Raw genomic sequence first — 72,089 nt, 5'->3', positions numbered from 1 at the left:
TTGCATACCTCTTGAAATTTTTACCTTCCTTCAAAATCTACCTCCTTTATCATCTAGGTGATGCAATGGATAGACTTCTGGGCCTACAGCAAAGAAGACCTGAGTTGAAATCCTGTCTCATATACTTACTAGCTATGTGACCTTGAACAAGTCATTTCATTAGTATGCCTCAGTTTCCTCAACTGTAAAATGGGAATAATAAAAGCACCCACCTCACAGTCAGTCAATATATGTTTATCAAGTATCTACTATGTGCCAGGCACTGTGCTAAGCTCTGGGGATACAAAAAGAGGAAAAAGATAATTCCTGCCCTCAAGGAGCTTATAGTTTAACAGAAGAAACAGCAAGCAAACAACTGAGACTGAAAATATGAGATAAGAAAATACCAAATACAATGAAGAAATAGTAGGAGTGAAGAGAAACTAAGGAAATAAACCCTGAAGAATGAAATGATCTCAAAATAATTAGAGCTTCAGATAGGTAAAAATGGCTTCCACACAGGAATTACAAGAGTGGCTGGAAGAAATGATGCAAGATATAATGAAAGAATTATAGTGTAGGAGGAAAGAATGAAAAGGAGAAATAAATACATTGGAACAGCTCATAGAAACCTTACCCAAGTAGTGGACTCCCTCGAAAAATAAAAATGAAGAAAATAGAACTCAATGACTCTATGAAACACCAAGAAATAAACTTTTAAAAAATTTTAATAGAAAAAAATGTAAGGAACTATTATCAAAAGCAATCGACATGGAAAACAGACTCCTTGAAAACCATAAACAAATAAAAAACCTGAATGCTGTACTTCAAGAAACCACTTTTTAAAATTCTCAGATCCAAAGAGTACAACTGATAATAAAGGATCTACCAATCACCTCCTGAAAGAAACCACAAACTGAAAGCACATTAGAATGTCATAGTCAAAATTCCTATCTCCCAAGTCAAAGAAAACAATATAGCAAAAAGCCATAAAGAGTTCAAGTGATGAGGAATGACAGCTCCTTGAAAGTAGAGATTTTTAAAATCTATGGAAAGAGTGGGGGCATCTATGTGTGTATGTATGTGCATATATATTACATTATATTACATCATATTATATTACACATATATATAATGTCATACGTTTATAGAATATACTATGTATATATGTATATATAGCATTATTTATAGTATTATGCATGTATATATTAGATAATCTATGTGTATACAATATATGTTATATGTGTATATATGTATATGTGTATATAAAATTTATCTATAAGTATATACAAATATATATTGTGTATATATGTATACATGTAGAATTTATATATAATATACCTGTATATTACATATATAGATATACATATATATGTATAGAATATTGTGTGTGTGTGTGTGTATTGTCCCTTACACCTAGTATACTGCCTGGTACATAGTAGGTACTTGATTGACAATAAGGATTACATGAGATTTGGAAGAAACTACAAAAAAGAGAAAATATCTTGAAATGCTAGATCCCAAAAGTCAAAAGATAAAAAAATACAACCAAGAATAACTGACCCTGGAAAAAAAAAACACAAGTAAAAACTTTGAAATGCAATCACTGGAGACCAGGGAAACCTAGAAAAGTAAGTACATTTGAGCAGTTGGAAAGGACAAAATGATGTCCAAGTGCTCATATTCTAATACGTGAAGAGACAAGTGTCCCTTCAGAATCCCACTATTTTGAAGGAGCATGAAGGGAATAAAGAAAGACAAGCATGTATCTTGGGTGTGGCTTTATTGGTTTTTAGAGAGGAAAGGCGAGGGAGAAAAAAGAAAGTGCCCAGATAAGAAATGAGGAAGAAGGAGGAAATTACTATTTCACATAAATGAGATGCAGGAGAAGAAATGTACAGAAACATGGAGGAAGGAGTGGAAGAGTAGGCATCTCATGAATTCACTCTTATCTTGAACTTGGTAAAGGAGAGTTGAACACATATACATACAATTTCATGTTGAAATAATTAAATTCAACAGGGAAATAGGCAGGAACAGGGAAAGAACAAAAATTAAGGAAAGAATAATAACAATATACAGCAAGAAGAGTTGATAAAATGAGAGATTGGGGTCCAAATTTTGTGAAGAGCAACAGGACAGAGGATCAGGAAGACAACATTTCAACTAACAATGATCAACGATCAATGTTGATCATATTCCTTCTATTTCTCCACCCCCTTCTTCTTTACAAATGGGAGGAAGAAATGGGAGCAGGAGAAAAAGATGAACAAGTGTGAGATGATGGTGGAGAATGTTGATTAATTAATAATGAACTCATAAGCCAGAAGAGGGTGACAGTAAGGATTAGAAAATAGAAACCAACAATATGTTGTTTATGAGAAACACACTGGAAACAAAGATTCACACAGAGTTAAAAATGACAGGTTGGAACAGAACTTATTTTTCAGGTAGATTTATAAAAATCAGGGCTAATAATCATAATTTCAGGCAAGACAAGAATAACAATAAATAAGGTTCAAAGAGATTTGGTAGGATCAGCATTCCTAAAGCAGCTTCTCTGAACCTGACACAACTTCCTTCTCCCACACAAGCTGATTTGACCTTAAATTCTCTGATGCAGCTCCCTGGTTTGAAGATATAAAAGGTTCCAACCTTGGGTAATCAGGGCCTCTCAGACTTGGTTAGCACCCAAGACCACACAAGTTGCCATATTCTGATGAGTGACATTTCCAGATGAAGATGAGGGGGCTGTGTCTAACGAATCTAAGTGCTGCTGTATCCTCATTGTATATACTTGCTGTGTTAGGGCAAAGCAAACCTCCACCTTTGATAAATGTTCAGTGACTTGTGAGTGCCTCATTTCATCTCAATATCAAACTTGGACTAAGAGGTACTTGTTTTAGAATCATGCCTACAACACAGGAAAGCCACAAGTCGCCATAGGCAATGAAGTAATATAAATATTTATAATATATTCATCAAATCGCATAGCATCTATGCCATTTAATGGAAAAATTAGTTGAATAATACAGAGAAGTAACAAAACTTAAATAGTTGGGAACCTCAACCTATTCCCCTTTTAAGACTTAGAAAAATCCAATAAAAAGATACATAAGAAAAAGGTCAAGGATCCGAAGAAAATTTTAGATAAGTTAGATATGATAAATCTTTGGTAACTACTGAATAGAAATAGAAAGGAACATATGAGCATATATATATTCTCAGCAATGTATAGCATCTTTACAAAAATTGACCATGTTTAAGGGCATAAAAACCTCATAAGCAAATCAATAAGGTACATTTAAAGAATGGACTAAGCTTAAATGGAGTCTAAATAATGTAATCCTAAAGGAGAAATCATAGATGCATTATAGAAATAAAAATAATTTTATCAAAAGAAAACAACAACAATAAGACAACATATAAAACATTTGGGGCACAGCCAAAAACAGGATTTATGGGAACTTGAACATCTCTAAACATTTTCATAAACAAAAGAGAGAAAGAACAGATCAGTGAGTTGGGAATGCAACTAAAATATTTTAAAAAAACAACAAATAAAAAAATCTCAACTAAATTCAAAGGTAGAAATTCTGAAAATCATAGCTGGGATAAAAATGAAAGCAAAAAAAATTGAAATAATCAAATTAGCTGAGTATTTTTTTTAAAATAGGTAATCTAACAATTTATAGCTATACCAATTATGCATTAGTGTTCCTGTTTTCCTTCAGTCCTTCCAACATTTGACATTTTTTTCTTTTAGCTTCTCTTCCAATCTGATGGGATGAGGTAGAAGCCGCATCAGTTTTTTAAAAATAAAAAGCATATGACTATCAATAGATGTACGAAAAATTTGTTGTTTTTACAAAATATAGCATCTATTTGTTAAAAACATTAAAAAGGCATAAGAATCAATTAAGTGTTTCTTAATAGGGGAGATGGTATCTATATAAAATCAAGAGTTAACATTATATGTAATAGTGAAACACTAAAGGCTTTTCCACTAAGATTAAGGATAAAGCAAATATGCCCATTGTCACCATGATTATTTGATATTGTTCTAGAAACACTATAGCAATAAGATGAGAAGAAATTGAGGAAATAAACATAGACAAAGAGGAAATTGAAATAATTTCTGTCTTTAAACAGCAATGTATAAAATAAACCCATTAAGTGTCTATTATGTTCTAGGCACTTTGCTAAGCACATCATAAACCTGGAGCAACCCCCTCTTCAATGCAAATGGACACTATGTTTTTAAGTCGTAATTATGGTTTGTCTTTCATTCTTGAAAAGGTCCATGACATCAGGGACACGATGACATGACTTGCAATTAAATTTGATTTGAGTGAGGGAGGGCTGTGCAAGGTCACCAGTCTGACTTTCTCCTCCCAAGCCATCTGGGTCCATTGGCCAGATATAGTTCAGGATGACTAGAGATGGCCTAGGATGCAGTGGGAGACCTTGGCCTTTTTAAGCCAAGGTCTTGTCCAGTTCTCACTTTGAGTGAGGCAAGGCCCATTCAATGAATAGGCCTCTTTAAGAAGTCAAAGGATGGCCCCTTGAAAAAAAAAAAACTGGAAGGGGAAGACTTTCAGGGTATAATACATTTCCCAGTAACCCTGCTTCCTCTGGAGCTCGGATTTCCTTTGTTTCTTACTAGTAGCTACAAATCTTCCTTTTATCCTTCCAAGCTTCCTTTCTCCTCAATTACTTTATTATCTTCCCTTAAACAGGCAAATCCACTCTAGTCTCTACCAAGCAAGAATTTGGAGAATGAAGAGAGCAATTCATGGAGTTTTCTTAAGTTACAAAGTATGTTATCCGATTAAATGCCCTACCTTACTCACTTGCCTCAGTCTTCTCTCAATAGCTAACAATTTGGTGCCTGGGGTAAGTCTCTTGAAAAACTAGGGCAAACACCAAGAAATGCACCATTGGGTTCACTGTTAGTGATAAATTCACTGGGGGGCAAGGAGGAGATCCTGGGAAACAAGGAAGGGGTTGGACAGAGGGCACAGTCAGAAAGGCCGCATAGGTGAGATCCCAGGACTGATTCTGGAGAAGCCAGCAGCAGCAGATGTGGGGAAAAGGAGCAGAATGTGATAGGGCCATTCTAGGGAGAAACCCACTTGAGGAAGAGATACTGTGGAGGAAGTTTGCCATATGATAGATGACTATTTTGGGCAGCTAAGTGGTGCAGTAGATAGAGCACCAAGCCTGAAGTCAGGAAGACTGATCTTCCTGAGTTCAAATCCGGCCTCAAACACTTACTAGCTGTGTAACCCTGGACAAGTCACTTAACCTTGTTTGCCTCAGTTTCTTCGTTTGTAAAATGAGCTAGAGAAGGAAATGGCAAATCACTTCAGTATCTTTGCCAAAAAAGAAGAGTTGGATTCAAGTAAACCAACTGAAAGCTCATGACTTAAGCTAAGTCTTTCAGTGACTAGTAAACTCAATTCTTTTTATGCTGCTCATTCTCTGTACTTTTCTAGCACCTTGCCTACACGTTGACTTTTCTCCCTACTCCCATTAAAATGTTAGGTCCTTGAGGGTAGAGATTTTGTTTGCTTGTTTTTGTATCCCTGGGCTTAGCACATAGCAAGAACTTTAAATACTTTATCTATCTATCCAAAGGGAAGGGAGAGAAACATTTATTAAGCACTATCTTATTTGATTCTCACAACACTGTGACCTCATCATGAAACTGCTCTCTTCAAAGTTACTAAAGATCTCTTAACTGCCAAATCCAGCAACCTTTTTTTAATCTTCATTCTCCCTGACCTCTCTTCAGCCTCTGACACTGCTGACCACTCTCTCCTTGGTACTTTTTTCTCTGGTTTTTGGGACACTGCTTCTCTCCTGATTCCCCTGCCTATCTGACCTCTCCTCTGTCTCCTTTGCAGGATCCTCCTCCAGTCACAATCTCTAACCCTCCAACCCCTAGGTGCCCACAGGTTCTGTCCTGGGCCCTCTTCTTTTCTCCCTGTATACTATTTCACTTGGTGATCTCATCAGCTCCCAAGGATATAATTACCATATCTATTCTGATGATTCTCAAATTCTATTAGCCTGCCCTAACCTCTCTGCTGTCTTTCAATCTCTCACCTCCAGCTGCTTTTCTAACACCTTGAATCAGATTTACAATGGGCATCTTAAACTCAACATTTTCAAAACCAAAATATTTCTCCCTAAATCTCCCCCACCCCATCTTCCATGTTACTGTGAAGACAAGACCATCCTCCCAGTCCCTCAGGCTTGTCACCTAGGAGTCATTCTGATTTCTTCACTTTATCTCACGCACTGTATCCAAGCTATTGACAACCAAGGCCTGGGAGTTTCCCCTTTGCAACATCTCTCAAGTATGCCCCCCTTCTCTCCTCTGACACTGCCACCCCTCTAGTGCAAGCCCCCATCCCTTCATGCCTTGATTCTTGCAATAGCTGCTGGTGGATCTGCCGGCCTCAAGTCTCTATTCCAATCCATCCTCCATTCAGCCGCCAAAGTGATTTTCTTAAAGCATAGGTCTGACTATGTCATGATGGTACTCCAGTGGTTACTGGTCAGCTCCAGAATCAAATGCAAAATCTTCTGTTTGGTTTTCAATGACTTTCATAACCTAGCCCCCTCCTACCTTTGCAGTCCTCTTATACCTTGCTCACTGCCACATACTCTCCAGTCCAATGACACGAGTCTCCTTGCTGTTCTGATGAGGATGGGATCTAGATCCCAAAAAGGAAAAACCCTGGGCTTTCCCACGTGGCCAAATTTCTGGCATTTGCTTGAGGCTATAATTCCATCAACTGGTCTTTCTTTAATTCTCTGTTACCCTTAACCTAGCCTAGCCCTCCATTGTTCTACCTCCCAAAACCCCCCTCCTTCCCAACCTTAGTCCTATCTAGGCTCCATTCTCCCTTGGCCACCCCTGGAGTTCTATTACTTCATAGACTACTTGGCCACTTCTATATCCCTCTCATAGTCTTTCTGTATATAAGGTCCATCTTGTCTCCATTAAAATGTCAGATTCTTATAATCTAGCCACTGCTCAGATTTTTACAATCTAGCCAATAGCTCACAGGTGCTCAGATTCTTTAAGAGTCTGGCCAATATGGCAGATCTTTAATAAACCTTGTCTTTGGCTGAAAGAAGGCTTGGGTCGAATTCTTTCAGGCAGGAATCTCGTGTTGTGATTTTGAGGTTCCAGCACCCCTAAACCTCTAGACCTCATCAATTCCATGAACAAAACATGCCATCTCTTGGCTCCAGGCATTTTCTAGTTCTGTCCCATGCTTGCAGTTCTCCCTACTGGCTCCCCTAGCTTTCTTTAAATCCCAGCTAAAATCCCATATTTTACAGGAAGCCTTGCCCAACCCCTCTTAATTCCTTTCTTAATTATTTTCTATTTGTCCTATATATAACTTGTTCAAACATATTTGTTACTGACTTCTCCACTAGATAGTGATCTCCTTGAGAATATGAACTGTCTTTTTTTCTTTTTTTGCATCCCCAGTGCTTAGCACAGTGCCTGGCATGTAGTAGACACTCAATAAATGTTTATTTATTTCTTTATCTATTTCTCTATTTATTTATTTATTTATGACTGTGAGGTAGGTGTTAGTATTGTTCCCATTTTACAGTTAAAGAATCTGAGGTAGACAAAGATTGCTCAGGGTGACATAAGCAGATAGGTGTCTGAGACTGCATTTAAACTCAAATCTTTCTGACTCAGCACTCTATCAGCTATACCAGCTAGCTGATCTAATGCCTAGAAGAATTTTCAGTAAATTCTAAATTTTGGTTTTGTTATTGTTCTGTCATTTCAGTTGTGTCCAATTCTTCATGGCCCCTTTTAGGGTTTTCTTGACAAAGGTACTGGAGTGGTTTGCCATTTCCTTCTCCAGCTCATCTTACAGATGAAGAAACTGAGGCAAACGGGGTTAAGGGACTTGCCCAAGGTCACACAGCTAATAAATGTCTGCGGCTGGATTTGAACTCAGGAAGATGAGTCTTCCTGATTCCGGGCCCAGCACTCTATCTACTGCACCACTTAGCTGCTCCTCAACAAACAATTTCGGTGCCATGATATTTTTTTTGTGCCCCAGTCCTCCTGCTCTGGCCTTCTAATGTTATTCTGTGTTTATCATATTATAGCTTCTATCATAATTGTTTGTATACAACCTTCATCCCCAAGCAAGACTATACGCTCCTTGAGTGTAGAATCTATGTCTTGTTTTCATCCTTGTATCCCCAAGCCTAACATACATAGCACATTGCACTTACTTGTTGAATTGACTGGAATTGAATTCCTAGGGCTATGGCAGAGAAAAGTCAAGTGTCATCTAAACCATCAACCAAAAAGGAGCCAAGGGTCATAAGCTATGTCAGAACTACAAAAATAGCATCTGCTAATCAGTTTTCTATTTAGGCAGCTCACCACTCTATTAATTATAATAAATTATGTCTACTGTGAGTGGGAATGATTCATTCACCCTCGGAAATGTATGTACACTCAAGCTGGGTTTTTTTCTTTTTCTGCTTTTAATTTAAAGCAATTCGTGCACTAAACTCTGATAATAAAAATAGCCACTTTTTGCCAGTCAGCAGAAAGTGAAAGTCACCAGAGATCGGCTGGATTCATTCCTGCAAGTAACCTGAAGCTCTCATTGTATTGCTGGGGAATGGAAATTTAACACCAGCAGGTATCCTAGAGACTTTAGAGTTTCAGGTTATTATTGACACTTGCTGAGGTTCAAGGTAAATATTTCTTAGACGGGAAGGAGTTTCAAATGTTTGGCTAAGCAAGAGGGGAGAAAGGCTGGCCAGGAAGACAAAGAAAGCCTCAGAAGAGAGAAGTTTCACATCACCCTATACGCGTGACTTTTTTTTCTTCAACATCAGATTTCTGAAAAGTTGGAGAATTGTGTAGACTTCCTAATACTCGGAATCCCTTCATTGACCTTTATAGTATTTATTGGAAGCTAATAATTTATTAGCTCATAGATTTAAAGCTGAAAGGGACCTTAATATCCATCTGTTCTAACCCCTTCATTTTACAGATGAAGAAACTGAGGTCCAGAGAGTTAGTTAAGTCACAGGTGGAATCTGACCTCAAGTCCTCTTTCTCCGAATCTGGTTCTTACTCCACTATGCTATGACCGTTATGAGAAGTCACATGGAATGATGAAGAGCAAGGGAACTTGATGTCAGGAAAGCCTTGGTTCAAGTCTTCCTTCTTACACATATTTGCTGAGTGATTTTGGTGCTAATTCTGATCCTGTCTCATCCTAGGATAAGAAGTAGCTAGGTGGCACAGTGGATAGAGAAAAGGACCTGGAATCAAGAAGACCTGAGTTCACATTTGACCCAAGACGCTTACTAGTTGGGTGACCTTGGACTTTGTTGCTTGACTTCTCTCAGTCTCAGTTTCCTCATCTGTAAAATGGGAATAATACCTCCCAGGGTTGTGGTAAGGATTGAAGGAGATAATATTTGTAAAGTGCTTAGGAACTATATAATGGTTAATGATTATTATTACCCTCGTTACTGGGCAGGTTACTTTACCTGTTGTTGTCCCAAATAAATGTCTAAGACTGTGAATTAATGACAAATGGACAATCTATATTTGTGGACGGAGTTCAACCTTTAGAAGTTCCATATGTAACTTACTAGCTGTGTGACCCTGGGCAAGTCACTTGATCCCAATTGCCTAAAAGCAAAAAAAAAAGTTCCATATGTAAAGTTCATGTGGACTATTTGTGCCCCACCTGTGGTAGAGCCTTCCAAGCTTGTATTGGTCTGATCAGCCATAGCTGGACACACTGTACCCTGTTTCCAACATGGTGTTGTCATTTTGGTCCTCTTTGAGAATGAAGGACAGCAAGGAACCAACCAACATGATAGAAACCGCAAGTCTAGACAAAAAGATATATTATTATGTATTTTGGTCCATACCTGTGATTATGTAATTTGATAACAAAACCCTAAGTGTCAGAGAATCCAGAGCTGGACATGGTCCCTTGCCAGTACACATGCCAGCTACAGTGATACAGAGATACTAACAACTACCATTTATAAAGCAAAAGACACAGAAAGCCTCAGAATTCACAATTCACACTTTTTGAACTTGGAAGGATAAGAATCTTGGAGCAGTAGAAAGACCACTGGATTTGGAGTTCACAAACTGTAGTTCAAATTCTGACTTTGCCCGAGAGATGAGTTCCATGAGACAAAGTAAACACCCTTGATAGCAGCCCTGATCCCATGCAGACCACACTAGCTTGAAATCTTTCCTCTGGATCTTCACTTCCTGCTTCTTTCTTACCTGCCTTGCATTTAGACTTTCCCAAGAAATTCTGGGTTCCTAGCCCACTCTAGCCACAGATTTACACTTACTCAAATTCTTATCTGGAACCTATATATCTTTCCCCAGGAAGGAATTTTCCCTCAGGCCGAGTAATTGTTTTCCTTACTCATTGGCTCATTTCCATTTAACTTGTCATCCCATCCAGAGAAATAGGACAACCTCTTAAATTTTACATATGTTGTTCAATTGTTTTCATTGAGTCTGACTCTTTGTGACCCCATTTGGGGGTTTTTTTGACAAAGATCTTGGAGTGCTTTGCCATTTCTTTCTCCAGCTCATTTTACATATGAGGAAACCAAGGCAAACAGAGTTAAGTGACTTGCCCAGGGTCACATAGCTGGAAATTGTCTGAAGCCAGATTTAAACTGGAGTCTTCCTGACTCCAGGTCCTCTATCCACCACCAACCACCACCACCACCAACCACCCAGTCTATTCTGACTTACACTTACTAAAATCTAGATCTAGAACCTAAATATCTTTTTCCAGGAAAGAGGTTTCCCTCCATTCCAGTAACTGTCCTAATCATTAGCTCATTTCCATCCACCTTGTATTCCCATCCAGAGAAATAAGACAACTGCTAAAATTTTACATATGAGATGACCAAGGCTTAAAGAGTTAAATGGCTTTCCCTAGGTCATACAACAACTTTGTGTCAGAGCTAAGATTATAACCAAGTCTCCTAAGTCCCTGACACATCTTTCCAGGGCACTAAAACTAGTTAAAGATGTATGTGTGGAGCAGGGGAGTGCCTTGAAATATTCAGGGTGGTCTACATCATAAAAACATTGTTTTGAGTTGCCTGGTTGAAGACATAATTAGATCAATCTCTTATCCAGAATACTCATTCTCAACGTAGTTTCATTTATACACTCAACACAAGAAGGGAGCTAGAAACAAAAGACTGGCCTGTCATTCTCTCATTTGTTTACACATGCATAATGCACCATGCATGAAAGTTTAATCAGAAGGAAACTGAGCAGAAGCAACTGGCCTGGTAACTACATAACCCGTGGTCATTTGAGAAAGCCAAATCTTATAGTTCTGAGAGATTTATTAGCAAAGTCACATTGACTTATCTGGAAGCTACTCTTCCAGTGGTTACCAAAGACAGTAATGTGGCTGATAAATAGACATTTGAGGTTATGATAAAAAAGAAAGGTTTTTTTTCTCAAGAAAAGGAAAATTAAATAGAAAGTTAATCATAATGCATTATTGGAATTAACATAAGGGCTACTCTGTAAGTAGAATTTTTTTTTCTATTGTAGTCCATGGTCTGGAGTTACACTTCCAAAACCTACTCCCACTGGCCAGCTGGATCCACAGAGGCTCTAAGGGAATCTAGGGGTCTGGGGTTTGGTTTTCTAATGCTATAACTCCCAAGCCCCCACTAGCTTGCTTCCTTCCAATGATTATCAGTTAATATCAGTCAGATTTAATTTGTCTTTAGAAAGGGGTGTTTACTGAGTTGACATAAAATATCCCTATTCTCTCCATCCCCCCCAAAATTTATATTTCCCATCAGCTGATTATTAAATTTGCCATGTGAGCATTTACCTCAGAAAATGCTAATCACTGCAAATCAGGGCTTGATTTAATATTTTGTTGAATGTCTAGACTAAAGATAGCATTAATAATGCGGATGATTAAACTTAAAAGTATGTGTGCATACTTCCCTTCTTCCAGCCCAGTTGTTAAATATTTACCAGTACACCTCTGTATTACTTTATAAACATTGGTTGAGTTCAGCAGGAGGGCAGCAAAAGGTTCACACAAGGAAGTCGTCATCAGACTGGAGGCTTGGTGACTTAGCACTACTGCTACTCCTCCTCCTCCTCCTCCTCCTCCTCCCACTCCCACTACTACTACTACTATTGTTGCTGCTACTACTGCTGCTGCTGCTACTGCTACTACTACTACTACTACTACTACTACTACTACTGCTATTACCACTACTACTACTACTAGTAATAATAATAATGATAATGATAATGATAATGATAATGATAATGATAATGATAATGATAACTGGCATTTATATAGTACCTTAAGGTTTGCAAAGTACTTCACATCCATCATTTCATTTGAACTTCACAGCACCTCTGTCTATGGCCTTCTGAAGCCATGGCTTATAGGCTCCAGAGCCCACATATAACATGTACCAGAATTGGTAAAGAAGGCAATGATGAACCCTTTGTCTAGAGCCATCTCAAAGCTGCATATTTGAATTCTACCAAGTGAACGTAACTCTCAATTTCCCATTCCTCAAGAATAGACCCCAGGGACTGAGCACATGTAACAAGAATTTCTAATACCTCCCAGAAGTTGACTAGAAAAAATGGATTGAAAGAACAATGGGGAAGGTAGGAAATGTGTACAGTCATACATTTCCCAGAGTCCCTAAGTTACATCTTTGACCCTGAAGAGTCTGTCGTTCTAGGCCATTTTCCTTCCTTGCTCTCCAGAATGGGTGGCTATATAGCCACTTACAAAGTGGCTTACAAATTTATCCTTGAGTTTACTATTGCTACTACAACCTGAGCAGAGTATAACAACAACAACAACAAGAGAGCTAGAACAATTCTGGAGAGGTTCAATAGGGAAGGAAGGGAACTGGAGCAAAGAAGGCATCAAAGTATTCAACGACCAGGGAGCAGAGAAGGAGAAGAAGAATGGCACCAGGAGACAGACTAGGGTTGCTGTGAGACCTCAGTCAATGGTGAGATAACATTAGGAGACTGATCCCAAAACCCAATGCTTCCCCGTTTCTTCTGACACAATCCCAGTGAGTTGTAAACATACAGTCCTTTCCCTCATTCATTCCTCTATCTATTGATAAGGAAGAAGTTTAAGGGGTTGGGGAATATCATTGGGTGAACCACCTCCTCAGGACTGGGTAAGGTAGTTTCTTTGCCATTTTGTTATGTGACAACTCTTTTACAATTGTTCACTATATTGTGTTTTAATAAAATCATGTGTTTTCTAAAAAGTCAATCTTCTGAATGAAACTAGTTGACCAAGAAAAGATATCTGAAAATCAGGAGTGGAACCACTTTGAAGAACCACATTGAGATTTCCAAAATTTTGAAATTCTAAAGTTTTCCCCTTTTCTTTTTCCATACCCCTATATCAATATTGGATCAAGACCAGTGGGGCTACACCACAAAGTCCTAGAGAGCTTGGAACAGTAGGATAAGGAGTAGTCTGAAAATTCATACACAAGCACCCTCTGGTGACCAGTGGACATAATTTGACATTTGGAAAAGCCAGTACATGTATACTAGGTACTCTGACATAACCACTTGGCTTGTAATAGTGCCCTCTGGTAGACAAAATATGTACCATTCTTGCCTTGCTGGTCAATTACTCAGTTAAGTGACAACATTATTTTTATATAAATTTTAGAAAGCAGAAACATGAGCCTGGTGTGGCAGGTCTTGTTTCAGCAACACCAAAGTATATACCTATCCTCCGTTAATATCAAGATCCACTTGGTTTTTCCTGTGTGAATAGTTGGGCTGAATTCCTTTGAGTTGTTATGGATCCAATTTAGGAAACTTCAGTGTTCTGGGGATTGATATAATTAGCACATCATTGACAGAGACATCTAGAGAACCTGATTATCTATGAGCAATCCTTCTTCATTTAGATTTAAAACTGGACATCCTCCAAGCTAGTAGCAAATGTTACTTGTTGAGTATATATCTGTTTTTTGATGCCACACTTGATATTAATACTCAAAGGGTCATTGAATAGTTATCTCTGTTATTACATATTTCAAGGATGCTTGAATGATCTGGATATATGCACTATGTTGGAGGTGAATTATTTCAGTTTTAGGTAGTGTAACATTATCTCAGTTTCACAGAAGAGGAAGTGATTTGTCCAAGGTCACAGAGATGACAGAGCCAGTTCTTAAACCCAGGTCTTCAAACTCCAAGACAAATATCTTTCCTCCCCATCACAAATTCATAACCTTTTTTTCTTTATAGACTCCTTTGGCAATCTGATGAAACCTACGGACCCCTTCTCAGAATAACATTTTTAAAAGCATTTAAGTAAAATACAGAAAATTACAAGGGAAATAAAATATATTGAAATGAAGTTATCAAGATTAAATAAAAAGTTCATAGACTTCAAGTTAAGGAACCCAGCTAGCTATACTATTCTGCTTACATTGAATCCATTTCATAGTCCGTTAATCTGATACGAAAATATAGGATCTCTATACTTATTTCATCTTCTATAGGAAACATATCTAAAGGGAGCAAAACCCCTCAAGTATCCCCAGCACTCCATGGAAGTTGAATAGAGAAATCATAACCATCAAAAAATATTCACAGTATTTGGTGCCTAATCGTGTGCAGGGATGTACTAGGTCAGGGCTAGTCAGTACTTTTGCCAGTTATCGTTTGAGATGAGTCAGTCATATACCTGTGCCAAATAGATGCTCTAGAGAAGTAAACAGGAAGTAAAAAGGGGCCACTTGTTTTTGCTTCTGCCAGTTTTCAAATACTGCAAATTGTCGTGTTAGTTATTATATGCTAAATATACAATATTATTCTAATAATATTTTTCCTGAGGAAGAGAAAGACTAATTTTCTTCTCTTTACTTACCTATCCTACAACTTAACAGTTATTCAGTACTTTCTATGAAATAATATTTGTAAAGCACTTAGAGCAGTGACCAGCACATAGTAGGTGTCTAATAAATGTTTATTGACTGGCCAGTTATGTGCCAGGCACTATCCTAAGTGCTCAAGACTCAAAAAGAAAAAAAAAACTCAGTCTCTGCCTCTTAAGCTTCCAGTCCAATTGAAGGATATAATTTAATGTGAATATGAATACGACAGAGGAGACTGTAACAAGGGCAAAGGAAAGTTCTAGAAAATACTATTTTAAAAAATCTGAAGGGAGAGAGTTACTTTCTGTGTGCTTGACATCAGACATAAGAATGCCCTGGAGGTTCCCCTCACCTCCCCACCTCACCAGAAGTATACAGACCTGAGAGAGTAAGCAGCTTCAGGGAGTATAACCCTTTGTGATAGAGAGAATTCCACTTGACTCTACAAAGGCCTGGAAGAAAGCTACACCTCAGGGGAATTTCATAAAAACTCCACAAAGGAAGAAAAGAATACTTGATGCCAGAACTTGTGAGGTAACCCTTTCTTACCAACGTTCCATATGTGTGTGACTCACTACTTTTGTGTTTTAAGATTGAACCTACTCTCCCTACTGATCTTTGCATTTCAAGGGGAGAGTTTGCCCCTATTTGGGGGTGGATGGGTGGGAATATTTTGTTCTGATTGTTCTTATTGTACTATCTTAGTAAATACCTTTGCTAAAAGCTACTGACTAATAATCAATGGAAAGCTCACTTGTGGGGGCTTCTGAGTGACAGAAAACCTAGCCCTTCAGAATTATCCCTAAGACCCAAAAGACAGCTCTCTAGAGAATTAACATTTGAGTGTGACTGTCTAATTGGATGAGTGGCTGTGAAGGAGACACTACATACAAATAAGGATATGTTCAATATATATCAAATAAAATCAAGGTAATTTGAGGGAAGAGGCACTAGCAGCTAGGAGCAGGGGGTTGGGGAGAGAGCTAAGGGGGAACTAGGAAAGACTGGAAAGTAGATTCTTCTACATGTCTACTCTTTCCAAAGTCTATCTCTCTATATACACATGACTGGAATTGGTACCCAAGTAAGTCAGGCACCATAAGTGCCCTCTCAAAATCAATGTGAAGAAGGGAGAATGTCTCTCCTACAAAGTTTTTAAACCAATTTTGTCCTTCATACAGTCATGCAGGGGTTGTGCCTGCATTCTCCTCACCTACCCAGAATCACTCTCTTCAGACAGCACATAGGGCCAGGAACCCCTTCCTAGCTTGGTCGAAAGTGCAGTTACACATTCATACATGACGATTTGTTTGAACCCTCCTATGTATCAAAGAAAAAGGGCTGAACAGAACCACCTGACGGAGTAATAGTCAATGCATCATTCCAAACCCATTACTTCCCACCTTTCTGGGGAGAAATGGAAAATATTTAATCATTTATTCTCTAGGATCCATTTTGGGTCATTGCAATTAATCTTTTTCACAGAGCACACTCCACAAGTAGAAACTATAGTGAGCTAATTGAGTTCATATAGCGTCATCTTGAGAAAGATTATAGGCCTCCCTATTTAACAAAGCCTTTCTCTGTTCTTTATTTAGAGCTGGCCTATGGATTGTTTTGTTTAACATGTCTTCATTTACAGGGAAGTTGTCTTTTATTTTTCCACTAGCAGGAAAAAAAAAGTGTTTATGTTTCCATTTACCTTAGTAACATGGCATCTCACCACTTTTCACCCTCTTCCCTTTTCTTAACTTGGGAATGTCATTTCTTATGGTGCCTTTTATGCCCTTGACTCTGCTGAAGCAATAAAATTTCGTGACAATTTCATCTGAATAAATCCCCAGGATTTTCTGGGCTTTCCTTGTAGATTTAGGCAGGGCTGTGAATGCTAAGCTGTCTTTTCTATTGTCCTTGGTTATCTGGAATGTGTTAAGCTACTGTTTCTTCATACAGTGTCATATATTTTACAGTTCAGTACATCTTTATAGCCCTTTAGTAATAATACTCCAGAACCCAAGCTTTCATCTTTGAAATAGAATTAAGTTTCTGGATCTTCCATTTGAAAAAGTAGCCCTCAAAAAGAAATTGACTGCATTTCTGTCCTGTTGAGTTTGGCAGATTGTAAATAAAAGGAGACTAGGATTGAGGCCAATAAAAACCTCTCCTTCTATGCATATAGAACCTCATTTGTGAGAAAATTCTTAATGTAGTCTCCCTACTTTGGAGTTTCTAAGTTCTTCCTGTGACTAAAAACAAAGTCCTTAGTGGAAAATAATTTTTTTCTTTTCTTAAAAAAATTGGTGTATTAATTTCTCAGCCTAGTTCATCTGTTTGGTGATAAAAACTTGAATGACATGCAGTCACTTTAGTGATAGAATTGAAATGCCATATCCTTTGTCTTAATCCATCATTTATTGAGTACCTACTATGTGTCTCACACTGTTCCATGTGCCAGTTTAGGATATAGAAGTATAAGACACAGTCCCTGCCTTCAATGGGATTCCGGTCTAGTTAAAGAGATCAAAAGACATATATAAAGTATCAAAGTATAAAATCATTGGATCTGATGGTGATCAGCTATTAATAAATCTCCTCCAAACCTAGATCTTCCATAAAGAACCTAGAAATTCCAATATCCTCTAAGTTATCAGAATAAAATTGTTGCTGAAAGGCTGCAATCAGCATGAGTGAAAGCAATATTCACATTAATGATGCAGCAGATCTGATAGAGCATTAGAGGAAGTTCAGTATAAAAATTACCCTCAAAAATAAATGACCATTGGGGCAGCTAGGTGGCATGGTGGATAGAGCTCTGGCCTTGGAGTCAGGAGGACCTGAGTTCAAATGTGACCTCAGACACGTAACACTTACTAGCTGTGTGACCCTGGGCAAGTCACTTAACTCCATTACCTAGCAATGACCATCAAACAACTATATTCTGTAAAGTTTTTTTTTTTTCTGGTTTTGTCCTTTGGTTCATATTTGTGATTTTATTGGAGGAGGAAACTTCTTGTGTGAAAACTCCCTCTATCAATGCATATGTAATTTCTAGTCTTGGAGCAGCAGTTCTCAAAGTATTGTCTACAGACCTCTGGGGATTTTTGAGACCCTTGAAGAAGGTTTGTGAAGTCAAAAATGTTTTCATCATAACACTAAAACATTATTTGCCAACTAATATGCTCTTCCCTTTTCCAGCTAGATATTTGTATGGGACCAGATTTTCTTCATATTTTTCATACAGGATAAAGGGGAAAGGAATAAGCATTTATATAACACCTACTGTGTGCCAGGCACTGAGCTAAGTGCTTTTCACAAATATTATCTCATTCAATCTTGACAACAATCCTGTGAGGTAGATGTTGCTATTATCTTCATTTTACACTTAAAGAAAACAGAGGCAGACAGAAGTTAAGGGACTAGCCACAGAGCTAGTAAGTGTCTGAAGCCTGATTTGAACCCAAGTCTTCCAGACTCCAGGCCAGTACTCTATCCACTGTACCACCTGGCTATTGTTTTCATCTCAAACAACATAGTGCAACAGATTGAATGCAGGAGCAGATTTAATGTCTAGTAAGCTAGACATTAAAGAGATTTGCAAAAATAGATAAAATAATGATACACTTCTCCCTAAATTTTTTTTGCTTGGGTTAACATAGTTATTTTTCATAAAAGTATTTGTGCTAATATGTGATGAATTTATTATTGTTATTTTAAGTGAATAAATAAGTAAATGTTTAAAAATTTTATCAGTTTTAATGACTAATATGGTAGACACCAGAAAATAAAACCCACATAAGCAAAAGCTCTTTGGAGTTCTCAGTAATTTTTAAGAGTACAAAATGGTCCTGAGACCAGTTATCTTGAAGACTCTCCTGGGGCCCTAAGAGGTTAAGCAATTTGCCTATGGTCATATAAGTAACATATATGTCAGAGGGAAGGCTTAAACCTAAGTCTTTCTGAATCACAGGGTGGTCTTCTATCCAATATGCTACACTGTCTCACAAGTTCTATAGTATTACAGTAAAAATAGGTTCAATTTACAAGTGGAGGGAGTCATTGTCAGCCACCTGGATCTCCTCTTCCCAGTAATTTGCCGGCACTAGGACCCAGATGCAGGGCAGACATGGCCACTCACAGCACTAAGTTGAGATAATCTTAACTTTTTATTTTTAATTATATGGATCCCTTTGTTGGCCTAGTGAAGCCTATGAGCCCTTTTTTAGAATAATGTTTCTGAATGCAGAAAACAAAATATCAAGAGTTAGTGAAAATATATAGACCCTCTTAAGTCTATTCACAGTCCAAGGTTTAGAACCCTGAATCTAGATGCAGCTTAGAGAAAAGCTCCTCTTTTTCTAACCCTAGGTCCATCACTTCCATTCTAAAAGCCATTATCTCATCCTACTGCAAGCGTAAAATAATATTTATAAGTGCTTAACCCAGTGCCTGGCACATTGTAGGCACTTAATAAATGTTTGTTCCTTCCTTACTTGATATGCTGAAGCTATTGAATAAAAACCTCTGGGAGATATAATTCCCAAAGAGAACGTGGAATGGACACCTTCCACCTCCATTTTCAGGCAGTTGGACAATATGGTCTCCAAGTTCCTTTCCAGTTCTGAAGCCTAAGAGAATCATGGTTTCAGATTCCTGTAAATTTGTTATACTTAAATAGACTGGCCATGAGAGGGAGGAGCCCCTAGAATGAAATGCATTGGTAGACCAAAACATAGTAGAAAAGAAAATGGGAATTTGTAACAAATTGATTCCCTGAATATGGGCTTTAAAAAAGACAGTCCTATCAGAAAACATGTTCTATAGTCGAAGATGAATGACATCCTCACCACCATGAAATGTCATCCCCTCCTACTTGTTTTACTTTGAACTGTTTTATTGACTTACTTTATGAATAGTCCTATCACTGAAGATGGTCCAGCATTAAAAGACTTTTCCAGGAGGGATCAAAATAGATTTGGTCAAAACCATATCATCATGTCTAAAAAATGTTTAGTGTCTGTAAAAAAATATGAAAGGATGAAAGATAATATGATACATGGAAACTGCTTATTCTGGAAGGATGTACTCTGTGGTTTGCCTGGAATTTTTATAGGATTAAACAGATCTCCCTCAAAAAAAGTAGGATCTGGTATTTGTTAGGTGTTTTATAAGAAATTATGGCATATGATGGTTATTGGTGAGACTATTTCAAAGGGATATCTTTCAGGAGCTGTTAGACAATACTCTCTAGCCTCAGGGTGTATTCAAGATAATAGGAATTTGTTCAAGGGATCTCATTATTATTAAGCATTTTCCATTTTTAATGTGCTCTGCCATCATTAATTAGTCATTTCTCAGACTAGCCCTGTGGGGTAGATGAGCATACCACTCACTTACAACAGAATCAAATGTACACAGCTTCCCCAACCCACGAGTATCATCCACCATCACCAGCAGGGAATAACAGACAAGGCCGGGCTTAGAGCTGCCCACTCGTACACTTATGTGTGTCCAAGACATCTTTGTATGTCTTGCCACACCAAAACCCACTGGGATTATGAGTCAAAAAAAGGACAGAGCATCACAGAAGTTTCTATCTTGTAAACCGTCTGAGATTTATTAAAATGAGTTGTTCTATTTCAAGCTTACAGCTTAACTCTTCATTACTATTACATTTATCCTCCTTCCATGAAAAGCTAATTAAGTTTTGTGATCACCACATAAAACCAGAGAAATATTTTGGTCCTTTGTAATATTTCCCTTTGGCTAAAAACTATGCTGCTACACATAAAAATGAATTTGACTCACTTTAGCACTTCCTATAAAGCTTACTACGTGGTGGGATCAAAGAGTTATGGTTTGAAAGAAGCTTGGAGACCAACTAATTCAATTGCATTATCTTGCAAATAAAGAATACAGAATTTGAATGATTTCCCCATCATTGCGCAGGTAGTAACAGAGCTGAGATTTAAACCCCGGGTCGTCTGACGCCAAATCCAATGTTCTTTCTGCTAGAGTTCTACTTCGAGCTGCCATATCATAGCAGCGTGATATTTAATTTGGAATAATCATTAATCAACAAAAAACAAAGAAGGAGCCTATCAATTGGAGAATAGCTAACCAAATTATGGTACAAGGATGTAATAGAATTTTGTTGGGCTATAAGAAATGATGAAAGGGATAGACTAAAGGGAAGCCCAGGAATATTTACATGAGCTGATACAGATTGATGTGCATAGTACAATGAAAACAACTTCCAACATTATAAAGAAAAACAATAGTGAAAAACTTAAGAATTATGCTCAACTCGATAACCAATCTCTATTCCAGACATTTGATGATAAACCATGTCTCCCATCTCTTTGCAGAGACCTGGTGGACTAGAGGTACAAAATTAAATACACATTTTCAGAGACATAACCAATGAGTGGATTTGTTTTGTGTGTCAAGGGAAAGTTTTTGTTTTATTTGTGGGAAAGAGCAGAGTTGGGATGGTAGTGATAGTGATGTGAAAGAAAAGGAAGAAAAAAACATCCATGGGTTATCAAGAAATAAATGGAAGACAGCAGAAGGAAGTTCAAAAGGGGATACAGACCAGCAAGACACTGGACACTGTTGGAACTACCATGTTAAATTTGAATTATACAAAAGGAAGGCAGACAGGTAAGAAGGAAGGAAGGAAGGAGGGAAGGAAGGAAGGAAGGAAGGAAGGAAGGAAGGAAGGAAGGAAGGAAGGAAGGAAGGAAGGAGGGAGGGAGGGAGGGAGGGAGGAAGGAAGGAAGGCAGGGAAGGAAGGAAGGGAGGGAGGGAGAAAGGAAGGAAGGAAGGAAAGAAGGAAGGAAGGAAAGAAAGAGAGCAGAGGAGAGGAGGGAAGGAGCAAAGGAAGGAGGGTGGGAGGAAAGGAAGAAAGGAAGGAAGGAGAACACCGAAGTTGTATGAAGTAGGTGAAAAATAAATCATACCTAACAGAAGTTTGAAGCTTGAAATACAATTTCATTTTTTTGTTTTTGTTTATACATTGAAATGTTTATGTTTATTGATATTTATTAAGTTCATAATAAAAAAAATTTTAATGTTCAAATTTCAGATGCAATATTTAGTATGTAGTTATATACAGAGCAGCTGAAAATTTCCTTCATTCTATGATAATATGTTCTGTTATTTAATTAATATCCCCATGCTAGAACAATTCTCTATTCAACCAAAAGGAAATATTCTGAAAGACCAAGAAATTTTTATGATTTTGTGAGTAAAGTTTACCAAAAAATTCCCATCTAAGCAATAAATGTCCTAACCCAGGCAGTGGTATTCTTTCCGCTATCATCCATCCAACCATCACATGCTGTAATTCTGACCTATTCACTCCATCCACCACACACACGGACACACACGTAGATAGCTGTTGTCCATAATAACAAGCCATCTCAATACCTTTGTGCCTGAAAGAGGGAATGAGGGAACTCTCAGAAGAAAGCTCCATTCTGCTTATAAGAGACTCATCTGCCCCCCAGCTTACAAGCTTCACAGGCTATGATTCTCCATACAAATCACCCAAGGTTGTATCTTGATTCTCTCTTTAGCAGTTGGAGGCTTGTTGTCCTCAAGTCCTTAGGAAAACTGGGTTCTCCTTTTAAGACAACTGAGGAGGGCTGCTGGACATTCTCCCTGCCACTGCAGACTCATTCTGAGGGCTGCCTTGGGTGGCAGGTGGAGTTATAATTATAGATTAGAAAAAAGCCAAATCAGCAGCTGCTACTTGCTGCTTGGTGCCAATGAGAACTGACATCAGTGGGCCCTTGGCATAAACAGGCCTCTGAAAGTGGAAAAAAACATTTTAACCCCTGTGCTTGTCAGTCCATTCAGTGGGCAAAATCCAGACTGGGGATAGCCTCTGGGTCACACAAAAATCTGCAACTCTGACCTAAGGAAGCCATTTCTCAAAGGAAGCTTGGAGTTAGAGGAAGTTCCTTCCTGTTTGGAGTACCAAACCAAAGAAACAGGTTAGTGTGTGCGATGTGTACCCAATGCACTTATCTGATCGCCGCTCTATCTAATCTTGTTCTTTCAGAGAAGTAGACAAGAAAATAACAGAAGGGCAGGTATGATGGCTGGTTGAGGGAGTGCTGTTTACACCATCCTAGCAAATTATGAAAAAAAAGTTTATTTTGTTATGTTCTTGTGAGGATAACAGTGGCCCTTTAAACCATATATACTAATGAGGATGCAAATGGAGATCCAAAAGGAGTTTATGGTGCATGAATGTCATGAGATTTATGGCATGACATCCATCATTATGTAATGTGTTTTTCTACACCAAAGATCCCCTTTTCTTATTAGTGCAGTGGGAAGAGTAATATTTGTTCAATTTCAGCCTTTGCTCCTTACTATCTGTATGACCTTGGACAAGTTACTTAACTTCCTTGGTCCTCAGTTTCCTCATCTGTACGAGGAAGGTGCTGGACTAGATAGCCTCTGAGATCCATAGATGACCTCCAAGGTCCCTTCTACCTCTAAATCTATGATCTCTATCTATCTATCTATCTATCTATCTATCTATCTATCTATCTATCTATCCATCCAACTCTCTCTCTCTATCTATCTGTCTATCTCTGTCTGTCTGTTCATCTGTCCATCTATCTATCTTTATATACACATATATACATACATATATATACACACATACAGACTTGTGCTTACATCTTTGTGGGGAACTCCCAGTGCAGAAATTCCCTCCACTTGGCATGTTAGCAGCTCTCTATAACTTGTAGTTTTAGTTTAATAGCAAACATAAATACAAATGTAGCACCGCCAATTACCTCTTGCATTAAATAACAAAGATAGGTAAACTGGTACGTAAAGGCTTCTTGCCATAACCCCCAAATCAGACATCAGTCTGATGATTTTTTAGTTAACACTTGTGAAATGGGCTTTAATTCTGTGTGGCAGATTCCAGTGTTCTTTGCCATCTCTGTGATTTTAATCTGAGGAGATTTTGCAAGAGGTCTTAGTTTACAAAGAGCAATCACGCCCATTATCCTTCTGACAACCAAGATTTAAAAGTTGTCTTCACCTCATTCTGTTCTGAATATGTTGTACATCAGAGGTTGAACAGGCTTTTCACATTTGTATTAGCCTTGATATAGCACTTATAAAACAAAACAAAAAACACCCTTGATATTTGAACGTCTCTTCGAAATACTAGAATTCTGGATGACACTTTGGAAGCTAGACTTGATTGAGGCTATAGCCATGATTTTTGGGATTTGTTTTGGGGCTACTTACATCACTGGATGTGTTTATTCTAACAGGAAGTTACCAAAAGAAGTCTCTATAGTCATCCCAGCTCTTAACACATTAAACAATTCTCCTACTTTCTTCTTTCCCTATCCCCAAAAGACCATCAATCTCTATGCCTCTGACTAAGGATTTTTGATGGCGGGAAAACCTAACATCACTGCATTCCAAGGATGGTACAGTAGAAAAAGAGTTGGTTTTATAGTCAGAGGACCTGGGTTTAAATCTTGCTTTTTCTACTTATAGTCTGTGACCTTGGTCAAGTCATTTCAACCTCTGTGGGCTTTAGTGCCAACTCTGTAAAACAAAGTGGTTGTACCAAATGACCAACTTCTAAATGATGACCTAGCTCTAAATCTGTGATCCCATGATCCAAATTGAATTTTTGAGTGTTCAGGAGTGAAGGTGAGTTACAACTTCTGAGATAAGCCAGCAAGATCTTGTCAGAGAGATAAGTCCCAAATACCCAGAGCCAAATTAAAATGATCAGGAAAGAAATATGCATGCGGAATTCTCACAAGTCACTTGCATTTTTCCTCCTGTGTTCAAGGAAGAATGCACAGCTTCCTTACAAGTGACTTAATTTCCCCTGTATATCTCAAATGCATAAATAAAATCACAGATAGATGAATTGATTCTGAATAATACTTTGGCTATAAAGATTGAGTATCCATCCTTGAACTTTCAGATGAACGTAACGTATCCAGTCTGCTAAACTTTCCCATGGTATAAAGAAAATATGATAGAGGGCAGTATCTCCATACAGTAACTCACTTGAGACTGCTTATAGTGTCACTTATTTCCTTCAATCAAATATGTATTGTCTAATATAACTAATAATTAATTCTGTGCATATTAGACACAAAGCTTTGAAAGGCTTTGAGAAAATTGGTATTCCTAATGCAACTAATTCCAAAGAGTCCTTTCCACTCCATTCATATTAAAGATTTGTAGAACTTCTGTTGTGGGGAGGGGAAGTACCAAGAGTTCTGTTGAGAGAGTTAAGGAGAAGAACCAAAATACTGATAAACAAAATGACTATAATAAATAAAAACAGCATTAAAATCTGGAAAAAAACACAGAAGAGAAGAAAAAAGCTCAGAAAAAGACATAGAAACAACCAGGATAGTTAGTCATTGTCTGTCATGTCTGATTCTTTGTGATCCCATTTGGGTTTTCTTGGCAAAGACCCTGGAGTGCTTTGCCATTTCTTTGTCCAGCTTATTTTATAGATGAGGAAACTGAGGCAAAGAGGACTACATGATTTGCCAAAGATTCACATAGCTGGTAAGTGTCTGAGGCAAGATTTGAACTCAGGAAGATAAGTCTTCTGACTCCAGGCCCAGCTCTCTACCCACTATACCACCTAGCTGTTCCTAGTTTAATTGCTTTCTTGTTAAAGTTAATATTCAGTTTTTAAAATCAATAAATAGTGGAAGTTCGTCATTTCATGTTCAGAGGTTATAAGATCATACATTTAGAGCCTGAAGGAATATCAGAGACCACCAAATCCAACCTCTTCATTTTAAAGATGTGGAAACTGAGGCACAGAAAGATTAAGCAATTTGCCCAGGAAGGTCACACAGCTAATGAATGTCACAATCAGGTTTCTAACCCAAATCTTCCTGACTCCAAGCCCAAAGCGCCATTGACTCTGCCTTGCTACCTCTCCTCTGATTTCTTGTTTGTGCACTTAAATGTTTGCATATTGATGGTCACTAAATTTACAATTTTTTTGATGTTTAAAAGTTCTGCTGAAGTAATAGTCCTTATCCAAGCCTTCCTTAATCTCCACGTCTCGTGGATCAAGGACTTTTGCCTAATGGTTTGGTTTTCCCTTAAGACAAAATAAAAGCCCTATCTACCACATTTTTTGTAACCAGTGATTTTTTTGTTTTTGTTTTTGTTTTTTGCTCTTCTAGACACCCATTATCCAGAGGATGACTGTCACTTACTCCAGTAAGGTAGCAAATGCTACTTTTTTTGGATTTCATAGATTACTCCTCAAGTGGAGGGGCAGCATCTACAAACTGCTTTATAGGGAATTCATTGCCTTTGCTATTCTTTACACGGCAATAAGTATGATGTACAGGTACTTTTAAGATATTTTTGCATGTCTCCTTAAACCGTGATGCAATATAGATACAAAGGTACAATCTCCATAACTGGAGCCCTTTGGCTACTGGTTGACTTCGCTTTATATATATATATATATATATTTATGTATATACACGACTTACTCTTTTGCATGCATTCTTTTTATGTCCTCTCTTCTTCCAGCCAAGTTATTTGAATTGATACCTAACACTGTTTAGAATGTTAAGTATATGCTAACCATCATGGCCAGATGGTTCTAATATCAGCTGGATAATTAGCTGATAATTACCAAGTATATGCCATATTCAAAAATGTCACTATAAGCAGATCATGGGGTATTTATGCCAAGGTACAGACAAAATGATTACATGGATAGCAAAGGCTAGAAGCAAACTGGCATGCCATCCACTAATTGATACCCAAGTACCAGTTAGCTTTGAGCTGGTACTGTGATAGGTAGTAAATGATTACAATGTTACTGAACAATAGAATTCTTTGTTCAGTAGCAAGAGCCTTAACACTGAAATCCTCATCCAGGCAAGTAATCTTTCCTCTAGAGATGAGTTTTTTAACCTTTTCTGTGTCATGGACTCTTTTGACAATCTGAAGGGCCCCATTTCTAGAGTAATGTTCTTAAATGCATTAAATAAAATAATATTCATTGCTGGCTCCTAGCAATAAATTATGAAGGAATTACAAAGGGTTACAAAGGAAACCATTTATATTGGAATACAGCTATTGAAAAATTTTTAAGAATGCTTCAGATTGTAGAATCTAGAGTTAGGTATAAATCTCATAGTAAATCCATCTTCACGATGGAGCTCAAGGTTGTGACAAAATAAGTGCATGAGAGCAGATACAGACTTCCTAAAACCTCAAATTGTCTATGCTGGCTGGCTGGTCAACCAAACTACTTCAGAATCCTACCTGGAAATAAGTCCATTGCTGAAAAATAGATTCTGGTTGAAATTGTAACCCTTTTCTAAATGGAGCTTTGCTTGTTTTCATTCTAACTACTCTGGAGATTTGTATTTAAAAGGTTAGTATCAGTTTGCCATGCATTACTTAAAGGAAAAGTAAAAAAAATACAAATCATGGTTTTTGAGAGCTGTATCCTAAAAATACAGGGTGGTGAAAGGTCTTCAGTCCACGTCCTATTAAGACCTGTTGAAGGAAAAGGATATGTTTGCTTGGAGAAGAGAAGACCCGGGGGATATGACGACTGTCTTCAAATATTTGAAAGGTCATCATGTGAAAGAAGGTTTAGCCTTGTTTTGCTTGACTCTAGAGGAAAGAAACTGGAGCAAAGGGTAAAAGTTGCAGAGACAAATTTAAGGAAAAACTTCCAAACAATTAGAGCTGTCCAAAAGTGCAATAGACTACCTTGGAAAGTAGTGGATTTGCTCTTATTGAAGTCTTCAAGCTGAGGCTAGATGGTCGCTTACCAGCCATATGGTAGAAGGGATTATTTGTCAGTTATGGATTGTTCTACATGGCCAATAAGATTCCTCTCAAGTCTGACATTCTCTGATTCTGTGTTTTCATTGTTTTACAGTCTGTGCTTCATTCCTTCTCTCCATATAGATAGACAAATTCTTATTTAATTTTTTCCATAAGGAATTCTCCTTATAATCATCAAGAGATCTCAGAATCAGAAGGACATGTGGATTTAACTACTATTCAATGTTTTCAGTTGGTGTCAAAGACAGGAGGAGATGTTTTACCACAAACCAAAATGAACTCTAAATTCGATTTAAGGATATCTGATGAAATGTGACTTATATTTTAAAGGGAAAGTTTCCCCAAAATTCATAGCAAGTTTTTTACACCTAACTTTACAAAATAGTATTGCGATGATTTGTGTGTCATAAACTGAACTTTCAGAATATTGAGGGAACAAGAAACCAGTCCAGAAGAGTTGTCATACTGGTTTGTTTTCATTAACATGGATTTGCTGCTGGTGTGAATGATAATGACATTCCTCTTAAAAGCTTAAAACAGCTTTTGTCCCCAAAGGGGGCTTAACTTCAATACTTAACACATACCACAGAATTATATTAAATAATAATAGCTAATATTTATGTGGTACTTACTATGTGCCAGGCACTGTCCTAAGTGCTTCACAAATGTTATCTCTTTTGAGCCTCACAATGACCCTGGGAGGTAAGTGCTATTGTTCTCATTTTACAGATGATGAAACTGAGACAAATGGCGGTTAAGTGTGACTTGCCCAGGGTCATACAGCTAGTAAGTGGTTGAGGTCAGATTTGAGACTCAGGTCTTCCTAATGCCATACCTAGTACTCTATCCACTGAGGCTGGTTAGCTGCCCCAATATTTGTATGTAATAATGTTCTTTCTTAAGACAGCTAACGTCCACAGCAACAACAAAGAGCAATTAGAAAACTCATGATTTAGTCTTCTGCTAAATATTTGGAGTAATCAAATCATGGAATTTTAGAGTTGGGAGGGAATTTGGAGCTCTTCCAGTCAAACTGCCTTCATTTTACAAGTGAGAAAACAGATAAAAGGTATAAAATGACTTACCCAAAGTTACATAGTTAAGTGGCAGAGTCAGAATTCAAACCTAGCTCTTTTGATCCCAAGTACAGGACTGTTCCCATGACCCCATGCTTCCTGTTTTGTTCAATGAATCCGTTATATGTGGACCAGCAGTGTTAGCATTTGAATATGCTGTCTGAATGCGTCCTCTTCGTATGACTTAGCAGATTTGAGAAGTCAAAACATAGCTGTAAGAAGTGGTAAGCAAATTCTTATTTACTCATTACTAATGACCCTAGTTTAAAAAATTATTAAAGGATTACCTAAAATGAGTAAATAACTACACTTGGCAATAGATAGATTTGTAAACAAAATCATATTTCATAGATTTGCTGATTTTTCTTTCGTAATTCAGACAGTTAGAACTTGATAATCTCTGAAGTCCTTCCCAGTTATATTCTCTGAATCTGTATCTGTCATTCAGTCCTGTGATAAACTACACATAAGTAAACAAAGGGATGGATACACAAGTAGATAGATGATAGATGAAAAGATAGATGATAGGGATAGATAAATATGGATGGATAGAGAGATAGAGAGATAGATATGGATGGATGGATAGATAGGTAGATAGACAGATAGATAGATAGATAGATAGGGATGGATAAATGCATGGATAGACGCATTGATGAACTAGTTGTAAACCCTCTGGCTATTTCCATACATGAGCAAGTCAAAGTATTACAGAACCAATCTGATTGTAATCTTTGGCCTAAGTGATCAGTCCTTCTGAATGACTGCAGAAACAGTCTATATCTCACACAGTTCTTTCTCTTTATCTGAGGTAGGAACATCAGACTCCCCAATTCTGTCTTCTTTTTATGTCCCCATTTCTCAGTTCACTTATTGGCCACTAACCATTACCTTTTTCCCTCTGGTCCTCCAAAGTGGTTCCTGTATCCTTTGCCTAAGTTGCAAATTTTCACTATCTTAAACTGAACTCTTGCAGCTTCTTAATTATGGTCCTTTTCTGGGTTTTTCTTCATTAATGTAGTTCTAATACTTGACTTCTGTAGAATACTCTTTGAATATGTTGGTGTTTATTTTATAATCTGTTTACATTTAATTTGAAGTTTACTGTGCATCTACTATGGGCAAAGCCATAGACAGGTCACTAAGAAAAACACAAAAATGAACAGGACCCAGCTCCCACCTTAAGGAGCTTATACTTTAATAGGGGAGGATAAAACATGTTCACAAATAAATCTTTCTGGAATTCATTTTACTATCAGAATGGAACCTATATTCTCTCTCCATAATATGAATAGCACTAATGAGAGTTTAAATACGTATAGGCTTAACAATTAAGCTAAATAGGAGAATTAAGAGAAAATATGCTCAGTCAAATACACTCTAGGTTGGATCAAAGCTACAGTGTATCCTTTTCAACTGATCTTCATGAATCTAAAAATATCATGGATTTTTTTCTAATTTTATCTGCTTTTTGGAGATATCTAAAATAAAATTTAACTGTAGAATAAATAATTCTAAACTGATTTTAATAGTCATTCTACTAGGTATAAATCATTTCCTTCATGTAGAAGTGAATTGGTGAATTCGGGGAGAATTGCCTCACTTCACAGCTAACATATCAATCTGTGTTAGTTGGAGCCATTGTAGAAAGTAATCAAAACACAAGGTTTTCAGGGTTTTTTTTTAATCAAGTGTTTATTAAAGCCCTATATTTAATAATCAGTAATCTTTTATGACTGTAACAATTTTACTGCTTGAAATATTAAGCAATTACAATGTTTAAAGACCCACCTGTCAGCTCAGGTACATTTCCTTTCTTTGCTCCTGGTTGCTGCCAAAAAATTTCTTTTTGCTGAGTTGTTTGCACTTAATATCACATGCAGAGCAGGTGCAAAAGTACAATATCATAAAGGGATGTGCATTTTATTTTTGCTCCAGATTGTTACTTACAGGAGCCCAAAAACGTTACTTTGAAAAATTATCAATTTACTGTGACAGATATGCTGAACAAATTCCAGTAACCTTTGTGCTTGGTAAGTATAGGTTACATGCAGAATGAAGCCACCCAGCTGTCTCCATTAGGATGACACAGATGACTGTGCATGGAAGTGTTACCAAGCTGAGAGGCATGTCCAAAAAGCAACTGCTTGCAATAAGAAGTTACCATCATGCATAAGAATTTTGCCTTCAAAGATGCTTTTGCTAAATTAACATTGGACATGTTTGAGGTATTAATCTCAGTGCCTTCTGTTCACTAACTGTCTGTTTTGCAGTCATTATCACAAATCTAATAAACACTTACCAGGTTCCACTCAGTACCAGCCATAATGTATATTTCACATTTCCTATAGGGCGATATTATAAAGGTGTGGGGTAACATCTCTCTACCCCAAAGGGGTCAAATTCCACTAAAATACATCCATGTAAAGTATACTTTTAAGGAAAGAAAAATGAATTTAACTTTCTTATTCTTTAGGGTTTTATGTAACTCTGGTGGTAAACCGGTGGTGGAACCAGTTTGTCAATCTGCCATGGCCAGACAGACTGATGTTCCTGATTTCCAGCAGCGTTCATGGAAGGGATGAATATGGGCGTTTACTCAGAAGAACACTCATGCGCTATGTCAATTTAACTTCCTTGCTCATCTTCCGCTCAGTGAGCACAGCTGTGTTCAAAAGATTTCCAACAATAGACCATGTTGTAGAAGCAGGTATTGTGGGTTTGGTTTGTTTTTTTTTTTTCCCTTGTGAGGTCCTTTCCATCTTAGATGAAAACCTGGAGATGTTCCCCAAAGACTCTTCTTTTTAACACTTTTCTATGTTTGTCTTCTCTAATAAATGACAGTTAAGTGTCTCTAAAGCAGTTCTTAACCTAGGGTCCCATGGATAGATATCAAGGTGTCCATTAAGTTGGATGAGGAAAAAAATTAATCTATGTTTCAATATATTGGATTTCCTTTATTATACTATGTATTTTAGTTTATGCATTTCAAACATTATTATGTTAGAGATATATGCTTTCACTCATGACCAATAGGGGAATTTATTTTGCTAGATTATGCATATTACAAGGGTTTTATTTTTTGGTTTCTTTTTTTTTTAATTGTTCAACTGAGGGAGATGGGAGGAAGAGATAGTAAATGGTTCTAAAAATTCATTGTAAGAATCCATCGTTCTGAGAAGTCCATAGACTTCACTAAATTGCCATAGGTGTTTATGATAGAAAACAGAATCCTTGCTCTAAAAAGTTTTAGAAATAAATCAATCAAATCATTCTTAGCATGTACCAAAGTTATTATTGTTGGACCAGAAAGAGGTTCTCAGGGTATAGTTATGTCCAAGAGCCTTTGGCTATCTTTAACTTTCTATCTCTGAAGCCCAGGTGAATTTTGATGCTGCCCTTGTGTTATGGGATCTTAATCTGGGCAGTGCCTGGGTGATGACAATGATAGCAGTGTCAAAATGGATTCTGATCTAGTTTTGGTCTGAAGTTGTATTGAGAGGCCAGCTCTCAAGCTCATCCTGATCAATAAGATTTCAGGGATGCCAGATCTGTGGTCATTTTAAAGAAATCCCAAGAAAGGTGCATGTGTGGAGCAGGGGATGTAAAGATCAAGAAACAATATTCCCTATATATTTAGTAGAATACTTAATGGAACCTTCGGTTCAATTTTCTTTCATAAAAAGGTTTTTTTAATATGATTGATTTTAATTTTTCATTTTCTTAAGCAGGTAGACAGATTACGGCCCAGAGGTGAGAAACCTGTGGCCTTGAGGCCACATGTGGTCCTCTAGGTCCTCAAGTGTGGCCCTTTGACTGAATCTAAACTTTACATGTGGCCTCGAGGCCACAGGTTCCCCACCCTTGGAGTCCACTGTTTCTAAACCAATGTTTCCATGTTTTTGTTGAGATGCTACTGTTGGGGGCTCATACTAATCTGGGTCTTCTTAGGGAGAAGTGGGTTTGATAATCATACGTTTAGATGAATTTGGAACTAGTTGAGTGATCAGACCCAAAGAAGTAGTTAGTAATGGGTCAACCTGGCTGTCCAGGGATTCAGGAATTTCCCTTTTAACTCTATGTTGCTTAACAGTGTTATTAATGGCTTCATGGTATAGTGGATAAAGAATTGGCCTCAGAGCCAGGAAGATCTGAGTTCAAGTTCTACCTCTGACACATACTGGCTTTGTGACTCAGGGGAAGTCTCTTAAGCTCTCAGTGCCCTAGGCTAAGGCAGCATCATTGGAGTACAACTCAAACCAGATTAAAATATTATGGAAATAAATGTACAATTATGTTATATGGAGAGTCAGATGGAACGTGAATGGCTAGATTCGAATCACAGGAAGGAGTGTTCTCTACCAAATCTTGCACTTTCTTGGAAAAGTTCATGGGTGTATAATGGACAGAAAAATAAAACTTGGAAAATTCAAGTCTAGACAATCAGCCTTGTGATTATTTACTAGATTATTTACTATTTTAAAAAAATTGAACCATGATTTCACTGACATAAGGAAATCCTATGAGACAGGTAGGTAGCATAGTGGATAACGTGCAGAACTTGGAAGCTAGAGAGACAAACCCAAGTTCAATCTGGCCTCAGACTAGCTATGTGACTCTGACCAAGTCACTTAAATTTCTTTCTGCCTCAGTTTCCTCATATGTAAAATTGGGATAATAATAGCACCTCCAAAGGTTGTTGCAAGGATAAAATGAGATAATATTTATAAAATGGTCTGCAAACCTTCAAGCACTATATAAGTACTTATTATTATTCTAGCGAGAAAATTCCCTCTACCAAAGAAGATCAGCAATTGCTCTGCAACTTAGATTCTTATAGGGGTACCTGGGTCACCTGGGATACAAGAACATAAACGTGCATGGTATTTGTGATAACATAAAGACCTAGATGTTTTGGTAAAACTTTCTTGTGGATCCATGTTGTAGGTAAATTTTTTAGTTCAATCTGCAGTGTGTGTGTATATATACGTACATGTGTATATAGATATATATCTACATATGTATATTTACACATATATATCATTTTATTTTCAGTTAAATTAAAGGTTGGAAAAAAATAAATTAAAGGTTGGGCACTTTGCTCACTTGCAAGAGGAAATGAAGCAATCAAAATAAAAATTTTCTCAATTTTGGTCATGAGATATAGAGCTGGAAGGGTAGACACTATTATAATAACAATAGCATTTATATGATGCTTTAAAGGTTTGCAAATCTCTTTACAAACATCATTGCATTTGACTCTGACAAGAACTTTGGGGGGTGGTTGCTATTATTCTTACTATTTTATAGATGAGAGAACTGAGACAGATAGACGTTGAGTGACTTACCCAGGACCATACAGACAATAAGTATCTTAGGGGATAGTTGAACTTAAGTCTTCCTCATGCCAAATCCAGGGCTTCTATCCACTGGTTAGAGCTGCCTGAATATCTAGTACTTGTCCCCCTCACTGGAAAGTAAGTGAATTGAAAATAGGGATTATTTCATTATTTGTACTTGCATCCCCAGAGCCCAGCACCATGCCTGGCACTTAATAAATATTTGTTCATTGATTGATTATTTAAAAATCACAAAATCATAGAATTTTAGCATTAGGAGGGAACTCAGTGTCCATTTTTCCAACCTATGCCTAAAAAGAATATTCACTACAACACACAGTAGGTAGTCATCCAGCCTATGGATGACTTAAAAACTTCCCACAGGGCAGCGAGGTGGCGCAATGGATAGAGCACCAACCCTGAAGTTTAAATCTGGCTTCAGACCAAACACTTGACATTTACTAGTTGTGTGACCCTGGGCAAGTCACTTAACCCCAGTTGCTTAAAAATAGAATATAAATTAACAAAAAGACTTCTCATGAGGAGGAAACCATTACCTACTGAGACAACACAATGCACTTGTGGATAGCTCTAATCTTTGGGAAGTTTTCTTTTTCCTAACATCAAGCCTAAATCTGTTTCTTTGCATTGCTCTCAGTTCTGTACTCTGAGCCAAGCAAAATAGGTCAATCCTTCTTCCACATGTTGTTTTGTTGTTCAATTATGTCTGACTCTTTGTGACCCCATGAGGGACTTTCTTAGCAAGGATACTAGAGTGGTTTGCCATTTCCTTCTCCAGCTCATTTTACAGATGAGGAAACTGAGGCAAACAGGGTTAAGTGACTTGCTCAGGGTCACACAGCTAGTAAGTATCTGAGGCCAGATTTGAACTCAGGAAGAGAAGTCTTCCTGACTCTAGGTCTAGCACTCTATCCACTATGCCACCTGGCTGCCCACTATTACTTTGTTATTCCTAGAAACTGTGCCTCTCTTGAGAAGTAATACAGGATGATGGAAAGGGTGGATTTGGCGTCAGACTTGAATTTGGACTTGAATCTTGGTTATACCTCTTACTACCTGTGTGACCTTGGGCAAGTAATTTCCATTCTCTACATTTTAGTGTCCTCATCTATATAGTCAGGAGGTTGAAATAGATGGAGTCTCTAGTGCTCTGCTACTCTGAATCTATGATCTTAGTGCAGTCCAAGATATTTCCTTTCTCTTTTGGTTGGCATAACACACTGTTGGCTCATATCAAGCTCATATTAATATTATTGGCTCATATCAATATTGTTACTAAAACTCCTCAATCCTTTCCAGACAAACTGCTTTGTAGCCATGCTTCTCCCATCTTGGATTTGCGTGAATGATTTTTTGAATCCAAGTATGACTTTACATTTATCACTAGTCAATTGCACAACAACAAAAACAATCATTCTACTGCCTGCACAATGGCATAGCCATCAAGCTATAAAGATCTGTTTTGATTTGGACTCTATCATCTACCATGTTAGTTATCTTCAGGTCCATGTCATTCATAATCATGTTGAGAAGAGTGGGGTCCAACAAGGTTAAGTGATTTGTCCAAAGTCATCCAGGTAGTCAAGAACAGAGCTGACTCCTGAGTCTTGATTCGCTGTTCTTTCCAAGGCATCAGGCTGCCTCTGGTTTGGGTTTCTTAGCACAAAGTTGTTTGCTGCAAACACTACAGTATAAGCTCTCTGGCCAAGTGCTTCAGACTTGCTCCAAAACATTCCAGCCATTCTGACCATCCAGCCAAGCTCTCATTCCCCAGTATCAGACACTTACTTCTTAAAGTGATAGCCCTCATCGCGATTCCATGATTGTTATTGGTTGAACTATGAATTTTTATTTAGACTCATATACTTCTCAGGTGGAGAAAATGCTTCTCCAAGTTGCATAATAAGAGAAAATCACAGGTATTATTCTAAAAACTCACAGCTTGCAAAATTTGGCCAGATGAGTGAAACTTCTGTAACTCAAGAGTTTTCCTATACTAGCCATCTTTTGACATTTTCAGCAAAATTGAGTAATTAGTTTTATTCCCTTTGTTATTGTTAAATGATTATGAAAGTAAATTTAGGATATGATGGGAAGGCTAATTTAATTTAGGGTGGGAGCCTTCCTGGAATATTAAGATCATTTAATCTGCGTTTTTTCCCCCTAGTGAAGAGCTCCTAAATGCCTAGGACCTGTAAAAAGTGGTAGGACAGGATCAGATTTTGGGTAAGGAGATTTTGCATCTTCCTCAGGTCAATGACACAGATCGGGGCAGATATTAGGGGAAAGAATGCTTCTTCTCCTTGACAGATGAGACTCTAATCTTCTACAAGCTTTCAATGGGGGGTGCAGTAGCCTAATCTTTGCCTAGTCCACGGCTTGTGTCTCCAGGTGCTGTCCACAGATAAGCATTGAGAACATTTTATGCACGCCTATGCCCTTGTTAGTGAGGTGCTTCTTCTGGGGCCTGCTCCTTCTTTTTCCACCCGAACAGGTCAGTTGTTCAGGGGTCTGTACCTCCACCACACTCCTCTCCCCTATTCTACACCCCCCTGAAAAAGCAACTGGTTTTGCTCCTTGGTAAAATAACCTCTGGTTACAACTCCAAACAGAATGTATGGTACAGTTATCCCTTCCACATCGCAACTTTCCCCATCAAAGTTTCAATATATTGAGGGTCAGCATAAGAAATTAAATGGGAATTTTGGGGGAGTTTTGTGGAAGCCGCAGATGACATGCAAAAACTAGTAGACAACATTGAGCCTATGACCAAATACTTAACCCAGATTTTACATTAGGGTACTACAAACACCCCATAAAAGGAAAAGAAAAAAATTCAGAATAGTATGAAGGGAAGACCACAAAAATTTTACCTGGATTTTCCAGATCATGGAGGCATCACATCACTAAACCCTGCAACGTGGAAGGGATAACTGTAGAAGTGTTCTAAAAGGCAATATACTTAGAAAGGAAAAAGTCAATCATCAGCATTTATTATGTATTTACTAACATATGGAGATGGGAAGAAAGGCAAAAAAAAAAGTGCCTGCCCTCAAGGAGATCCCATTCTACTAGGGGAAATAACATGTAAATATGTGCGTGCAGGATATTCAATTACTGTTTGGGGACCTCAAATTTAACCCTGTGCTACTTGCCCTTTGGCAATAGTCATGCAGAGCTCAGATAGTGAAGCCCCTGGGAAGTAGATGTGTTTCTGTTGATGTCAGTGGTCAAATAATAGCCAGCCAATAACAGAACCCTGAGAAGAGTTATTAAGTGGCTATGAAGGTAAACATCCTAAATTTAGAAGACATAATGGGAAGGTTAATTTAATATGGGGGGGCCTTCCTAGAATATTAAGATTATTTAAATCTGTGGTCCTTCCCCTCCCAAGAAATTATAAGAGCTTCACAGAAAACTCATTCTTAGCCAAGGCTTTGTGCCACCCTCACTCTTGCAAGGAGGCCTCCAGTGAAATCACTGGGTGCTCTCTGTACCCTCGAGCTAGATGCTCAGGGTACAGTGGTACAGGGAGAGCTATACTAGCTGTTCCTAGCTTGGCATGTCTTTCCAAAGCTGAGTCAGTTACCCCGAAAGCCTTGTACGATGACTCCAGGAATAGATAGAATGCTTCAGTGTGGAATGGAATTATTGCCTGGCTTCTGGCAAGATTGTACCATGTCTGAAGGAAAGGACACACAGAAATAAAATCACTCTGAATTAATACCGCTCAGTGAGATGCTTCAAGGGGCTGATGCTTGACTGGCTTCACATGGTTCTATTGTAGGAGTTTACTCACATAGATCCATCAGGAGTTGGGCAGAGACTAGGAATATATCAATTAGCCAATTAATCAAGCATCATTTATCAACAAATACACCTGGTATCTACCAAACACTATCCTAGGCAGTGGGGCTACAAAGAAAAAAGATTATGTACCCCTGCCTTCAAAGAGCTTTTATTCTATTAGGAGAAACAGCACAAACTCATATAAATCCAGTATATCTTGTATATACATAGTTGTCTTCTCCATTAGTATGTGACCTCCTTGAGGTCAGGGGCTATTTTTTGCCTTTTTTTTTTTGAATTTCCAGTGGTTAGCACAGTCCTGGGACCTAGTAGGTGCTTAATAGATCTTTGTTCACTGACTGACTACTTGACAGCTTAGAAATAACATGCCAGGTCTATTTGGCTCATACATGTGAAAGACAAATGATATGAGAAGTTATCCCAAGATAACTGAAAAAAATTATATAGGGCAGCCCAAAAGTCTTAATGCTGTTTTAAGTTTTAATAGCTCTAAAATTTTGGGGCCATCCTGTAGTGAAGTGAATGGTCATTTTTGGAAGTTTTGTGGCCTATCCCCATCCACTAAAGTCCTACTCTGATGGCTCATACCAATATGGTGGTCACCCTGGTTTCTCAAAGCCTATACTAGTGGAGTATTCACTCCGGTAGTACTACCAAGGGGGAGCTAGGTGGTGCAGTGGATTGATCACCAGGCTTGGAGTCAGGAAGACCTGAGGTCAAATCTGGCCCCAAACACTTACTAGCTATGTGACCCTGGGCAAGTCACTTAACCCTGTTTGCCTCAGTTTGTTCACCTGTAAAATGAGCTGGAGAAGGAAATGGCAAACTACTGCAGTATATCTGCCATGAAAACCCCAAATAGGGTCACAAAGAGTCAAACACAACTGAAAATGAATAACAACAGTACTACCAGACTGAATGAGCTTTGGGTATGGGCCCAGTGAAGGAGAATACATCTGTTGTACATCAGCCTAGCTAAGTTCAGAGGGATTCATCACCAGACTGGCCACAGAATGAAGAATTCTTCACATACAAAGAAAAATCATGGATACTGATGACTAAGTCATAGAGGGAATGCAATCTATGTTAGCAGAGGGCGTGCACACACCAACAAAATAAGAGGTCTTTAACGTACTGAAGAAATATTGTATGTCTCAAGGACAAAATGGGAATGGAGACTGGACCCGTGAATTCTTTGGTATAGGAAATTCTCAAGTGAGGAAATCTCTAACAATGCAGGTTGGTACCTTGTATGTAACTCATAACTTAGAAAGTTTCCCAGAGCACCGAGAGGCTCAGGGACTTACCCATGGTCATAAGTCATATTTGAAGGCAATTTTTCCCATCTAGCTCTCTATCCACTACACCACATTGCCTCTAACTCAAGGGCAAAATTGTGTCAACTACCTGATCTTAAAACCTTGTGAGTGGGTTTATTGTTACAAAGCAAAGTGAACCCATCTGCTAAATTCAAGGAAGAGGGCCAATTAGTCAACAGCTACAACCGTGAACCAGAGACACCAGGCTCTGAGCTATCGATTACGGGCACCAAATCACTGAATTATAGGACTTCAGTTGGAAGGGACCTTGGTGGCCATCAAATCCAACTCATACCAATGTAAGAATCCATCTCCCCAGGAAGGGTGTAAGCTCCTCAAGGGCAGGTACTGTTTTTTAGTTCTCAGTATACCAACATATAAGAGGTTGTCCAAAAAAAACAAAAACAAAAACAAAAAAAAAGCTTGTGGAATTGAATAGGAAATAGCATACTTCAGCTATCTTTCTTTTCTATATAGGCTTTATGACAGCAGATGAAAGAAAATTGTTTGATAACCTTAAATCTCCACATCTGAAATACTGGGTTCCATTCATCTGGTTTGGAAATCTGGCATCTAAAGCCCGAAAAGAAGGAAGAATCAGAGACAGTGTTGATCTACAATCATTAATGACTGTAAGTACTTCACAACCTGAGGACAAAAGCTAGCAGTCATGGAACAGGAAGGAAGAATAGTCATCTCCATTACATTGGCTGGTAATTTTGCTCTGTGACAGGGAAATGAAAGCCCTCTATAATGTCACCTGAAGAGCCTAGACCCAGAAGAGACTAAAAGTGTCTAACTCCAAGCCACCCTTGGTCTCAAGCAATACTGATTAGTTCCAGAACAATTTTAAAACTTAGAGTTTGCGCCAGGATACTTAAAAACAAAATCTCACTTTACTGGGGATCCTCAAAATACCCAGGGTCAAATCAGTTCACCAGGGATGGCAGTGGACCAGATCAGAAGCCCTGAGCCCATGCTGAAATCAAATTAGTATTCAAGTATGAAAAGGGAGGATATTACTCATCTGTAGTATGTTTTTTCTGTTGGGAGAAAAATAGTTAATCTTTTCAAAAAATTAATGACAAATTACAGTCTCTTAAACTCCCTTCTGAAATGCTTAGAATGATTTTATTTGAATTTTTAACTCTTATTTCTCCATCCAGAGAAGAGGAGAATGGTATAGCAGTTAAGAGCTGGCCTCGGAGTCAGGAAGACCTGGGTTTATGTTCCATATCTGATACATACTGACTGCGTGACCTTGGGCAAGTCATTAGCATGCCCATGGCAGCTCTCTAAGACTGTAAGTTACAGAGCCAGGATCAGTCTGCTTTGTTAGAGGGAGTTTCCCGTTGGAAATCACAGGTCCAGTAAAAATAAAAAAATCTTTCCATCATGACCTCTGACCAACATCGGAAATCATAGAATGATAGACTCATAGGATCCTAGCTATAAAGTTGATAGTGACCTAAGAGATAATAAAATTCAAAGCCCTTATTTTGCAGATAAGGAAACTAAAGCCCACAAAGGCTAGTTACTAGACCATGATCACACTAGCAATAAGTAAGCAAATGAGTTAGAATTTAAAGCCCGGTCCTCTGACTCTTTTTTTTTTTAATTTTTAAAAAATTTTTTCATATTTACTTGTTACTTTCATTACAACATCCCTGTGAAGTAGTTAATTCAACGATTATTCTCCCCATTTTACAGATGAAGAAACAGTCTTAAGTTCAAGAGACTTGTTCATAGATACACAACTAGAATCAGAGCCAGAGTTTGAACTCAAGTTGCTGATTCCAGGTTCATTGTTTTTTCTACTGAGCCATATTGCCACACTGATGAAGGATGAAAGATGATAGAAAGAAGAAAGAGGCAATATGTTATGGTAGAAAGAGTATTGAACTTGGAATCAGAAGAGACCTAAGTTCAAATCTTAACTCCAACTTACTTTGGTGATTATTCGCTCACCTCTCTGAACCTCGGTTTCCTCATCTGCAAATTACATACGAATAAGGCTAGCCTTATAAGGCTGTTTTGAGGTTCAAATGAGATAGCACATGTAACATGCTTGGCAAACATTAAAGCTCTATGAATTCATCAGTCATGATGATGATGATGATGATGATGATGATGATGATGATAATGATGATGATGATGATGACGATGAGATACTACTACAAAATCATGAGCCTTTGTTTCTTCTTGAAAATTACATATTCAGATTAATGGTGTACCCATCAAATCCATCAGCTTGGGAGGTGACATGCTTATTTCAGTGGCATTGCCTGATGCAAAGTATTTTTACTACTCCTTTTGTTAGCTGTTTTTAGAGGCTCTTTATATACTCTATAAGAAAGTCCATCTAATTAGATTAGAGATCCAGCTTGTAAGTGCCATCTTTATCCTGGTTTATAGTCATCCCTCAGCCATTCTTACCACGTCTACCTCTGCCCCTCCTCACTGTCATTTTAACAAGTCACAAAAGCTGTATGTTTCTGAATTAGGAGATGAATCGGTATCGATCTTGGTGCAGCCTCTTGTTCGGCTATGACTGGGTTGGGATTCCACTTGTCTACACCCAGGTAGAGAATTACTTCCAAATCTTATTTGGGCTTCTGTACCCCCATTCTGGTTCTCTCTCCCACTGAGATTTCTCTTTATCGCAGGTTGTCACCCTTGCTGTCTATACCTTCTTCTTTGCATGCTTGATTGGACGTCAATTTTTGGATCCCACCAAAGGCTATGCAGGACACGACTTAGATCTCTACATTCCAATCTTTACTCTCTTACAGTTCTTCTTCTATGCAGGATGGCTCAAGGTAGTCAACAATTTAAGCTCTGGCCACTGAGAATTGGTTTGTAATTTCTCTCATCAGTTTCATTTCATTTCATTGAGGAATTAAAACTATATCTGTGCCATTTGCCAAACTGCCGTCACTGAGTTCTTAGAAACTCACTCTCTTTTAAAAATTTAATTCTTTTTAATTTTGTTGCATTTTAAGCTCTGAGCTGTCTCCTTCCCTCCTTCCCCACCCTGCACCAGAGAAGGCCATCACTTGATACAGATATACATATGTATATATGTATGTATGTATGTATGTATGTGTGTGTGTATGTATGTGTGTTTGTATGTATGTATCAGTTCTTTTTCTAGAGGTGTAAGCAGCTTCCTTCACAGGTCCTTTGTAGTTGATTTGAGGTTTACAATAGTCAGAATAACTTAGTCATATACAGTTATTCTTCAAATGATGTTGCTGTTACTGTATATAACATTCTCATGGTTCTGCTCATTTCACTCTTCCTTATTTCATGCAAGTCTTTCCATGTTTTTCTAAAATCAACCTGTTCATCATTTTTTACAGCACAGTAGTATTCCATCACAACCATATACCACAACTTGTTCAGCCATTCCCCAATTGATGGACATCCCCTCAATTTCCTGTTCTTTGACACCATAAAAGGAGCTGCTATAAATATTTTAGAACATATGGGTTCTTTTCTTTTTTCCCTGGTCATCTTGGGAAACAGACCTAGTAGCAATATTGCTGAGTCAAAGGGTATGCACAGTTCTATAACTCTTTAGGCATAGCTCCAAATTGCTCTCCAAAAAGGTTGGGTCAGTTCACACTTCACCAACAATGTATAAGTGTCCCAGTTTTTCCACATCCTCTCCAACATGTGTCATTTTCCCCTTTTATCATCTTAGCCAATCTGATAGGTGTGAGATGATAGCTCAAAGTTGTTTGAACTTATATTTCTCTAATCAATAATGCTTTAGGGCATTTTTTTTTTCATATGACTACAAATTGTTTTGATTTCTTCATCAAAAACAATACTGTTCATATCCTTTGACCATTTATCAATTGAGGCATGAGAAGCTCATTCTTAAGGAGAATAATCAACAAGCATTTATTAAGCGATTATTGTGTGCCAGACACTGGAGATACAAAGACAAAAAAAATGAAACAGCTCCTCTGTCAAGCAGTGTGGTATACTGCAAAGAACACTGGGTTTGAGTTGAAGGAAGTAGATTTAATCCCCTCCCCCTGCAGCTTGCTACTCATCGAAATGACCTCACACAAATCATTTAATCTCTCTAGCTTCAGTTGCCTCATCTGTAAAAAGAGGCTGCCTAGAATCCTTTCCAACTCTAAATCCTGTGAGCAATTATGACATTATGATTTTGCAACTGAGGAGCCAATTGGCAGGTGATGTTGAATACAGTATAACAATATCCCAAGGTAGATTATAAACAGTAAGCACTTAAATGAAGATGGGCACTTCTTTGATGGCTAATTGTATTTATTTATTTATTAGGCTGAATGCCTTCATTAGATTTATAATAATATCATTAAAGCACATACTTATATTGATTCTTCGTGCCCCAATGCCCGAAGACCGTAGAGTAAAAGATATGAACTTTGAACTGGGAATATCTCCTCTATTCCATAAACAGAGAAGAATTAAGCATTAATAGTTCACATGCCAATAATCTGCAGTTATCACCTTGTTTCTGCTCTACCCTGTGAAAAGTAATTACTGCACAACACAGCAAACATCTTTAAGCATACGCTATGGGTAGAAAAAAGGCCAGACTAGTAGCACAGCTTTGAAATCTATGGGTTGATGTTATCAAATACTTAAAAAGAAAAGCAATTCATATATAATAGATGCCTGCAGTTTCATATCCTTTTCCTGTTTCACTGTGTGTGCATGTGTGTGTGTGTGTGACTAGGAGGAGCAGTGAACAGAGTGCAGGAAGACCTGAGTTCAAATTCAGAAACTTACTATCTGTGTGACCTTGGGCAAGTCACTTAACCTCTGTCTGCCTCAGTTGCCTCATCTATAAAATGAGGATAATAGGGGCAGCGAGGTGGCGCAGTGGATAGAGCACCGGCCCTGGATTCAGGAGGACCTGAGTTCAAATCCGGCCTCAGATACATAACACTTACTAGCTGTGTGACCCTGGGCAAGTCACTTAACCCCATTGCCTAGCCCCCTGCCAAAAAAATGAGGATAATAATAGCACCAGCTTCCCAGGGTTATTGTGAGATTAAAATGAGATAATAATTCTAAAGTGCTTTGCAAACCTTAAGGTGGTTTATAAATGCTAGCTATGAAAATGCAAATGTCTATTTTATTTGGCATTTGCTTAAGTTCTGAATAAAAATTAATTTTTGAAATGTGATAAGTTGATCATTACTACCTAGAACAGCAGAAACAATCAGCTACTTTCCTGGACTTTGCTTTAGGCCATAATGGATCCCAAAAGGGACAAGAAGTAGGCCTTACTTACCCCAAGTTGAGGCCTGATTCGGGCTTTGTTCTTAACTATAGGTGGCAGAGCAACTTATCAACCCATTTGGTGAAGATGATGACGATTTTGAAACTAACTGGTGTATAGATAGAAATTTACAGGTCAGTGGCTTTTTTCTCCCATCTTATTTACAAACATTTAGAGTGACAAATCACTGTCAATATACCTAAATGTTAATAAAGGCTCTATAGTTGTGCCTGTGAATGCAGTAAATAGCCTCAGTGGTAAACAGGAGGAAATTGACTCTCCATGTCCTGTATGACCTGATAAGGCTCATTTCCCCTCTCTGTGTACCTGCTCTTCTCCCATAGGACTGAATCTGGGTTGCAGGGATGCTTAGCCCCGCCAACGTTCTTTGTAAGTTTGATCAACCCTTCAGAACCCTCCCCTCCCTTCCAGTGGAGAAGCTGAGGCCTTGTTACTAATTCATTCTTCAATCTCTTTCTCCAGTGCCACCAGACAGTTCAACAATCATGTAAATGGTTGCCCATCTCAAGATGGTGTAAGACCCCAAGTTCACAGAGGTGACCAGATGTTAAAGATGTCTGATCACTGGGAATCTGGGCCAGATCAGAATCAGCCACTTAGTAGCTTCCCCTCACCCCTCGAAGGAAGGCAGCCTGGGAGGGAGTGCTGCAGTGTTCATAGGCCTGGCATAGGGAGGTATTCCTTCTAGGAAGACCCCACACAGCTTCCTCTTCCCCCACAGGTACTTGACCAGTTGAGTAAAGGCCATTCAGCGCTCCAGTTACTACTGCTTTGTATTTGTATGAGCCTTCCCTTAAAGGATCCCAAACATCATAGAGAGGACCACATTGTCTCACTAATGCAACACAGTCCTTCAGCCTAGGTCCAAGACTAGTCTACTCTTAGCACAAAATGCAGCACTAAGAAGGTAAGCAACTTCCCCAAGGTCACCTGAAACCTTCAAGGCAGAGTTACGGCTAGAGACTACTCCAGCAGAGTAGGTTCATAGGCACACCATTAGGTTTTTGCTGTTCTGTTCCTAAATCCCAGACCAGTCTGTGGGAACTTCATTTTTATCCTCCATGGAAAGAGTGTGGGGTTGGGGTCAGGAAGAACTGGGTTCAGATCCTGGCTCTGCCAATTAACAACCTGGGTGACCTTTGGCAAGTAACTTGACCTCTCTCCATCTGCTTCTTCCTCTGCAAAATGAGGAGGGTTGGACTGGGTGACCTCTAAGGTCCCTTCCAACTCAAAGTCTATGATCTTATCATCCTAGGACCTGATCTATTCTAATAATATGATACTGTAGGTCTCCCTTTTGGCTGTGGATGAAATGCACATGAGACTACCCAAGATGAAGAAGGATATTTACTGGGATGATTCAGCTGCACAACCCCCTTACACACTGGCAGCTGCTGACTACTGCATTCCCTCCTTCCTGGGATCAACGATTCACATGGGGTAAATAGTATATCTTTTGTGAGCAATCTGAGTAGGTAAGAATTCAACAAATCTTAGAGCTACTCATTCTCTAGAAGAAGCTTGGTGGTACAATGGATAGAGCACTGGGTCTGAAACGAGGAAGACCTGGTTTCAAATGTAGCATCAGAAACTTATTAGCTGTGACTACATCTTTTTTTTTGGTCACCGTGGAGGATTCAATCACAGGAATGGCAGAGGGTCATCCAGAAATTACTATGATATAAAAGCAAAAGTCATCAATGAACTTATTTAGATTTTTTTTAAAAAAGACACTATCTAGCTGTGTGACCCTGGGCAAATCACTTAACCGCTGTTTGCGTCAGTTTTCTCAGCTGTAAAATGGGGACAATAATAACCTCCCAGAGTTGTTGTGAAGATCAGATGAAATTATATTCGTAAAGTGCTTAGCATAGTGCCTGGCATATAATAGATGCTATTTAAATGCTAGCTATTGTCATTGTTAGTGCTCACCCCTGGTCTTGAAACTTGTTATGAATACCCACAAAAACTGTATTCTCAAAACTCTAAGCTTATTCAATTTTAGTTGCAAGTGATGGTTTGCAAGGGGTAGAAAGAAAAATGATAATGTGGGTATCAGTTTAAGAATAGCTTCCTTTTCCAATCCTGAAGTTAACTGGCATTTTATTTTGGTTTTAATATCAAGTGATGAGCCTACTTATTCTAGGCTTCTTAAGCATAGCTGTATATTTCCACTTTTCATGATGTGATGACTTTATGTCCACATGACCTCCCAGATACTCAAGGTATTCAAAAGAAGCTCATTGATGGCATTGCTGATCTAGATGGAGCTCACACAATACTAGGAAACAGAAGGTTTTGCCAGAGTAATTTTCTCGAAAGTCCTTGGTCTTTTTGAAACATGAGAACTTTGAACCTATGGCAGTTATATCAATATTGTCTGTGCTCAAGTAACCTGAGACCCAAAGAAATTAGTAAAAGCAAATGAAAGTAAAATAAAGCAAGCACAGTTAATAGTTTAAAAAAAAAGAGCTATAGTGTTCATTTTTAGAAAATGGTGAGGGAGGAGGAATGTTGCAGAGATTTTTTTTAAACTTACAATTAAGTTTGGGTTCATTATTAGTATCTGCCTGTTACTCTGGGTCAAAATTCATAGTAAGTTTACTTTTGTAATTCCTCACTACTCTCACAGTCAATACTTTTCCTTCCTATTTGATGCCTATCCTGTTTTCCTCTTTTCCTTCAGGGCTTTGCCCTCAGTTAACTACTAACTGATAATGGGAATATTTGAATTCTAATAAGGGACTCTTACAGACCAGAAGTCCTTCAAGACTCAAAGGAAGTGAATCACAATGATAGAATTTCAGACACTGTGACAGGTGATAAGGGAGATATTTTTGGTCAAGGGGACCTGGTTAAGAGGCCCTCAAATCACCTTGTTAATACTTGAAAGTCTATTTCAATTCCATTTAGCAAACTTTTATTCAATATCTTCTGTTTGAAAGGCACTGTACTAAGCCCTGGTAAGCATATGATATTTGGGTAAGACTTAATTGAAACCATATATTCCCCTTTAATGACTAACCCTTTTTGGCCAGGTTAGGCTGGCCAGAGCTAGTCTCATTCTTATTTCCTATCATTTGAGAATCTCCTTAAAGAGTAATTTATTCATTCCTGTCTCTTGCCATTTTAAATCTTGTGTAACACATTCTGTGATGACAGATCTCTGGGTCCATCTGGCAACTTTCTCTATTTTGTAGCTGAAAATGTGATTTTTTTTTTGATGGACTTGTTTTGTCTTCCAAGATATAGATATAGAGAGACTTAGAAGCGTTTGTTTTTTTCTCTAGTTGATACTAAATGTCTGAGGATCTAGGCAAAAGGAGAGAGTTATCGATATTCCTGGTACATACAAATTACTGCTATTACTATAATTAGATCATTACATGTAATTACTTTAGAGTACTAAATTTACAGCGTTTAATCAATTGTTTTTCCATAGTGGTCCAAGGTATTCTCTCTCTCTCTTTCTCTCTCTCTCTCTCTCTCTCTCTCTCTCTCTCTCTCTCTCTCTCTCTCTCTCCCTCTCTCTCTCTCTCAGTTAAAAAACCTTATATTTTGGCCTCTTTATATTGGAGATAGACTTTCTTTTCAATACTCACCCACCACTCCCCCATCAAAAAAAGACTGACTAAAAAAAAAAATCTCCACCCAAAAAAAGACTGACTAATGATGGGCAGTGGATAAAAGATTTGGAATGGAAAAAAAAACCCAGTTGTGACTAAAAAAATAGAATTAAGGAACTAGGGTAGAAGCCAGGTCTCTTACTCATCCTAGATATGAATAAGTAAAGAGTTAAAACAGGTCTAGCACTTGGATTGCTTTAGCAGCAGAATTAAAAACTAAAGCAGACTAGGGGGAGTTAGGTACAGTGGGGAGAGAAATGGATTTGGAGTCAGAAGACTCAGGCAAATGGCTTAGCATTTCTGAAGTCTCCTCACCTGGAAAATGAAAGAGTTGGGCTAAACAACTTCTGAGGTCACTTCCAGCTGTAAAGCTATGAGCCTATGAAGTCCTGATCATTCATCCCCTTCTCCCTCAATTCAGCTTAGGTTCCTGGTACAGAAAGGGATGCTGCTTTTGAACTTTAATTTTTGAAGTTTCTTGCCACTGGATCTTGGTATTAGGGTGTGTGAAAGATGAAGTGATTGAGGAAACAAAGATTTGAGCTTCTGAGCATATTGCTTTATTAAGCAATGCATGCCAAGTACATAACAAGTCAGGATCAGATCTCCTCAGCCTAGGGCTGGACCCTCAATACAGGGGAAGACAGATTTTTATGCATTAAAAACATTTAATCAAATAAAACCAATTTATTAAAAGAAAACAATTAGCCAGTGTACAAAATTGGGTAATCTGATTTCTAATTGGAGGAAAGTTCTGAACTGGGAGGTGGGGGAGTGAACAGGTGCAATTCTCTGAAATCAGAAAAGAGGTATCCCAGTGTTGAGAGACAATTTTCTTTGACATTCTGTCTCCCTCTTTTCATCAAAGCTACATAGTTAATGAAAAGGCAGGAATTTTCCTGTTGTCATATTAGTTATCTTAACACATATTTCAAAGTTCTGGACTAGGAAAAAGTTTAATTGTTTGTTCATTCTTTAGGCACTTGGCAAATTCTCTTTGAATTGCCATCCAACTCCACCTCCTAAGCCATTATCCAAGCCAATTGGGTTCTTTCAAATCCTTTTTATTTTATCTGTATTTGCATTTGTATTCATTTCCTCATATCCTAGGATCATAGAGTTAGAGTAGAATAAGACATTAGACGTCATTGAATCCGACTTTCTCATCTTATAGATGAAGAAACTGAGGTTGAATAGCTTCCTCAGAAACCAAGGGACTTTCTAGCTCTTCATGCTACTCATTTCACTTGACCTACTCCATTTCACTTCAACTTACATAGAGTTGACCATATCCTTGATCTTGCCATTACCTACATTTCACTTCCATGTTTAAGAAATCCTTTATCTGATCACAATCTGTTTTCATTCTATCTCTCCCTATGCCTTACTACTTTTAACCCTATTATTCATCCTTACTATGACTACCAATACCTCCAACCTCAGTCAGTACCTTCTCTGCTCTGGTCACTCTCTGCTTCCTTGATCACTTCCCAAGTCATTACTCTTGCTCTGGTTACACTCTCCTCCCTTGACCCCTTGGTGAACCAGTTCAACTCTATGCTGTCTCACTCTTGAATCTCTTGTCTTATTGTCAAACCCCAACCCTGGCTTACTCCCGCCACCTTTCTCCTTTGGTCCTACCCATGTTCTATTGAACCAAGCTGAAAGAAGCCATTGAAGTGTATTGAAAGGGTGAACTACAAATTTAAGTTATCTAATCTTCACTGGGACCTCACTGAAGCAAGGCATTCACTCTGTCAACTATTCCAAACCCTTTTTCCCCCTTAAAATTCCCATGCCACCTTTTCCTCAATGCTCAGCTGAGGACCTTGCCTCATACATCAAACTATTGAAAACATTTGCCACAATACCTCTATTTTCCCTTTTCTGATCTAACATTGCTCTGGCTGCATTTCTGTCTATCTCCTTTATTTCAGCCTCTGATTAAAAAATAGTCCTTCTCCTTCCAAGGCCACCACCCCTCTACATATGCCCTTGGTCACATCCCCTAGCATTCTCCATTAGTTTGCCTCCATTCCCATCCCTATTTTCTAATTTTATATTTACCCATATCTACTGATTTCTTCTTTACTGCCTGCAATCATACCTGTCTCCCCTGTCCTTGAAAAATTTTCTCCATATCCTACCATCTCTACCAGCTATTGCTCTATATCTCTCCTCTTCTTCTCAGCCAAACTCCTTGAAAGATCAATCTATATTCAGTGTTTCTGCTTCCTTTCCTCTCAATCTCTTCCAAATTTCCTGTAGTCTGGATTGGAATCTCATCATTCAATTGAAACTGCTCTCTGCAGAGTTACCAATGATTTCTTAATTGCCATAACTAATGACCTTAACTCAGTCCTCATCCTTCTTGACCTCTCTGCAGCATCTGATGCTGTCAGCCACCTTCTATTCCTGGATACTCTCTCCTCTCTGGGTTTTTGTGACACTGCTCTGTGTGTGTGTCTCTCTCTGGGTTCCCCTCCTGCCTGTCTCGGTGCTCCTTCTCAGTCATCTTTGTGGAATCTTCACATATCATGCCTGCTAATCATGAATGATCCCAAGGTTCTGTCCTGGGCCCTCTTCTCTTTCCCCAAAAACTTTCTCACTTAATGATTTCATCAACTCCCATGAATTAAAATATATTCTCTAAGGAAATAACTTCAAAAGCTATATTTCTAGCCTCAGACTCTCTACTGATCTCCAGTCCTTTATCCCATACTGGTCACCAAGACCACCAATGCCTCCACCCTCAGTCAGTACCTTCTGTGCTCTGGTTGCACTCTCTTCCTGGAGAGTGCCTACTGGACATTTCAAACTGAATGTCCCATACCTTTCTCAAATTCAACAGAACTCATTAACTTTCAGCCCAAGCTCTACCCTCTTCCAAATTTTCCTCTTACTATGGAAGTCATGAGAATCCTTTCCCATCACCTAGGTTCACAGCCTCAATGTCATCCTGAATTCCTCATTCTCCCTCATACCATGTATACACTCAGTTTCCAAATCTTGTTATGTTTTCTTTACAGCATCTCTTATTTAAGCTCCCTTCTCTCTATTCATACAGCCACCACCCTCATTCAGGATCTCACCACTTCTCTAGACTATTATAGCAGCCTTCCAGTTGGTGTCCCTGACTCATCTCTCCCCACTCCAGTACGTCTTCCACACAGTTGCTGGAGTAATTTTTTCCTAAAAGCTGACCTTCCTTCTCAATAAACTCCAATGCCTTCCTATTGCCTCCAGGATCAAATATAAACTCCTCTGTTTGGTGTCTAAAGCTCTTCACAACCTGTCTCCTTCCTATATTTCCAGCCTTATACATTACTTCCCTCCATTCATTCTATCATCCAATCATGCTGGCCAACTGGCGGTTCCTCACAGGATATGTTCCCTCTCCCATCTCCATTCCTTTGTATTAGTTTTTGCCCATGTTTGGAATGCTCTCCCTCCTTCACTCTGTCCCTTAGAACTCCTGACCTCTTTCAAGACTCATCAAAAATGTCATCTTCTATAGAAAGCTTTTGCCAGCTGGTATGCCCAACTGCTCTAAGGATCTTTCCATCTATTCTGCATGTGTCTTGTAATTATCTCTGTATGTGTGACTGCTCCATTAGAAAGTAAGTTCTTTTAGGGTAGGGACTGTTTTTGCCTTTTCTTTTTATTCCTGATGCTTAGCATAGTGACTGACACGTAGTAAGTGCTTAGTAAATGTTTGTTGATTGATTGAGAGAGGTTAAATAACTTGCCCAGGATCATATAACTAGTATCTAAGGTGGGATTTAAACCCAGGCCTTCACTGATTGGAAGTCCAGCCTACTACAGACTGTAATACAGACCACACTGCCTCTTTATTTTCTCATGAATCCTTTTCTTCAAACATGTTTAGTTTGGGCTCTTCAGCATTTTAGCATCATTCTCTGATTAGGCTATGCATGATCTGCTGTATTAATTGGGGGTATCTCTTCATTAGCTTAATTTTGGAAATATTCTTAGCCAAGATGAAGAAAAAGTCTGCAAGCAGCAAAAACAGATGTCACTGATAAGATGCTTAGCAAGAAAGCGCACCAGCAGTTCTAAGAATAATAATGTTTTTCTTAGTGTAAATTATAAATATCCATACTTGATACACTGACCTTTACCAGGAAAAGCCCAGAGAACTTAAAATAAACTAGGCTTTGCTGGAAAAAAAAAGGAAAAATTCTAGTCATTGGAATGAATCACAGACTTGAAGGAACATGCTTTTCTTCAAGGTCTACTAACCTGAAGAGCTCCTAAGTGCTTATTTGGGAAGCGATGGGAGTTAGCCATTCACACACATTTTCAGGACTTTGAAAAATAAAACAGATGAGCCAGACAATGTAATGACCCTCAGAGCTACAGTTAATCCTATATACTAGAGCAATCAAGCAAAGACAAAGAAGTCATAGTTTTCTATGGATTCTAGAAGTACTGCAAATAAACCACCCATTTATCTACCCATCCATCCATCCATCCATCCATCCATCCATCCATCCAAGGAAGATTTAAGATACCAGAAAAGAAAGATGCCATAACTGCTCCCAAAAAGAGTCATCCAACATGTATGTGTGCAGGACACTCTCACCCTCTAATTGAATCCACAGTTCTCTTCTGGACTGCCTAACCTGAAAGAGTACTACCCATGTTACTGATCCCAGCTCCTGGGGAGGCTGCTATCTCATCCATGCTATGAGTCACTGAACTCTTACAACTCCTAACTGCCTTCCACTTTAAGAGGCAATTTTTTTCTTTCTTTTATGATTCCAATAGCTAAAAATTTAGTTATCAGTCTAAATTTCTTATGGGAGCTAATAGAGGAAGAGGCTCCATTGTCAATTAATGATCACTTTTGCAAGGAAGGGAAATAATAAAGCTGCATAATAGGAACTCTTATGATGAGTTGAAGAATTGTCTTGGTGACTCATTTTTTAAAAATTATAACTGCTGATTTTAGAAAAATTAATTTTACTTAAACTTCATTCCAAAAGTCCCTTTTTCTTTTCTTTGTTTTTTTTTTTAAGCTGGATCTCTCTATTTCACCCAGGCTGAAAATACAAAGGCTGCTTTGGGACCCAATCTCACTCTGATCATCACAAGAGTTTTTGACCTGGGCCAGATCATTCCACATTAGGCAATTTAGTGGCCCCTCAGCTCCCTGGGGTTCACCATATTCATGCTGAATTTAGTGCAGACACCAAATCAGCTTCATCTACTGCAGTTCATAGCTCCCAACTATAAGAGATCTGTCAGCAAACAGCTTCTCCAGTGGCTGGCCTTATAGGCCTGCACCACCATGCCTAGTTAGCAGTCCTAAATACATTTATAGAGAGCAAAATTATCTTTTTCTGCTGAAATATACTAAAACAGATGCACTTTTTTAATGACTGGATAATAAATCAAAGGTACTCTCAGTAGCACTATTCCAAATATAATAGGAATATATGTGTGTGTATATCTATACATATATGTGTGTATATGTAACATATGTGTATATAGATTTATACGAGTATATATTTATATATGTATATATACTTATATATTTTTAATCAACAGAAACTTTATTAAACTGTGATGCAATATAATTATAAAGTGGTCTTTTACTGACATAAAAGCTCCTTTTGAACTAATTATATAAGAATGTTTTAGTAGACAAGAAATGTGTAGTCTTGGGGCAGCTAGGTAGCATAGTGGATAGAGAACCGGCTCTGGAGTCAGGAAGACCTGAGTTCAGATCCGGCCTCAGACACTTGAGCACTTGATACTTACTAGCTGTGTGGTTCTAGACAAGTCATTTAACCCCAACTGCCTCTCAAAAAAAATGCATTATCTTTTATGATGTTTTATATGTGTAATAAAAATAACCCCAAATGTCTTAAATCTTGGATCATTAAGTACAGTAGAGCACAGATTTATCAGAGGCATTTATTTTATTTGCTCTGTTTTCTATTAAGCTGCATTTTCTTCCCTTCCACTCTATAGCTTCTTAGTAGGGAGGAACAATTAATCAATAAACAGTTATTAAGCTTCTACTCTGTGCCAGGCACTGTGCTAAGTGCTGGAAATACAAAGAGGCAAAAGACAAAAAGTTTATGATGCAATGGGAGCAACAACATGAAAACAAATACATACAATGTATATAAAAAATATATACAAAGTTTATAAGTATACAGGAACATCCCAAGGAATTGAATATAAATTCAGTTCATATTTGTAGCTTTTTTACAGCCCAATCTGAGTGTTCCTATTGACTCTCAGTCTATACCCTTCTCTTTTTTAATCTTATACATGTTACACATGTCCATCCACATTCTCTTTATGGTGGGTTATGATATGATTTCCAAAAGAGAGACAAGAGGAGAACCCTTGGAGTGAATCATTCATAACTCTAGTCTCCACTTCTCTATAGTAGGCTGCAATGAGATGCATTTCCCTCCCCCCCATACCTTTGATTTCTTTTTTTAGTATACTGAATAATAGGTGTGCCAAGTCCTCCCACTGAGGCAGACAGACAGCTTACTCATCTGTAACTTAAGGTAATAGAGAGCTGCCTGGGATGCTGAGAGGTTGGGATGTGGCCATGGTCACATAGTATGAGGCAGAATTTGAACCCAGGTCTTTCTCATTTCATATCTACTGTTTTTTGTGGTATAGGCTAATATGATTGCTGGGGTGAAAGCACCAGAAGTGGAGGAGGCCTCAGTGACCATCTAGTTATCGAGCTCTAAGATCGTAGAGGTAGACCTGGAAAGGAATCTTAGAGGGCATATAATCCAGGTCCTTCACTTTACAGAAGAGGAAACTGAGACCCAGAGATGTAAAAGAAGTTTGCCCCTTGTCACATAGGTAAAAAGTTGTCCAATCTTGCGTGATGTAGAAAGCAAGAATTAAGGGGCAAAGTGACCACAAGTCACTCTTCCATCAATGGTGACAAAGTTAGGTGGTAGCATCATACCAGCTACACATCAAAGAGAAACATAAGTCATTTCCCAACTCAGAGGGTTCTCTATCCGAAGATGGTTCAAAAAAATCATTAAAACATTATCCTCTAAAAAACATTATTCTCTAAACTTAAAAAAATTACATTTATATCTCCATTAAAAAACATTATCCTCCAAAAGTTCTGAATTTTCATAAAAGCATAGACTCTTAGTGCTGAAAGGGACCTTAAAAGCCATCTGTAGGAATCCCCTCTACTAATTCCTTTTTTTTTTTGTTTTAGTTTTTTGTTAGGCAACGGGGTTAACTGACTTGCCCAGGGTCACACAGCTAGTAAGTGTTAAGTGTCTGAGGCTGGATTTGAACTCAGGTCCTCCTGAATCCACCTACGCTCTATCTACTGCGCCACCTAGCCACCCCCCCACTAATTCCTAGGAGTTCAAGCCCCTGCTTGAATACATCTGGTGACAGGAAGTTCATATTTTGTATACTTGCACAGCAATTTGTAGAGCAATTTGTATAGCTCAAGAAAACATGAAATAAAATATTCTTAGGAAGCTTTGATTGAAATAGCATTAATTGTGATCATGATAGAAAAGTCAGGAGTTAACAACCACAAGGAAGAACAATTAAAGTAATATTGATATCTGTTTATTCTTACATTGACAGGTTGTCATTTAGTCGTGTTCAACTCTTTGTGGGGTTTTCTTGGCCAAGATACTGGAATGGTTTACCATTTCCTTCTCCAGTGGATTAACACAAACAGAGGTTAAGTGACTCAGTAGTAGATGTCAAAGTAGGATTTAAACTCAGGTCTTTCTGACTCCAGGTCCAGTGCCCTATCTACTGTGTCACCAAGCTGCATGATGCTTTTCCTAGTACATGAAATGATATTCTACTAATCTGAAAGTTAATTGCACTGCCTTTCCTCTACTTCCGCCCTATTCCTCAATTGTTATTGTTCAGTTGTTTCAGTCATCCCTAACTCTTAGTGACCCCAATTTCGGGTTTTCTTGACAAAAATATCATAGTGGTTTGCCATTTCCTTCTCATTTTACAGATGAGGAAAGTGAGGCAAACTGAGTTAAGTGACTTGCCCAGGGTCGTACAACTAGTAAGTGTCTAAGGACAGATTTTTAACTCAGGAAGATGAATCTTCTTGACTCCACGCCCTGTACTCTGTCCACTGCACTACTGACTGGCCCATTCCTCTATTACTCAACCTATTCCTTCTACCTCCTCCAAAATAGTCACACACAAAAACATCAAACTAATTAAAACATTCATTGAAACTATAATTAATATTCTCTTACTCTAGGTTACTAGAGATGCAGTATAGCACAGTATACAGTGTCCTGGCCTTGGAATCTAGTAGAGCTAGCTTCAAATCTTCCCTCTGATCCTTCTTAACAATATGGTAGAAATAAATCACTCAATCTCTCTGAAACTAAGACACAGATCGGTGATGATTTGCATCACAAAAACTGGATTGACACCAGGACAGCTAGATTTTGGAGGAAGTTATATTAACATTTGGTATTTTACAACAGCTTTTTTTAAAAGCGTACTATTTTAGTTAGCTCTTAATCCTAGAGAAGTGAGTTTTTATTTAATTAATTTTACAGTATTTTTGTTCTGCTATTGAGCTTTCAATTCCATTTGTAAATGGGAGGTCATTTTTTATGAATGTTCCCCATTTGATACTCATTTTAAGCTGTGTCAGATTATAAATCAGTTGAAATCACTGTTATCTTGCGATATCTGACATGTTCAGTAGTGTCTTACTTTGTGACCCCATTTGGGGTTTTCTTGGCAAAGATACTGGGGTGGTTTGCCATTTCCTTCTCCAGCACATTTTACAGATGAGCAAACTGAGGAAAACAGGTTGAAGTGACTTGCCCAGGGTCATACAGCTAGTTAAGTATCTGAGGCCAGATTTGAACTCATGAAGATGAGTCTTTCTGACTCCAGCTGCCCTAACAACTCAGTTGAAATCACCATTGTCCTTTAATAGCTGATATGTTACAATTCACTAAAAAGCTAACATTGATTATTATAAAAGAACTCAAGAGTTCTGCTTTTTTTCCCCCAACAAATTGCTGACAGTTTTTCATTAGAATGAGTCCCAAGTTGAAAAGGAGATAAATTTGATGGTTCCTAAAATGTGTTCTTAGATGACCCTACAAATCTATTTCCCAAAAATCCACAAATACATTGAGGGAAAACATGATCTGATAAGCTTATTGGTTCACTTTCAAATTCCTATTGCCCACTGATTCTGGCTTCTTGGCTTACTCTTTGTGAATCACTTAGGGCCTTGTTATTTTCTAAAAATCTATAACCTAATATGATTTTTAAAAGGTTGGTTTCAAATCTAAATTTCTTTTAATAAATCATTCCTCAGAGCATCGTTCTCATGCCCTCTAAAAGCCCAGATAATTTTAAAAAATGATCTAAAATTTTCTTCTGTTCTTCTAACCCGATCTAATCAGATCAGTGGTTTGCTCAGTCAGAATGGAATCTATATATCTCCCTCCCAGATTAGGAAATGAGAAGTTAGCAGACATTGATGAAGAAGATTGGCTTCAGTGATGAGGCACAGCAAAAGAAGGGAGAGTTGGATGAAAGTCCTACCTTTCCCAACCCTTCAAGTTCTCCCTTATTTGAATTTTCTGTGAGTCCTGAGGTATCACCTGGACTTAATGCTAGAGTCATAGAGGACCAAACCCTCTAAGTAAGCAATATTCCAGGGAAAAATGAGAGTAGGCCAATTCCAATTGGCTTCACTACCTGGGAAAGGTTGCCACAATTTGATCTGACAGCAGATGAAATAAAATGGAACTCATCTGAGAGAATATTCTTCCTTCCTCCTCTCTGCGAATGTCCAACTGGGACTCAAGAGGGATCTCCTTCCCAGCATCCCACAGTAGTGAATCCAAAGCACTCCCTGAGATATAGGAGAGTGGGAAGAGTCTCAAGTCGACAGCAGGAACCTTCTTTTTCTTCCCTTTGTTCTGTATCCAATTAAAACAAATTCTCCATTTCTTTTTTCTTTCAGTCTATATATCTGCACTGTCTGTGTTTACTGTTCAAAAGTATTTTACAAGTATTTATTGAATCTCTTGTCAGAACTCTCAACTGCAAAGATTTTTTTTTTTAAACAAAGGATCATATTAAAAAGAGAAAGGGGGGGGGGAAGATAGATGATGCAGTGGATAGAGCACCAGCTCTGGAATCAGGAGGACCTCAGTTCAAATCTAGCCTCAGACACTTGCTAGCTGTGTGGCCCTGGGGCAAGTCACTTAACTCTGATTGCTTCCCCCCCAAAAAACAGATAAATAAAAGGGGGGCAGATCATGTCAAACTGATAGACAGAACTGAACAGAGGCATGTAGGTGGTTCAGTGGGTAAAGTATACAACCTGAGTTCAAATCAGATACTAGGTGTGTGACTCTGAGCAAGTCACTTAATTTTTGTCTGCCTCAGTTTCCTCATCTGTAAAACAGTTCTACAGCTGTGTAGATGAAATGAGATAATATTTGTAAAACACTTTATAAACCTGAAAGTACTATGTGTTAGCTATTATTATTATGCTTAGATTGGGATAGTGGTAAAGAAACTTGTTTTTCATGTTGTCAAGGTACAACGTATATCCCAGGGTACTTAGAGTTGGCGTATTGGTTTGGCTTTTTTTTCCAAATACATTTATGATGATAAACTTCAATCAGTAAATAAAGTATTGACTTTATGACTCGATGGGACCAATAAAAGGCCGCAGTGGAAGCGTTATAGAGGCCAACATCAAAAACTGACAACAAAGACAAAAGATGGTGATAAGACCCTTATTAAGTATGGCAGGTGAGGTTGGCAGCTGCGATTAGCAGCAGAGACATAACTAAGACAGGGCTGCCTGGGCTTTGCTGCTGGTGACCAATATCTAGGGGGTATACTTTCTTGCAATGGTCCTCCAACTCATTGTCCCCATGGATCTTGATCATCTGATGACCTTAGATTGCATTTATGGTACCACCATCATCACCCAGTCTCTTGGCTGCTCTGAGTTGGTGGGCCAATACTATAAATGCCACTTTTCTGGTCCTTTATACCCATCTAAGATTTGGGAGAAGGGGGGAATAATTCAGACCCGACTCTCTGGGGGGCTATTTTATCAGGTTCTAATTTTTGATGATTTTGACTAAATCATCAACTAGACTAACATAATCTATGAAAAACTAAACTATTCCTAGGTAAAAAATGAGAGGCAAGTACCATCCTGGGTACCTAGTTAGATTAAAGGGACAGTAACTTATGTTCTTGGGGGACACGTGGTTATCTCTGATGCCTGACACCATGGTTTATAACAGAGTAAAGCCAACATTTGTTTTTTCTGGCTGCTTGCTCAGAAAGATGAGAAAGGCCAGTGTGTAGACGAAAGTACACTGGCATTAGAGTCAGAGGTCCTGTGTTGTGGGTCAGGCCTGACTCAGCCTAGATCAGTGGTCCAGGTTTGGAACTGGAATGAAATGACACTCTCAGACCACTTGAAATGGAGCAAAAGAGAGGTTACTTAGCCACAGCAGAGAAAATAAATTCAGCAAGGATACAGTTTTGGTTCAGAAAACGTATATGGTAAATATAGGATGCAACGAAGAGAGAGCTAGTCTTGGAGTCAGAAAGACTTCAAAATCTTACCTCTGACACATATTGAATGTGTAACCCTGGGTAAGTCACTTAACTTCTCAAGATCCTTAGTCAGACAAATCTCTAAGACAATAAGTCATAGGTTATCTGCTTTAACAAAGAGAGTTTTCTTATAAGAAAACTAACTTCCTGAAAAAAAGAGAGAGAGAGAGAGAGAGAGAGAGAGAGAGAGAGAGAGAGAGAGAGAGAGAGAGAGATTTGGTCTGGACTTGTGATTTTATTGGTATGGCGGGAACATCTGGCATTTGGAAACTTCCTTTACACATGTAGACCAGCAACAAATATGGTCTTTAGAGAGTTGTTGTGTGCATTGAGAGGTTAAATGAGTTACCAGTGGTTGCTCAGAGTCAGGATCTGAACCCAGGGCTGGCCTTCTTTCCACTATAACACACTGTGTCTCTTTTTGAATAACAAAAATTGTCTATAAAGGCATTCATTAATTTTTTACAAATCCTGCATAATACAACCAGGTCCCAATTAATGCAAATAATGAATCCCCTGAAGTGGTTGTATTATCCAGATTCACACTGTATCTTTTCATTAGGCTAGAACCAATGGGCAGGAAGATGGTGCAGTGGATAGAGTGCTGGGCCTGGTGTCAGAAAGACTCATTTTCATGAGTTCAAATCTGGCCTCAAGCACTTACCAGTTGTGTGACCCTGGGCAAGTCACTTAACCCTGTTTGCCTCAGTTTCCTCATCTGTAAAATGAGATGGAGAAGGAAATGGCAAACAAGTACAAGATCTTTGCTTAGAAAACCCCAAATGAGGTCTTGGAGAGTAAGCCAAGACTGAAACAACTGAACAACAAAGGAATTAACTACCACATTTTACATAACTATAAGGCAGCTAGAGGGTACAGTAGGTAGAGCTCTGGGCCTGGAGTCTGCATACTAACTTGGCCTCAGACACTAGCTGTGTGATCTGGGCAAGTCACTTTACCTTGTTTGCCTCAATTCCTCATTTGTAAAATGAACTGGAGAAGAAAATACCAAACCAATACAGTATCTTTGCCAAGAAAACCCTAAACGGGGTCATGAAGAGTTAGACTAGACTGAAAAAACTAAACAACAAAAGAACCAATTACCATATTTTACATAACTATAACTTCAAATGGTGTGAATTCATATACATAGGACCCAGCTATGTTATAGATCTATACCTGAAACAGATCTCAGAAGTCACCTAATCATTTTATATTTGCCAAGGTCATAAGACAAGTATCTCAGGCCAGATTTGAATTCAGTACACCAGCGTTCTTCCCCCTGCATCATGAGGCCTTCCTAGGTCAAGTGGCTTTCTTGCTTTTTTATATAGACTTGGATATTGCCATTTGGGGAAACCTTGTAAAGTCTACTCCTGTAGGGTCTACCAGACTCCGTCGCTTCCAGGATAAATAGGAAATGGTGGAGATCTCCAACTTGACCTGAGTCCCAGGGCAAACAGTGGAGAATCTTACTGATCTATTGACCTTGTCTCATCTCCAGTTTCCTCTGTTGGTAACTGAATCCCTATTAAGCATGACCCAGGAGCTGGCCTCACACAACCTTACAGGCTGGATCAGCGTGACAACTCAGTCATGAGTCATGTTTCTATAGCCTGATGTAACAAGATCCTACCAGTGTGCAGCTCACCACGGGTCAATGGGACCCACGGCTGGATTCCTAGAATAGCAGCCAGCTCTCCATCTCAACCCTGAGCATCGCTATAAAAGGACACCACTCAGGACAGTTAGCTAATTGATCATTCCAATTGCTGGTCTTTTATTCTTACCTACAGAAGAATGGCATTTCCCCCTGCCTTCTTTCTTTTTTTTCCCCTGATTTCTCCCATGACATTTTCTTTGTTTCGCTTCATTCACATGCATCATACCTGGCAGATCTCAATTTTTCTCTGTGTCCTTAATATCGATGACAGTTGATGATAGCTCAGCTATTAGAATATACAACTTAATAACTGGCATACACAGCACTTCCTAGGGGAGCCATCATGGTTTCAATATGAGCCCTTGGGTAAAGCAGAAGGAATTCTGAATTCCTCACCCAGGTTATAAGGCAGTACAGACAGGCAATAAAGAACCCAGGTCTTCCTGACTTCAAATACAGCACTCTATCTACTATACTACATAGCTCCTAATCAAGTCTAATCTAGATGGTAGCCTAGATCTGTGGTATCAAACTCAAATAGGAAAGGGGTGACTAGTAGTGCCCATAGTATATTGCCTTAGAAAGTCACTTATCAAGCAGCAAGGTGATGCAGGGGATGGAGAACCATACCTGGAATCAGAAGGATCTGAGTTCAAATCTAGCCTCAGATACTTACTAGCTGTGTGACCCTGGGCAATTTCCTCCCCCCACCCCCCACCAAAAAAGAAAAAACATACCAATCTTAACTACATTCTATTGTATTTTTATTTATTTTGTGAAATATTTCCTAATTACATTGTAATTTAGGTCAGCTACCAGTGGTTGTGGGCTACTGGGCCCATGTTTGACACCTCCGGCCTAAGGTCTTGCATAGAATTAAAGCTGGAAGGACCTCCGATGTCATCGAGTCCAACCTACTCATTTTACAGATGGGAAAACTGACATACAGAGGTGTTAGGATATTATAGAAATGAAGACGTAGCTTAATCCACCAATGTCCCTTTTGGCTCATACAGTCTACAGTCCTGATCTGATTTTATTTCTGCTTTCTATGGTTACAAAGAATTCACACATTCTTGTTCTCGTTCACCTTCCTCACAATGACCTCATAAGACAGGCTGTAATAGTCATACTTGTATGCTATTCTCTCCCCTTATAGGTAAAGAAACTGAGACCCAGAAAAGTGTCAGAGGTGAAATGTGAACCAAGTTCCCACAATTCTCTTTCCATATCGCTAGGTTCTCTCTTAGTAAGCAGACAGGAACTTGAAATATTTAATAGGATTGTGGGGATTTGAGGAACATAATCCCAATACGTCATTAACTAAGGAAAACCCTCTGTACGTATATATACAAACACACAGGGAATTCATTCTTCTGATGAACCTCTTGTTTTTAAAGGTTCCACTGTAGCAGACAAGTCCAGGGCTATATTCAAGGGGCTTTATTTCTTTGGATCTCTTTCTTTCTTTTTGGTTGATGGTGAAATGTTGGAAAAGTTGTCAGTGGGTAGGTAATAGGGGGGCGGGGAATAGATGCTGTTTCTTTCTGAATAGTTAAGGCCTACATTTCCCAAATTAATATTGTCGCTTTAAGAAAAACAACTCAATTCATTCATTTGCTTTCTGACCTTCTTACTAGTCCTCTCACACAACTTTCCCAATACTATCTTAGAGTGTACACTAGGTGGCACAGTGGATGGCATACTGGACTCAAGAACATGAGTTCAAATCCACCTTCAGACCCTTACTATGTGACCCTGAGCAAGTCACTTAACCTCTATCTGCCTCAGTTTCCTCCTCTAGAAAATGGGTATAATAGCACCTATCTCCCACAGTTGTCGGAAGGATCAAATATCACTGATAATATTTGTAAAACATTTTGCAAACCTTAAAGTCCTATGTAAATGCTAGCTTTTATACCCAAATCCTGGCATATAATGGATGCTCCATAAATACCTCCATGCCTAAAATGCTTTCCTTCCCTCACCCCATTCTCCCTTAGAATCTTTCCTGTTTATAGCTTTTCCAGATCCCCTCAAATACTAGTATTTTACCCCTAAATTACTTTTATTTTCCATATATGGTTCTCCCTTCCACATCTCAGCTTTCCTCATCAAGGTTCCAATACATTGAGGATGGGCATAAGAAATTAAATGGGAGCTTTGGGGGAGTTTTACAGAAGCTGCAGACAGTATGCGAAGATGACATAGAAAAAGTTTAGAAACTCAGAGATGCATAAAATATATGTACAGTATTACATAATATCAACATATTTTACCTTTTAATACCATAACAATTCAGACTTCTTCTGTGGTGCAAAGGGAGGGCCAAAAAAATTTACATGGATTTTCCAGATAGTGAGGTGTGCATATGGAAGGGATAATTGTACTTTGTATATACTTGCAAGTAAATGTGTTGTTTGTCTTCCTTGGTAGGATGCTATTTTTTCTTTTTTTGCATGAGGCAATTGGGGTTAAGTGACTTGCCCAGACTCCTACAGCTAGTAAGTGTTACATGTCTGAACTCACATCTGAACTCAGGTCCTCCTGACTCCAGGGCAGGTGCTCTATCCACTGTGCCACCTAGCTGCCCTGGTATTCTAAATTTTTGAAAATAGAGACCTAGGGTGATAGATTTAAAGCTGGAAAAGACCTTAGAGGTCATTGAGTCCAGCACCTTCATTTTACAGATGGGGAAACTGAGGCACAGAGAGGTTAAGTAGTCAACTTGCTCATGATTGCCTAAGATGGTTTTTGAGCCCTTTCTGATTCAATGCCCAGAATTCAATCTCCTACTGCTAGTGCCTAGCACAGCACCTGGTACGAAATAGGCAATTTTAAATTGTGAGTAGTTGATTGATTCTGCATTCAAAATCTATCATATTGAAAAACCCTACTAACACTCTATCACTGTATGTTTCAGGCTATCTGGGTCCGACTTCCCTGGGGGGGAAGAATGGCTTTGGGATGATGAGAAACATGGACAGCGACGCTCCGTGATAAGAAGAGTCAAACGTTTCCTGAGTGTCCATGAACACCCCACGAGTCCAGTGAGGCGGAATTACGGGAGGCAGACGAGTGACAGCTCCATGTTCTTCCCAACGAGAGACCTCAGTCACATCAGCGGCCTGCTGGATATACCTCCCAGAAACCGCCACCGCTCACCTCGGCCCAAGAACAAGCCAGATCCTGATGAGAGCAGTACCAAGCCCCACTCCAGCGTGGGAGACCTGTCTGTGATTAGAGAATCCAGCCGAACAAGCACTTTAATGAGCCTGACCCCACAATCCAGCGTCAGTGCCTCACCCACAAAAGCAACCCTTCAAATCCCCGAAGTGTTGATCACTTCGCCAGATGTTTCAAAGCCCACATCGCTGGATAGCTTTCAGCCAAGCCCCCAGCCATCTATCTCAGACTCTTTGCTTTCAGAGGTTCAGCCGATTAGAACTGAACAGTCCCCAAAGCCTGATGATTCCAACCCACCCCCTTCACAAACGACACAGGTCATTTCACCTGAAACTGAAGCCCAGATTCTTGAGTTTGCTTTTGAGAGCAGCGCTGATGATAAGTACCAGAAAAGGTGGAGCCTCCCGAGATTTCTGGAGTCTAGTCAGACCTCTCTCTCAGGACTAAGTCCGGAGCCTGCTGCCCTTGAAACGATTCTTTTACTAGATACAGAAACATCCTCGCAGTCCAGCGGAATTAACTTCGTGGCTGCCCCTCAGACGCCTCCAGATGTTCATTATTTATTAGAACAGCTGGACACCAAAGAAACAGATATCACAGACTTCAGTAATGAGCAACTTGAAGCATCACCGAAAGGAAAGTCAAAAGGTTCTGGGATCTGGTTCTAACTTAGGACCCTTGAACATTTCTCCTTCCCCCTGAGGAGCTCACTTGGGCTAAAAAATTGAGAATCATCAAAATCATGACGTTCTACGATCTAGTAATACTTTGGGAAGAGGGGACATAGTAAGTCAGATTTTCTGAAGGAAAAAAAGAGAGAAACCAATCAAGAGACATTTTTAAAGTTCCTACTATGTGCCAGGCACTGTACCAGGTGCTGAGGATGCTAGCATTTTTAGTAAAAATAAATGTTATTTATCATAGAGTTGTTTCCATGAAAGTTACCCAGGCTTCAGTATCACAGCTTTCTAACCAAACAATCTGTCCAAACAAAACGTTACAAAACAAAACACTTGCCACACTCCATTCCTTTGCCATGTCCTTAAACTGGCTTTCTGCTGTTTTTCATGAAGACAGGAAATTGGGCTAGTTAACCTCTCAAGATCCTAAGATCCCAAGACATAGGAGGTGCTATCAACCTAACCACACTATCTTGTAATTTCTAAGTTTTACTATTATTTCACCTATGTTGTCTCATTACCAGACTCTCCAGCGATTTTTTCCCCTTCAATTTCCTTCTCCATTTTGAGATCTTTTTCTTTTCTAACTTTTACTCTCCTGTCTTTTTATTCCTCTCTCCCCTGTTGCCCTTTATATCCTTCGCCCCTCTATGGATCTAGGGAACTCTAAATCTATCCCCTCCTTAATCCATTTTCTTTCACATTTTGGTATGCTTTGTTTCTCTCTAACTCTGTTATTTATCACTTCTTTAGAGATTAGGTTAAGGAAGAACTGTTCCCTGTGATTTCCATGTGAGAAAACATTCGCTGTTTGTGCAATTTAGCACCTACTCTTCAAATTATAGTCTTAAAGATCCCTAAGAGCATAAGTCACTTGCCCAGGGTCACAAGGTGGGACTCGAACCCAGATCTTCCTGGCTTCAAGGCTGACTCTCTAGCAACTGTGCCCAGTTGCTCCTCCTCTGTTGTATTGTTAAGGGTAGTAATTATAAGAATACTAATAGGGACTAGACCTGTGATTTCAGTAGTGAACTTCTTACAAGGTAATCGGTGTGATAGAGGACTCTGATTTGAGAAAGCTCCCTTTCCCAATGCAGCCACTGTAGATATTCCTACAAATGTAGCAAGTCATATAGGGAACTCTCAGAGGAGGAAATTCTTCACCAGTGCAGATGAGCACCCTTTCTGCAACTTATAGCCTCAAGCACCAAGAGGATAAATGACTTTGCCCAGGGTCACACTACCAAAATGTGTCAGAGGTGGGACTGGAACCCAAGTCTTCCTGGCTCTGAGTCTGGCTCTCAAACTACTACACTATGCTGCCTTTTGATAATATTAATAAGCAATGGCACAGCCTCATGCTGTATAATCTAATTTCTCTGTAAAATGTCAACAAGTCTAATTTCCCACTCTCCCAATCTCAACATGGAGATGTAGGAGTCAGTGGCCAGCTACTAGCTAGTACTACATACTACTACAATTTCTTACTGATTCTACTCTTCGGTCTTAAACACTGAGGGAAGCTAGCAGCAATTAAAATCTTATTTTTCAGGAACCACAGGAAAAAACCCCTATGTTTGAGGGGTATGCTCCTCTTTAGATTCCCAATCACCTGGCTACATGGGACCACTTACTGCATATACTGAGCCTGACTCTATGTTCTACTACCAGCACTTTTTGATGATTGTATTGGCACAGGGAGGTTGAACTGGTTTAGGACCACACAAGAGAGTAGCAGAGCTAGGATTCAAACCCAGTCCTTCTGACTCCAAACCCAATAGTCTGGTTCAAAATTTAGCTATTCAGGTCAAGATGATATTTGCTCAGTCATACCTGTCTCTTCGTGACTCTAGGGTTTTCTTGGCAAAGATACTGGAGCAGCTCACCGTTTCCTTCTCCAGCTCATTTTACAGATGAGGAAACTGAGGCAGAGTTAAGTGACTTACCCAGGGTCATATAGCTAGTAAGTGTCTGAAGCCAGATTTGAACTTAGAACTTTCTGACTCCAGGCCCAACACTCTATCCACTGTGCCAACTGACTGCCCCAAGATAAAAAATTATACGTGAATAGAATCAGCATAGTTTGTGAAGAAGCCACCTGTGTGACCTAGAGCAAGGCACTTAACATCTTATGGCCTCTGTTTCCTTATTTGTACAATTTGTGTGTCAAACTAGATGACCTCTAAGTTTCTCTCCATTTCTAAATCTATTATCCTATTATCTACCTGCTTCACTATTCACCTCTGTTTTCTTCTATATCTGTACTCACAGAAAAAATGTATTTGAACCTTTCTTGTATCAAAGTTGATACACAGTGTGTCAACCTTTCTTCAGAAACCCTGATCTCCCACATTAGGCTCCCACTTTTTCCTTTTTCTGAAGACAGAATGAGTCAGATTCTGAGCCCATTTAACTCTAGGAAACCATCTCAGAATTCACTTTTTCATTTTGTAAAAGACTAGAGAAGCATGAGAATAATTGCTCTGCCATTCAAGATGGAGTCCTTCACCTTCCCCCCACCTAGTTCCCCCCCCAATTCAGACATTTAGCTGATTTTTCATTGCCTTTCTTGTAGCCCCAGCATCTTACGTACTTTCAGAGTTCTGGAAAATTCAACCCTTTGAGTCAGTGGTCACATGTGCTTGGAGTCTGACCAACTTCAAAAACTACTAACTCAGCTCTGCTCCCTATGTTGACATCATGCCCAAAACAAAAGAATTTGGTGAGGCCAACAGCTATTTGGTACATCCTATTACTCTCCCAAGTCCAGGGCCTAGTCCTATTTAGTCTTACACTGGAAGTGTGAAGCCAAAATTCAGTGAGGTGTAATACCACTTATTCTGTTCCTGAATCCTAAAGCTATATTCAGAACTAGCTCCAGAAAGAAAGAAAAAAAGGTGTGAAGAAGTATTTACCTCCTCTCCCCTACTCCAACTTTTATTGCATCCTTCTCCCTATCAATCATCTTATATCTCCTCCCCAGAACCCAGTGCCCATATGAAGAACTCAGCAGAATTATAGAAAATTTTCATTAAAAATAGAATAATAGAAACACGAACTGAGTCATTAGAAAAGACCTTTGCATTTTAATTTTCTAATAAGACACCTTCTTTTTCAGTATTGTTATGTTCTCTCTCTGTCCTCCAGACAAATTGTCCCCTCCCTCAAACATTTTCTCTAAAACTTGGTCACCATCAAAATACACTCATTGTGTGGCCACTATATAGCGCCGTCTTTGATGCCAACTGGAAAGACTTGCAACTCCACATATGGTATCTCCTTTGTCCTTCAAAGCCTCCTCACTTTCCAGTCTTACAAATACTTTATTCAGAAGCCTTTTCCAATACTCTTACAGTATTTGTGAGCTTCTTACTGACCTGTTCAGCTCATTCTTTCTTTTTTTTCTCTTCAACTCCTTGTATTTGACTTATCATTAAAGATTTTCACCACTTCTGTCACTCACCACACAAATCCAGATGCTTAATGGCATGGCTACTATTCATACAAAAGATTTTTGTATCTGGAGAAGAGGCAGGGAAGGGCAGGAGTTCACCTGAAGTGAGATAAAGGAATAATGGCATATAGAGAAATGTGCGATGCAGCTGCAGTGCTAGTGGTTACTGCTGGAGAGCAAGATACAGGTCCAAGAGGGTGTGGCCACTGGAAGAAGGAAGCACATCTTGGCACCCTCTAAATTTCAGCACTTTGGAGACTAGTCCAAGTTGCTCCACCCTAGTTACCACTCCACTTCTACTCATCCAACCCAGCTTCCTTCTATCTCCCATTACTTGAATCGACCCCTCAATGAAATTCTTGAACTAGACCATAGCAAAATTTTAGTGATGTTATCACCACCAATTTGTCTAGACATAGAGCCCAATCGGTTTATAGCTCTAGGGTTATTTGAACACCTAATCTCACAACACCTTGTTCCTTAGGTAATTAGAAATAATAATATAAAACTTTAAAAAGGAAAACTAAATAACGATCAAATTCCATCTATTCCCCACTTTGTCAGAATCACCCTCATCATCAGCAGTAAGCCTCTGTTGAACACTATTAGTAAATCTTTGTTGAACTTTTGTGCAGGGCACAAGGTTAGATACCAATGGATCATTATTTAAGACTGGCAAAGATTTAAAATCATTTTAGGTATTTGAAATTCTCCTAGCTACTTCCCACCTTTGTTAGTTTCCTGAACCCTAAGTGTAGCCATATTGAAAAGCATCTACTAGTCCACTGGTATTGCCATTGAAGACAGAACTGTACCAAGTCATAAATCCCAGGATTGCTCTCTCATTGCAAGGTCCTCTAGAGTCTAGGAAAAGGATAAACAGAGCAGTAGGGAATATGGCACTGAAATCCATTAACCAGAAGGACAGGTCCTTTAACATGAATGGAATTGATTGGTTGTAATTTACCTGGGAATTTTGCCATATGTCCTATGTATATGTGGCCAACTCTCCCCTGGCAAGTTGAAGGAGAAAAAGTAAAGCCCTTATATGAGTTAAGGGTAGCAATATGGGGACACTAGAAGAAATGAAATTGATGACTAGTTAAATTCTATTTGCAGTCATGGTGCATATATAGGCTGATAGAAAACGTTTTCTTCTGTGTCATATTATAGTTGCTGACATGACACATGTTAAGACTCAAAATCATGAGCCAGAGAACCCGGATCCTTGAAGCCTCCTAATTATAGGACTCCTAGCAAGTATCATCTGAGTGATGTTGGAAATGTCATTGAAATCATGGCTATGGTTGTCTGAAATAAAAGTAAATATTAATGATGGGAAGGAACAGAATACTGCCTCTCAAGTACATACGACTTAGTAATTTGTGTCAAGAAATGACAGCATCCAAGCTTCTGCTGAACAATATACGTGTACCTTGTTTTGGACCAAATAAACAAAACTGGTATTACTTACTTTTATAGAAATAATTCATTTGAGAATAAGGTGGTTGAGTGGGTACCTGAATCAACCCAAAGCGGCCTCAGGTTCAGAATTCATAGTGAATAAGTCTTGAGCTACAATGGTGCTAATCATACCCTTATAAAATATAAGAACATTAGTAATCAAGCATGCATAATGAAAGTTGGACACATTTGTGGCCAGATTTGACTCCTTGGGCTTCCTCATGGAGCCAAGATCCTAGGTCCTCATTGTAGTAGCCCATGGGAAGGCAAGGGTCTCTCCCATAGGAAGATGAGAATCTCTTCAGGTCAGAAGAGCAATGACACCCTCCACATAGAATTTTTTTCCTCCATATGCGAACCCCAGGTAAACCTGAAAGCCATCAGGGCAATTGTAAAAATGTAGTCAACACGTCTCCGGACTTTCCTCTCCTCTATTTTCATGACCCTGCTCTTCACATAGTTAAATGTCTATGGTGAGCCTCCCTAGGAATACTTTTTTTATTCGGATTGTATACAAACAACCAGAATTTGAATGAAAGCTGCCACAGGACCCGGTCGAAGCCCATTATAGTAGGGTTAGACAAACTCTATCCATCCAGCCAAGAAAATTTACAATATGTCAGACCATTAGCAGAGATTACAAAAGAGGAATATCCAGGCTCAGTCACCTCTTGGGTATTACAGCTAATGGGGCAGGATTAGGAGGCAGAGCAAGGTATAATAGATATAGAATTATTGCAGCTTCCTCATCTCTTCTCCACCACCTCCTATTCTTCAGGTTGCTGATTAAGTGCCTAAAACTCCTTTGGAGAAGCCTGAGGGTGTTGCCATAGAGAGAGGGATTGAATCTGTGATTTCATGGGTATGAAATCCTCCCAGGGGAAGAAACCCTTTCTACCAGTTCAGATCATCACCTTTTCTCCCCCCCAACCACTCCCCATTTAATAGTATTTTATTTTTTCTAATTACATGTAAAGATAGTTTTCAACACTCACTTTTATAAGATTTTGAGTTCAATTTTTTTCTTTCCCCTTCCCTCCCTCCTCCCTAAGATGGCAAGCAATCTGATATAGGTTTACATGTACAGTCATATTAAACATATTTCCACATTAGTCATGTTGTGAAAGAAGAATCAGAACAAAAGAGGAAAAACCACAAGAAAGAAAAACAAAACAAAAAAAGAGAAAATAGCGTGCCTAAATCTGCATTCAGACTCTGTAGCTCTTTCTCTGGATTTGGATAACATTTTCCATCATGAATCTTTTGGAATTGTCTTAGATCACTGTATTGCTGAGAAGAGCTAAGTCTATCATAATTAATCATTGCACAATGTTGCTGTTGCTGTGTACAATGTTTTCCTGGTTCTGTTCACTTCACTCAGCATCAGTTCATGTAAGTCTTTCCAGGTTTTTCTGAAATCCGTCTGTTCATCATTTCTTATAGAACAATAGTATTCCATTACATTCATATACCATAACTTGTTCAACCATTCACCAATTGATAAGTAACCCCTCAATTTCCAAATTTTTGCCACCACAAAAAGAGCTGATACAAATATTTTTGCTTGTTTGTTTAAGGCAATTGGGGTTAAGTGACTTGCCCAAGGTCACACAGCTAGTAAGTATCAAGTGTTTGGTCTGAGGCCAGATTTGAACTCAGCTCCTCCTGACTTCAGGGCTGGTACTCTATCCAC

At 38.7% G+C, this 72,089-nt stretch overlaps 1 protein-coding gene across 1 annotated transcript; it reads left to right on the top strand.

Annotated features, from left to right (window-relative positions):
• Positions 1–26,198: 26,198 nt before the first annotated feature.
• On the top strand, positions 26,199–65,466 carry BEST3 (bestrophin 3). Its single transcript, XM_078149332.1, is given in 8 exon segments — positions 26,199–26,350; positions 30,828–30,922; positions 31,366–31,599; positions 39,856–40,010; positions 41,883–42,197; positions 44,716–44,796; positions 45,972–46,123; positions 64,536–65,466. Coding segments are annotated over 8 exon segments (2,115 nt in total).
• The last annotated feature ends 6,623 nt before the right edge of the window (positions 65,467–72,089 follow it).

This window comes from Phascolarctos cinereus, unplaced genomic scaffold (assembly GCF_003287225.1).
Source record: "Phascolarctos cinereus isolate Bilbo 61053 unplaced genomic scaffold, phaCin_HiC Scaffold_1;HRSCAF=81, whole genome shotgun sequence".
In the NCBI taxonomy this organism is placed as follows: domain Eukaryota; kingdom Metazoa; phylum Chordata; class Mammalia; order Diprotodontia; family Phascolarctidae; genus Phascolarctos; species Phascolarctos cinereus.
The sequence above is the reverse complement of the archived record's forward strand: the minus strand, read 5'-3'. Positions and strand labels throughout refer to the sequence as shown.